The sequence below is a fragment of the Ambystoma mexicanum genome, chromosome 5q, assembly GCF_040938575.1.
Source record: "Ambystoma mexicanum isolate Mex_15411 chromosome 5q, UKY_AmexF1_1, whole genome shotgun sequence".
Taxonomy (NCBI): Eukaryota; Metazoa; Chordata; class Amphibia; order Caudata; family Ambystomatidae; genus Ambystoma; species Ambystoma mexicanum.
The window spans coordinates 1,008,845,859-1,008,917,947 of NC_090933.1; positions in this window are offsets into that span (position 1 = coordinate 1,008,845,859).

Below are 72,089 nucleotides of genomic sequence, written 5' to 3' on the forward strand. Positions count from 1 at the left end.
TTTGTGGAATATTTACCTGGCTTAAAAGCGAGAGGCATGATTATATACAACAAAAAGCCACTTAAACATGGAAAAATGATACAAGCCATAGACAAAGTGGTGTCAGAGAATGATTTAACATTATACTGGAGGAAAATTTGTGGGCATCTAAAAGCTCCAGGAGAAGATAAGGAGGGGAATGATAAGGCAGATCACCTGGCTAAAATTGGGGCTGTGATGGGAGAATTGCTACCTATTGAACATTTACTTGGTGAAATACAAATTGATGCAGTGACACGTTCTAAAGCACCAAAGGAGGCAGATCAACCAGTAACACAATGGAGTTATTATACACCAGACCAAGATTTGATTGAAGCACAAAAGGATGATCTAATTTGGGAATATATTATAATCATTTGATAGTTCCTGAACAAAACCCTTTAACAGAAAATGATTGTATAGGAAAAGAAGAGTTGGGGGTGCTATTAAAGAATAAAAAACGAATTAGACTACAGGATGGACTCATGATTAGAGAGTCCATAACAGGACAGATACAGTGGGTGGTACCCATTTCATTCAGAGGGCTAATGCTACACCATGCACATGATGCAATAACTGCAGGCCACAGAGGTTCACAAAAAACATTGGAAATACTAAAGGATTATGCTTACTGGCCACATATGTCCCAAGATGTGGAATTATATACTAGAGGATGTCTAGTATGCGCCCAATTTAAACCTGCTTCACCAATGCATTTTTATGTAGGGCCTGTAAAGAGGTCGAGCAGGTCGAGCAGGGGGAACCGTTATATTTTAAGTGTGGTGTGTTTGATGTCGAAATGGATTGAGTGTATTCCTGCACCAGATTGTAGTGCACAAACAGCAGCCACATTATTGGTGAATCATGTGTTTTCAATGTTTTCAAGGTTTGGGTTGCCACAAAGAATAGAATCAGACAGAGGAAGTCATTTCACAAGTGCTCTAATGAGTAAGGTATGGCAAATACTGGGTGTGAAAAGAAAATTACATATTGCATATCGGGCAGCTTCTTCGGGTGGAGTTGAATGCAGTAATAGGTCTGATGTGGACATATTAAAGAAATTTGTGGCAGAAGCAGGTTCCAGCTGGGATTTACGTTTACCTTTGGTTTTAATGGCAATCAGATCAACTCCTGCCAAAGCAACAGGTGTTAGCCCCCATGAGGTTTTGACAGGTAGGAAAATGGTGTTACCACAACACCTGCTATACAGAACACATGAGCAGACACTTGTGAGCGCGTCCACAGTTCATGAATACATTGATGAACAGAGGAAGCATTTACAACATGCATTTGCTTTTGTACAGAGAAATGTAGAGAGAGCTGCTGACAGTGCAAAGTCATATTATGATAAAAAGACATCAGTGAAAGAGTATTGTGTGGGCGATCACGTGTATAAATTTCATTTTGGAAAAAGTAAACAGAAAAATTCCAAATTTTTTGGCAGCCTGGCAGGGGCCATTTCGAATTATAGATAAGATATCTCCCGTAGTGTACAAAATTTTGAAAACTGAAGGTGAAACAGCAACAGAACAGTTTTTTCATGTAAATCAAATTAAACCATGGCACCCCAGACATGAGGTTAAAAGGCTTGAGCATGTAGAAACAGATAAAGTCACTTGAATACATGAAAGAAAATAAATGAGTCTATTGGACAGACAGTAGCTGAGAAATAAAATAGGGGTGATTGATTATTATAATGGAACACAAACACTGTGACATATGTATATATATATATATTAAAAAAAGAAGAAGAAAAAAAAAGAAAAAAAAAGAAATGGAAGCTGAAATTAATGGAGCTGGTTTGCAAAACGAAAATGTATTAAATCTTGAATGCTATTTTATGTATGTTTGTTTTCTCTTTAACATGCGCTTAATTTCAGAAAGCGAGAGGAAGAGGGCAAAATGATTTATGAAGTGCACGGATATATATATAATTTTATTTTTGGAAAAAGGGTGAAGTTAGTATTGTGCTAAGTACTTAATTTGTTTCTTTTCTATTTGATTTAGAATATTAACACATTTTGGCTTGGAGGTTACGGGATCGGAGGACACGGGAGGCAATGGAGTCCTGGAGCCCACGTGGACGGATTCCAGAGAAGCCCCGGAAGGGGGCGAAGACCAAGGCTGCAAAGCAATCAGCATTGATGATGACGCCAACAATATGGATAATTATGATGATATTCGGAGGGAACTTCAAAAATTTAGAAGCACAGGTTGTCATTGAGCCTGGACCAGCATCTGGTATTGTGGTAGAAGAAGCACCAGGATTCATCATGAGTGATAGAAGGATTATTTTCCAGAACATTTACATACCATTGAATCCTGATACTCTGATAGAAAAACATTTTAACAATACTGGAATTAAAGCTGAGCAGACTAAAGAGTGGCTGGAACTAAGAAAAGAGGATGCTAAACAGTCAATAAGAGATATATTAATGCAATTGGAGAAAACATTTGTGAATTCAGCAGACATTAAGAAGAGGAGAGGAAAAAGAGGAGCAGTGATGCTTGCGATCTCATTGGTAATGTCTATAGTTGGAGCCATAATAGGTACCACGATATCAACAGCCAATGCCATTTCAGTCGGGACGCTGAGTACTAAAGCACAACAACTGAGTGTTGACCTGGAAACAATACAAAAAACATTAGATGGGATTAGAGGGGGATTAGATGAACAAGTAAGGTTCATAAATGAAACTGCGGTCATATTGAATAAACAAGTGGATGTAATGCAACAAGCGACTAAATTGATTATTAAGCATGACAGAACACTTAGCGAAATCTTGAATATAATGAGTCCTGTTGATAGACTGTTAATGAATTATATGAGAGAAGTTCAAACTGCAATTTCACAATTGATTCAAGGACATATAACATTGTACTTCGTTTGACAGGATATTATTCATCAAATGATAGAAAGGTTGACCAGGAGGTAGATTGATGTGGTACAGGCAAAAATTGCATTTGAAATGGCTAATGCAATGCCATTATATGTGGACTTGGAAAGATTGGAAATAGGGTTTTTACTATGCATCCCATACGTAGCTCCTGAACTCATTTATCAAACCAAGTGGGTACACAATGTGGGATTTTGGCAGGAGGACACATTTATTAAGATTAAGACTCCAGAAGTGGTGGCATTTCAGTCATGGGAGCCTGAGGTTTACTTGATACCAAATTTGGAAACGTGTGTCAAATTTAAAGAACAGAATTATATGTTCCCAGGTAAACCGTTTATTCCTGATGCTACAGATGCTATTTGTGGTTTGAAATCTGACCCAAGTACATCAGAAGGATGTGAAGTAATTATTAGCAATATGGGGAGTGAAGAATTGGCACAAGCTAAGATGGTCAAAGGTAAACGGTTGGTCAGCACCTGTTTAAAAAACTTGACAGTAGTACACTTGAATCATGGAACATTTGTGGTCAAACAGGTGAAATATAATGTATTTACAGAGTTTGAACTGAGCCACGAGCGTAAGCTCCGCCCCCTTCTCCCATAATCCTTTTAAACAACGGGCCGCGCGCATTTGGCGCGCGCGCATTTGGAGGAAGTGCATTGAGAAGTGCTGTCGGCTGCTGAGGAGTTCGAATGCCCGAATTGTTGTGAACACGAATTTACAGAGTTTGAACTGGTAAAGATACTCTGGATACCGAGGAGAAGAGACACTTGTATAATATACTAAGGACACTAATTATTGTGCCAAAATACTTAAGATATCTTCTTTATTTTACTTAATTACAGAGCCACGAGCGTAAGCTCCGCCCCCTTCTCCCATAATCCTTTTAAACAACGGGCCGCGCGCATTTGGCGCGCGCGCATTTGGAGGAAGTGCATTGAGAAGTGCTGTCGGCTGTCTGCTGGCTGAGGGCTGGGGGCTAACATACTGGTTTTTCTTTTTCTCTTTCTTTTTCTTCGCATCGTGCGTAAAAAAGTGTAAATGCTAGACTGTTTAGCTGTTTATGCTTTATGAACACACCACTTTTCTTGTTGTTGAGCGAACCTGACGGTACTTAGGTAGTCATACATTTGAATTTAAACTACAACATAAAGGTGGGCCAGAAACAAGTTTGTATCTTTGTTAGCAAGGGTGACAACGAAGGGGTTTTCTTAAAATCATTACATTTGAAATGGTTATGTGTTCGAACCGGGATGCCGCCGAAAGAAGCCATTAATGCATGCGCACGTGGGGCTATTTCCACGCCCAAATTGTCTTCTAGAACAATCAATCTAGTGCGTGCAAGTAAATCGGCCTCAAGTATAAGAACTTGTTCGGCTCTATCTGATATTAGAAAATTTTGTGCCCCTGGGGGTAAAGACGAAAGTAACACTGCGACTGTTCACACCCAAAGGCAAGAAACAGCTATTTGTGATCGGAATTCAATTGGTATAGATATGATGGAATCTAGCCAGAGCATGCAATTATCTCTACCGGATTCCCTAGTTGCTGCAGGAATGTGTGAGGTAATTGATTTTCAAGATAAAGCGGTGGTGGAAGTACCAACGGCAATCTCTAAAAGTTTACTGAGTACTCAAATAACAATAAATAATGTCCTGAGCAGTGAGAAAAAAGAGCAGTATGTCTCTGTAGACAAAAGTAGTAGAGTGAATGTGAATGAGGAGAGAATAGAAGTTACTCCTAAAAAAAGTAGACACACTTCATCCGAGTTAAAAATGCTAAATGATTCGAAACAAAATCTAGACGATAGTATAGACAAACAAGATCTATATCACTCTCCCATGATGTTTTCACCTGCACACAATATCTCATCTGTGTCGTCTTCATTTGCACAACCAACTCCACGGCGTAACCATTCTGTCCCAATTGAAAAAACACAACCGATGCCGGGAAATTTTGTAATAGGTTTAGAAACCTCACTACAGACTATGAATGCTGCTCTTTTTTCACTCACACGACTGTATGATACACTGGACACTAAATTAAGTGACCAATATGCCCTTATAACGAAACTGCTTCAAAAAAATACTGTCAATGAGTATAGTTGTGTCTGCAGAGAGGGTCAAAATAGGGTTTTTAACTGTAAGCTAGGGAATACAGGTTCGAGCACGGAAGAAATAATTTCGAAACAAAAGGAAATTTTGTTAATTGATTGCACACAGGGACAATTAAATATAGCACAACTGGAAGCCAAAAAGAAAAAAGGTGAAAGTATAATGGAAGTATTGAAGGAGAAGTCCCCCACCAAAGCTATAATTGTCGAAGATCAGGAAAGCATCCCAATAGAACTCATTAATGACACACAGGAGGAGTGTAAAAGAGGACATATGTGTGCGAAAAAGAAGAAAGACAAAATAAAAAATCTGGAAGTGGGCAAGAATGAGCTTCCGTTACAGGAGGAAAATAATATTGGTCAGATTGGGGCCGGGGTCTCTGAAAATGATAATACCCCGACCTACAACATCTTTGATTCTAAAAAAAGAAAACCAAATGTGACTGCTAAAATTATCACGGAAAAAATAAAACAGGTCTCTAACCCTAAAATCACAGGAACCAAGCAGTTCATTCGTTCCTTAACTCTACCTAAATCAGCTGCTGCGGTAGCACGTACTGCTATCGCCAATAAGTACAAAAAAGTGATATCTCAAAAAGCGAGTCAAGGACTAATTACATCACGTATCCCCGCAGACTATGAACCTCTGAATAGTCTGATTCAGTTATCTGAACAACAAAGGGAAACTGACAATGGTAAATCAGTGAAAGAACTAATCAATAAGGTGACTAGTGGTGCAATCAAAACAACTACAAGTTCAGTAATGAATTCAGTAAATGATAGCCCGAGCAGTTCTCCCAAGCCTGTGCCACAGCTAATGAATGATGAAGTTGTATGTCTTGGAAAGATGGGTGATAGTCACGAGATTAATAAACAAGGACAGGATAAAGATTTACAAATGTTAGCATGGAAAACAGAAATAGAGCAATCTTTAAAAAGAATTAGTGCTCAAGTGAATATGAAAGACACCCCCATGAGTAAGGACTGTGGAGTAAGCACACACACACCTATGGATAATTTTGGGAGACAATCTAATAATCCCCTGCAGTCAAAAGTTAATTATACATCTAAAGTGGGCTATCGAACATCTATGAGAGACTCGAATATAAATTGTCTAATGATGCAGTGTCGGCCCGAGCCCTATCAATCTTTCGACTTGAACAGGCAATCTGTGATGAACATATTTGCCGAAGTACAGGCTTTGGAAGGAATATGTTCGAGCGACATAGATCAAATTGAATTTCCGCATAGTAATGATCTATCGATGATCAAAATATGGATGAAATCATGTTTTGTTAAAAACGCAGTATGGGAAGCGAGAGATCATATATATGAATTGGGCTTCATCTTGTTAAATCCAGTATTGTGGGATCAACAACAATTCCCTAATCACAGAAATCAGTTTGTACCCAAGGTAAATGTGTACCAGAAAGGCCAAAGTGGCATTCCACGGATAGCCGTGTCAAGTGAAAATGAACAAATACTTGCTGAGAGAGAGATGAGAATGAATGGTAATTAGCTAAGCCAAAAGTCAAAAACGTTATCGATGGCCTCTTGGAATACAAGAGGTTTCAAACATTTAACTTATTCCAAAGATAATCTATTGCTAAAATATGATATATTGGTTTTTCAAGAAATATGGCTATCTGTTGCTCCAGTGTGGGACAATCATGTAATAATATTAACTCCTGCTACTGTGCCAGTCAGAGGTAGACCCATGGCAGGTCTAATGGTTGCCATAAAATCTTCACCCAATATGAAAATTGAGCCTTGGTCCTCACCGAACAGCTTTTTACAATTGGTAAGGCTAAAATTTAAGACATCCGATATTGGATTACTAAACATCTATTGGAACCATTCTGCAATAAGTGATTCTGTCTTTTTTGCGGCTATGGATGAAGTATTAAAATTAACACTACTTGATCAAATGTGTAATAATGTAATCATAACGGGCGACTTGAATTTGACTTGCTTGAATAAAATGGGGAAACCTCTGACGACATTAGCTAAAAGGTGGAATACATACATGTTAGATCGACAGTTTCTAATGCTAAATGGAGCGAAGTACGGTGATATGCCCTCTAACAACACCTGGCATAGAGGTGTCCAAGTAGCCACAATTGATTACACCTATGTGGATAGAGATTTGTTTAAGTATGTATCTGAATATCGGATTATAAATCAAAAAATAAGTGATCATGATATCCAATCTATGAAATGGTCCTGGTTAGTTGACGACAAGAAATATGACTCATCCTCGGCCCGTAATTTAACAACTAATACGGCACAGAATAGATTCCATTGGACCCCAGTGTCCTTACAACTTCTAGAGGAAACATTGAATTGCCCTCAGAATGATGTCAAAGACTATGATTCCAATACCCGTCCTTCCTATGTAGAACAAATGCAGATATTCAAGTTGAAAGGAAAAAATTATAACAACGCGAAGCCGAAATCCCTGCATATATTCGATCAAGAGGTAGCTATGTATAAAACCCGATATAGAGCTAATAGAAGGGAAATTTTAAAGAAAAATCTTCCAGAATATTTAAGTCAACTGAAATCATTAAAAACCAAGTATAAGAATTGGTTAAAAGCCAGGAAGACCATAATGTACCAACGTGATGCGGAGGCTATGCTACGTAGTTGCCAAGAGAAGAACTCTGCCAAAATATGGTCACTTTTAAAACAAACGCAGACGAGGATTCAAATAGTGAATCAGATGAATCCGATTCCACAAGAGGTCTGGTCTAATTTTTATAAAACTATATATGCGAGTACTTTAACAATAAGACAGCAGCATATTGATACACCAAGTCAAACTGATAATCTTAGCTTTGATATTGATGATATTCTAATGTATATCTCGAGGTTGTCTACATCTCGTGCTCCGGGTCCTGATGGACTCTCCAACTTTATGATAAAAAAGAATCCCACAGCATGGGCTCAAATTCTAACTATTATCTTCAGACAAACAGTGCTAATGTCCTCTATTCCCGACTCTTGGAGAAAATCCATCACAATACCCATCCATAAGAAGGGTGACAACAAAAATCCAAAGAACTATCGACCTATATCTCTTTTAGATATACCGAGCAAAATATTTGCACGTTTGCTACTCAGAGATATTAATAAATGGCTAAGTGACGTGAGAATTAGAGACCCCAATCAAACTGGCTTTATGCCAGGAATGGGAACAGCGATTAATCTTCACATATTAGAGGTCATCAAGAAACAGGAACATCTGAAAGGACAGGCAGTTTACCTAGCCTTCATTGATTTTCAGGCGGCTTTTGATTCTGTATGTAGACAATTGCTAATTAACAAACTTCAAGATGCAAAATGTCCGAACTATATTATATTCTGGATTAATGAATTACACTCTAAAACCACTGTTCAAATTAGACTGGCTCTAGATGGCACCTTGTCAGACCCCATAGAAACTTTTCGGGGTTTAAAGCAAGGATGCATTCTAGCAAGCACTTTGTTCAATTTTTTTATGTCGGCGGTACAATATGACTTTTTGAAAATATTATCAGATGCTCCACGTTTGGGAGGCCAGGCAATCCCCTGGTTATTCTATGCTGATGATCTAGTATTATTAGCTAAGACTCCAAAGGGATTACAAGCCCTATTATCTTGTTTAAGTGATTACGCTGATGCAAACTTACTGAAAATAAATCAAGAAAAGTGCAAAATAATGATAATTGATCAAAAAAGGAAAAAGAAAAAAACAACCTCTTTGGACCGATGGCAACTCCAGAATGTAGTCATAAGCATTGTCTCTGAATACAAGTACCTAGGTTTGACAATTAGTAATGAACCACAAGATAAACCTTACTATGATGAAATCAATATTAAGGTGAATACTGGAATAGCCCAGACCAAGATAATCCAAGCCAAATTTGGCAAATTCTCTTTACTCCCTGCTATTACATTTTACAAACAAAAAGTAACTCCAATTGTAACCTATGGAGCAGAAACTAGAGGAACTATTAGTGAAAATATATGGGTGAGAATTGAGGGTCGATACTGGAAAAAGGTTTGTGGGCTTCCAATGTCTACATCCATGTGCCTTATACGGCACGAAATGGGTCTTGTATCCTTATATGCAGTTTATACATGGAAAGTTCTACAACTGTATCGCAAATATCTAATGGCAGTTAGTGAAAATGGAATACTACATACAATAGGTAGACATATGTTGGAATCGAATAACTCGCCGATTCTGAGATGGAGAAATTGGGTCAAAGTGATAATGGAGAAGTCTGGAATAGATAATGACTTACTCATGAACAATCCTGAGAGGGCGAAAACAAAGCATAGGTTGTATGATTGGATAAAAACCAGAGATGAATGCGTGAAAACCCGAGTATTCAAACAACAATCCTTTGCGATTAAAAAACTACATGTGATTGAAAATTATTTAACTAAATTTCCTGACTCCAAAGCAAGATATACTTATATGAGATTGAGGTTGAACATCTGTCAGACGAATGAAGTGCGGTTCATGTGGAAAATCTCACCCAATGCCAATTGCAGATTTTGTCTTGTGCCCAAGGTGACAGAAACATTAAGACATCTAATTTCCGAATGTCCTGCCCTAGCACAACAGAGATGCAAATTGTTTAAACATCTGTTTGAGGCTAACTTTATGTTAAGCGTGGCGACCTTTTGGAATATTGTGTTTAATAGTCACTCTCCAAAAATGAATATTGCGAGTGTTTTGTTCATTGATTCTTTAACTTTGTTGAACCAAGTTGACCCTATTGTCTCTCAAGTAACATAAATGTTGCTAAACCACTATAATTAGAATGAATGACTGAAAGTGAACTGTATTATTATGTAAAGATATCAACTTTAAATGTAACTACATGCAATTTCTGCTAATTGTGTTCTATTTTTATATGATAGGTCTTTCTTTTTTTTTTAAATTTTTTAAGTTTTATATATTTGACTGTTTGTACTTTTTACTTCTGTTTTTGAAAGGCTGTATTTTACAGCTATATCAATAAAAAATAAAAAAAAATAAAAAAAATATAATGTATTTTACTTACATGTTCAAAGGACACAATTGTGTCGATTGGAGGATTAACATTATTTCATGTTACGAATGGAATTTGGGAAAGCCAAGTAGAAAATATTGAATTTTTTCAAAGGGATGTATTTCCAATAGATCCGGATCTGGAGTTCTTATTGAATCATAAAGAGAAGCATGTAGTGAAAATGAATCTAAGAAAGAACAATATTACAGTTAGTAACTTGGGTATAATAGAAGTGGAAAAATGTAATTGGGCAACCTGGGGGGAACGCTCTATAGTGGGTTTAGCTGTCCTGGTGCTAATGATGGGCGGATGGTTGATTGTTTTGTCAGTGAAGATGAAGATGTTGATCATGTTAGTATATACAACGGGGAGAGAAAGATATCCCAATATGCATACATTTTAAAAGAAGAAAGAGAGCTTGGGTTTCTTCCAATTGTGGCTTGGACCAAATTCTCAGAAAAAGGAGGGGATATGTATTTTTGTTTAGCGTGTTTTGGGAGCGCAGCACCACTGCATGGGATCAATGTATTACTATAATGCGAACGCGTGAAAAACACTAACCGCGAATCCTGCCTAACACCAAAGCGAAGAGACCAGTCCACAACCAAGATGACGTGTGTTACCACGTTCACTCCATTGAGCAACAACATCAGGAAAGTAATCCTAAAACATTGGGATAAACTACAGACTGAGTCCTTTCGCCCAGAAAAACCTTGTTTCGCTTTCAAAAGGAGCCGGAACCTTAAAGACCACCTTGTACATACGTACACAGAAATTGAAACATCTAACCAACAAACTACTCTGTGGCATCTACCAACGGTCAAAGGACATTTCAAATGTGGCTCTTGCTCTGTTTGCCCCTTGACAGCTAATCTAAAAGAAATTGTTCTTAAAGGGAACCCTTGGATCTTCAATTCATTCACCAACTGTAGAACAAAGTGGTCAGTTTACATCATCAAATGCCCTTGCGACCTCATTTATGTAGGTAAATGCAAGAGAGAAATACGGCAACGTTTCTGTGAGCATTGCTCGTGTGTGCGGAACCAGGTTGAAGATAAACCACTGGTCGCACATTTCAAATCCAAAAACCATACCCAAAATGACATATTCTGGGCCATCCTACAAACAGTAAAAAATCCTTTCCGTGTAGGCGACAGAGACTTAGCCTTACGTAAACTAGAACAGAGATGGATACATCGCTTGGATTCTGTTCGCCATGGTCTGAATATTTCCATTGAATGGAATGTGTTTTTCAATAGATAATAGTCCTGGCACTCTTGTCTAATATGCTGCAGCATCAAAAGCACTCCACCTCCTATTGACCCGGGTGTAACGCTCACCTGATTCCCACGGAGGCGTCGGTCTTGGCAGGATGGTGTCTGTGACTCGAAAAGTGAAGTGCAGGACTCGATTGGCTTCCGGGGCTGAGCCTCTTCACACTGTGTGTCTAACTCGAAGAGTGAGATATCTGCAGGTGAAAGAATATGGGGTTAATGATCTGGGGTTGTCGGGTATATCTCTCCCTTTCCCTTCCTCGCTTTTCCGTGGAGCCCCAAGGTCAACGTGCTCACCTTAGATAGGTGAATGCTGGACTCTCCATCTGCGTCTGGTGCAGGGTGCCGTTGCCAGTTCCTTCACTGGGTGAAACGTAGGCCTCTTGACATCAGAGGATTGCTACCGTCGTTAACTGCACGAACTGTGAGTTTCCGGACACCTTTTAAGTCCTTACAGTCTTTAGGTGCGTGGGCACATTAATGTGGAACAGGGCTCTGTATAATGCTTTTTCTATTTGTCTTGCAGGGCTCTTGAGGTAGAAGATGGTGTGAAGAAAGCCGAAGTTCGAGCCAGAGTCTTAGAATGACGCGCTTGGAAATGCGTAAGTAAATGCCGGTTGCCTGCTTTTTAAAAGCTCTCTAACTGTCTCTTTTCCCTTGCAGTTGTGAGTTCGGGTGTTGAAGAGACGCTGGAAACGCCGGAGTATTTGCAGGCGCCCTATTGTGGCGGGCGCGATGGCGCGTAAGTAAAATACCTGTCTAATGTCTCTTCTTTTGTCTTTCAGGTGCAGGATTGCAGCGTTGAAGAAAACCGGAATTCCCGGAGTGCCGGTAAGTAATTCCACACAGGAATAACTATGCTTTTGTCTTCACAGGCGGAGGAGCAGCGTGAAGAGATGGTAGCTGCCGATGGATCAGGTGAGGAAAGCACTGCGCGTGAAGGTTGCCGTGCTAACCTGTTGTTTCTTGTCTTTGCAGGTGCTACTGAAGGCTGGATACAGGAATGGTAAGCGTTTGTTCTTGCAGGTTCAGGATCGGAAAGAAGAAAACTGGAACAGACACGGTGAGCGTTCTGCTGCAGATGCAGAATAACGCAAAGCACGTTTCATCAATCGGGTGTGGTTTAAATAGCCTTGGAGTGATGAGGCGTCTTCCTCCACGGCCTCGCCTAGGTAAGAAAAGAGTTCCTGTTCCAGAAGAGTTCCAGTGTTGTATCCAGGGAGTGGAGCTTGCCCCACCCAGGTAAGAAAGTAGTCCCGGCTCACAGAGGATTCCTATGTGGCTGGTAAGTAAGCAGCATGGTCTGCTGCAGGTAAGTCCACCCAAGCATCTTCATACAAATTATTAGCCCGGCGCTTCCAGTGCCGGGACCAGTGACTTTGATGAGCCTGGTGCCACCGGCGCCAGGACAAGGTCCAAAAGGTCCCAGTGGGGACCGGCTGGTGCCTAGGATGAAGGTTAGGGGCCTGCTTCCAAGGACGTTGGGCTGGTCCTAGCTCCTTAGAAGCAGTGATCATGACAGCACCCCCCCTCAAGGCCCCTCCTAAGCGTGTCTTCTCCGGGGGTTTTGGCTTGTCGGGGTGATTCAGATGGAATTTCTTGACCAGACGAGGTGCGTGGACATGTTCTGAGGGTTCCCAAGACCTTTCCTGGGGGCCGTATCCTTTCCAATCAACCAGGTAATATAATTTAGATTTGGAGATTTTGGAGTCTAGGATGTTCTTTACTTCGAACTCAAGTTCTCCATCCACTAGAACAGGTTCTGGGAGTTCGGTCAATCGGGTTTCTGGTTGTACTGGTTTTAGTAAGGAGACATGGAATACTGGATGTATTTTCATATGCGAAGGCAATTCCAATTTGACAGCCACCGGATTAATTATGGCAGAGATGAGAAAGGGTCCTAAGTATCTCGGGATGAAGGTGCGGGGTCCTTTTAGAGGCAGGTGCTTAGTGGATAACCAGACCTGATCTCCCACTGCGTAGTGAGGGGCCTCTTTACGGTGTTGATCCGCTCCTTTCTTGTATAGAGCTTTAGCTCTTTGCAGATGGGCAGTGGCTTCTTTAAAAGTACGAGTGATCACCGAGTGCAAGTGATCCACAGCAGGTGTTTCGAATTCTTGGGAGGATCCAGGTTAGAGGTCCTAGGATGGTTTCCGTATAATAGGAAGAAGGGAGTCTTCCCGGTTCCAGAATGGGTCGAATTGTTATAAGCGTATTCAGCGATCCAAAGGATATCCTTCCAAGGGTTTTCAGTTTGTTGGAGCATGCAACGTAAATATTGCTCCAGAGTTTGATTTGTCCTCTCGGTTTGTCCGTCAGTTTGGGGATGGTGACTGGTTGAAAGTCTCACATCAATTTGGGCTAAGCGACAGCAACTTCGCCAAAAGTGGGAGATGAATTGACTTCCCCTATCGGAGACCAAAACCGAGGGAAAACCGTGTAACCGAACGATGTTTTCTAAGAATTCTCGGGCTAATACTGAAGCTGAAGGTAGGCCCTTCAGGGGAATGAAGTGAGCCATCTTGGAGAATAGATCCACGACTACTAAAATGGTATTATACCCTGAGCATAGAGGTAAGTCCGTGATGAAATCCATGGACAGGGTATGCCATGGACAGGGAGGGATGTCCAGTGGGTGTAAGAGGCCGGCTGGTTTCTCCTTCTGATTTTTATTCTGAGCACACACACCGCAGGAGATTACAAAGTCTCTAATATCCTTCTTCCATGATGGCCACCAGAAATGTCTTTTGACCTTTTCCATGGTTTTGGTAATGCCAGGGTGACCCTCCATTAATGAGTCGTGATAACAGGAGATTACCTGTCTTTGTATTTTCTCACAGGGCAAGTACAATCATCCTCGGAAATATGGTAGGTCTTGGTCCACTGAGAAATCCTTCCCCTTGAATTGCCAGTCCTGTAATTCTGCCGGAGTTAGGAGTGATTTGACTGTAGTCTCGATGTCTTCAAAGGATTGAGCGCTGACCAAGCCCAAAATCCTTTGTTCCGGGATTATGGGTATTGGTTCCGGATTGGTCAAGTGTTCATCTATTCCCATCCGGGAGAGGGCATCTGCTTTTCCGTTTTTACTGCCTGGTCGATAAGTAATTATAAAGTCAAACTCAGCCAAAAACAGAGCCCAGCGGAGCTGCCTGGAAGACTGAGCTTTGGCCGTCTTCAGATATTGTAAGTTGCGGTGATCTGTCATTACTGTGACTGTGTGTCTGGCTCCCAAAAGATAATGCCGCCAGGCTTTAAAGGCTGATCTGATAGCTAAAAGTTCCTTGTCTGTAATTGAATAGTTGATCTCGGGAGCCGAGAATTTGCGGGACCAAAAGGCTACAGGATGTAATTGGTGTGTGACCGGATCTCTTTGTGATAAAACTGCCCCCATAGCAAGACAAGAAGCATCTGTTTCTACGATGTAGGGGAGTTCTGGGCGAGGGTGTTTTAGAACAGGTGCAGAGATGAATTTAGCTTTTGAGTCCTGAAAAGCTTGTTCCGCCTCGGTAGATCACTCAAAACGTTTGTTTTTCTTTAATAGAGCGGTGATGGACTGGACTATTCGAGAGAATTCAGGAATGAACCTGCGGTAAAAGTTAGCGAAGCCTAACATGCTTTGAACTCCTTTTACAGAGGTTGGTGAAGGCCACTTGATGATTGCATCGACTTTCTTTGAATCCATATGGACTCCGTTTGGTGACAATATGAATCCCAGAAACTCAACTTCAGTTACGTTGAAAACGCATTTTTCAAGCTTAGCAAAAAGGTTATGTTGACGTAATCTCTCGAGGACCTCTTTAACGTGTTTCTGATGTTCCTCTTCAGATGATGAATAGACGAGGATGTCATCAATGTAGACAACAACACACACATCTATGAGTTCTCTAAGGACATCATTCATAAAATACTGGAAGGCGGCAGGAGCGTTGCATAGTCCAAAGGGCATAACTTGATATTCAAACAGCCCATACTTGGTGCGGAAGGCCGTCTTCCATTCATCGCCCTCTTTTATTCGTACCAAGTGGTAGGCTCCTCTGAGATCCAACTTTGTATATATACATGCGTCTTTGACTTGGTCCAGGAGTTCAGGGATCAAAGGTAACGGGTATCTGTTTTTAACAGTGATTTGATTCAGGGCGCGGTAATCTATACAAGTCCTAAGGTCTCCTTCCTTTTTCGGAACGAAGAACAAAGCCGAGGAAGCTGGAGATTTTGAAGGACGGATAAATCCGTGAGCTAGGTATTGGTCCAGATATTGTCTGAGGTGAAGATTCTCTGGCTCGGTGAGGGCATAAATCCTACTGCAAGGAGGAGTTGTTCCGGGTATCAGATCTATTTGACAGTCGTAAGACCTATGAGGAGGCAGGGTGTTAGCTTGGTCCTTCCGAAAGACGTCTTGGAATTTCTGGTATTCGGGAGGTAGTTTGGGAACCTCAGAAGAGATTGCCGCCATCTGAGGATTGTGCTTCTCTAACCAAGGAATTCCCAGAATGATCTGGAACTGAGGGGCCTTGATCACATCGAACACGATTTTCTCCCGGTGTCCCTCTTGGCTCACTAACGTCACTTCTTGGGTGGCGTGAGTTACTGGTCCGGAGGCTATCTCCGTGCCATCCACTGTAGTAATGACGTCTTTTACTGCCTTAGGGACAAGAGGTAGATTCATCCTTGATACCATTTCACGGTCCACATAATTACTGATTGCTCCGCTGTCGATGTAAGCTTCAATTGCATGCAAACGATCCGGACGTTCAGGGCTAATGAGGACCATAGGCACTACGAAATGCAAGGTCATGGAACAGATTTTAACGCTCGGCAAGAGGACCTCTACACTTGTCGGGCTAGGTCGTTTCCCTGCTCAGAATTTGTGGTACAGGTATCTGCGGCTCCTACAGCCTTCTTAGCTGGTTTCACTGGACAGTCTCGAAGAAAGTGCCCCGAGTTTCCGCAATAGAGGCATAATTGCAGCTGTCTTCTCCTTTCCCGCTCTTTTTGGGTTAAAGGTCCTTTCATGCCCCCTATTTGCATGGGTTCCACGGTGTCAGCTCCCCTAGTAGAGGTCTGCGGTTTAGAAAACACTCGGGTATCAAATTTGGAACGATCAGCCTTTCTGTTCTGTAATCTGTGGTCCAATTGAACAACTAAGTCAATATAGTCTGAGCATTCTTGTGGAGGATTCACAACTTGAGCTAACACATCCTTGAGCTCTCCACGCAGGCCTCTGTAGAAAAGCGTTATTCTTTTATCCTCAGGACATTGAGTTTCCACTATAAGTCTGTTGAATGAGGCAATGTAAGTCAAGAGGTCTTGATTACCCTGTCGTAACGAAAGGAGTTCATTGTCCAAGGCCAGCCCTTGTGCATGTCTTGCGAACAGTTTCTCCATGCTGGACTGGAAGGCCTGGAAATCATGAAGAACCGGATCATCCTGAGTGACTAAAGGGATCGACCAATCTGCGGCACTGCCACTGAGATCAGAAAGCACAAAAGCCACCTTGGCCTGATCTGTTGGGAAGGCAGCTGGTCTACATAAGAAGTGTAGGCGGCACTGGTTAATGAACACTGCAAATCTCTTTGGGTCACCAGAAAAGCGTTCGGGCGGAGCCAAGGGCACATTACCGGGTAAATTGATTTGCACTGGATTTGAGGAAGATGCTGAAGGATAATTTCCTCCTGGAGCGGGCAAAGGTGTTTGTCCTGCCTGCGTTTGTAGCAATTGCCTAGCGAGGTCCTCTGTTCGCTCCTTGGATATTATCAGCTCTCTTCTTAGAGCGTTTGTTTCCTGACGAGCTGCATGTACTTCTGCTCTTAGTTCCCCAAGCAACTGGGCCAATTGATCAGTATCCGAGGTTTCCATTGCGCCTGGGTAGGAGTTTCGCGGTGGGCTTCGCGTTCTGTAACGCTCACCTGATTCCCACGGAGGCGCCGGTCTTGGCAGGATGGTGTCTGTGACTCGAAAAGTGAAATGCAGGACTCGATTGGCTTCCGGGGCTGAGCCTCTTCGCACTGTGTGTCTAACTCGAAGAGTGAGATATCTGCAGGTGAAAGAATATGGGGTTAATGATCTGGGGTTGTCGGGTATCTCTCTCCCTTTCCCTTCCTCGCTTTTCCGTGGAGCCCCAAGGTCAACGTGCTCACCTTAGATAGGTGAATGCTGGACTCTCCATCTGCGTCTGGTGCAGGGTGCCGTTGCCAGTTTCTTCACTGGGTGAAACGTAGGCCTCTTGACATCAGAGGATTGCTACCGTTGTTAACTGCACGAACGGTGAGTTTCCGGACACCTTTTAAGTCCTTACAGTCTTTAGGTGCGTGGGCACATTAATGTGGAACAGGGCTCTGTATAATGCTTTTTCTATTTGTCTTGCAGGGCTCTTGAGGTAGAAGATGGTGTGAAGAAAGCCGAAGTTCGAGCCAGAGTCTTAGAATGACGCGCTTGGAAATGCGTAAGTAAATGCCGGTTGCCTGCTTTTCAAAAGCTCTCTAACTGTCTCTTTTCCCTTGCAGTTGTGAGTTCGGGTGTTGAAGAGACGCTGGAAACGCCGGAGTATTTGCAGGCGCCCTATTGTGGCGGGCGCGATGGCGCGTAAGTAAAATACCTGTCTAATGTCTCTTCTTTTGTCTTTCAGGTGCAGGATTGCAGCGTTGAAGAAAACCGGAATTCCTGGAGTGCCGGTAAGTAATTCCACACAGGAATAACTATGCTTTTGTCTTCACAGGCGGAGGAGCAGCGTGAAGAGATGGTAGCTGCCGATGGATCAGGTGAGGAAAGCGCTGCGCGTGAAGGTTGCCGTGCTAACCTGTTGTTTCTTGTCTTTGCAGGTGCTACTGAAGGCTGGATACAGGAATGCTAAGCATTTGTTCTTGCAGGTTCAGGATCAGAAAGAAGAAAACTGGAACAGACACGGTGAGCGTTCTGCTGCAGATGCAGAATAACGCGAAGCACGTTTCATCAATCGGGTGTGGTTTAAATAGCCTTGGAGTGATGAGGCGTCTTCCTCCACGGCCTCGCCTAGGTAAGAAAAGAGTTCCTGTTCCAGAAGAGTTCCAGTGTTGTATCCAGGGAGTGGAGCTTGCCCCACCCAGGTAAGAAAGTAGTCCCGGCTCACAGAGGATTCCTATGTGTCTGGTAAGTAAGCAGCATGGTCTGCTGCAGGTAAGTCCACCCAAGCATCTTCATACAAATTATGAGCCCGGCGCTTCCAGTGCAGGGACCAGTGACTTTGATGAGCCTGGTGCCACCGGCGCCAGGACAAGGTCCAAAAGGTCCCAGTGGGGACCGGCTGGTGCCTAGGATGAAGGTTAGGGGCCTGCTTCCAAGGACGTTGGGCTGGTCCTAGCTCCTTGGAAGCAGTGATCATGACACCGGGGCCACTCCATCGGTCCCTTTCCCTGTTGTTTTGGTAGTTCCTGCCAATACACATCCATCAGCCTTTACACCTAATACGCTATACATGGATGTCACAACACCCTTTTTCATAAAAAAAAATTTAAAAATCTATCTTAATATGCTTTTGCCGCTTTCATAAGATTATTTGATCGCTTAATGTGTGCATTTATCGCCAAGTAATGTGGTGCCTTTTTGTACATTAACAGTTGTGTACCAATGAGCTTTCACCATGCTATGCCATTTGACATGCTTGTTCCTCTATACGGACTTCTTCCTACGTGACACCGTCCCTGCAACTAATGGTTGCCTTCTGACAGGTTCATCACCTCCCCTGCTCCGCAAGTCGGGACACTATACGTTCTTTTAGCCCGACGTGCCCTTTCCGATGGAGACGCGCTTCGAGATACTACTCTCTCACACATGCGCACCATCCTCTCTCCTTGACGGGCATGCGCTTCCTGTTTTGACACGCGTTCCTCTTATAGCACATGTGCGCTGAATCCCTTAGTGACACAGCTCCCTCGTCCACGACCGGAGTAGCTGTTCTCTTCGGTCTTCCTGTCGCGTGCATTGAATAGGTAAGTCCGGTCCTCCTACTGTCGATTAATTCACTTAGCAATGCGTCTGCACCCCAAGCTCGCGGGTCACCCAGCTGCACATCTCCATTCAGTGAGTTTTTGTAGATCACTCGCATTTTTGACACTACAGCCTAATATTGGTATGCATAGTTCTATTCACCTGGCCGATAGGACTTGCCCACCCACTGCCTTCTGACCCCCTGTAGATACACCCTTTTGCTTAAATACCACCCGGCACCGCCATTACCCCACCCTGGCACCAGCACATATTTATACTTGTGTTTTACCTCCACGGCCCCTAGCTGCCGTTTTTAATATCCGAAATATTTCAATTTATGCAGCCCCCGGCCTCTGATGTTCACAGACAGCCTCTCCAGCTAATTCAGTGACTGGACAAACTACTTCGACGACCAAGGCGCCAAATCACTTGCTCATGGTAGGTCGCCCTGTTTGCAGTTTTTTCATTCTATTCCTGGACACCATTCTTAGAACTAACACAGTCCCTTATCACCCATAGGTGGACACCCACATCTCTACATCGCCCCGACTTTAACCACCTGTCCTGATGACCGTTCGGTAACATCTCAGCAGCGCTGTCTCATCTCATACAGCCACTGCCTCCAGGAATTAAATACCGAACCAGAAACACAAAATTTGTGTGTCGACGATGCTAGACAATGATAAATGTATTGCCATTCCTAACAATACATGTGAAAGACAATGTTAAACTATGTGGAACGTATTGTCATTTAAAACAATACAAAAACTTGACACCTTTGGTCACTATGTTTACTAACCCACAAATATTGAGAATTATTTTGTGTTCAGCAATACATCTTTTTCAGCGCCAAAGCGCAGTGTGTTAAAATGTTCTCTGTTCTTTGTTAATGTTAAATAAACAAAACCCTTCTCTGTGATATTCTCCGTACCCTTGGGTTTTGTTATTTGTCCTTTTTTGAGCTAGTATTTACCTAGCTCCACTGCAAATTCTGGTGACACTATGTCACGCCTTTGGTTTGGGTAGCTTTTGACTCACTCGCTCTCTCTAATCCTTTCACCCTCTTGAGTGAAGCCCCCTTACAAAAAAAGAGGGTCCGCCCTATTATTTTGTACCTTACTATAATGTGGTACAGCAAGTCATGTGTTGCCAGTGTAACATATGGACATGTAAATGAAGACAGGTTACACATTGTAAAAACACATCATTTGTTCTCAATAATTAGTTTAAAAGCACACCATTTTTTTTTCTTTCCTCACCTGAAATGCCTCTATTGCAGGAGACACATTAGATACTTAATTAATTAATGTAATTAACAAATACTAACACGATTCTAACTTCTTAATATTATAATGTGTTCTCAATGTACAAAATGAGGCAGGCTGAGATTCATTTTAAACGGGTGCGCAGATTTTTTTTTCTTCTCTCTTTGCTCTGTCCGTGGTCTTTGCAGGAAGCAAAAATTTGAATAGCAGGAAATCAGTTGATACAGTTTCTTACTGTAAAAGTGAGCTATTGTTTGAAGAAGGAGGGTATGACATGATGGACTTTGATTGGGTATATGTCACTTTAGGGGCTGTAACAGAGGTTTCTTGGAGCATCTCGGGGAGGGAGAAAGGCAGTGGACATTTTGCAGAGGTTCAGTGAAGACTTGGCTGGAGTTGCTGTGGGGTCGCCTGGCTGGACTGCTGGAAAGCGTTGTTCCATTGCACTGATGACCTTCGGAGACTGGAGTGTCCAGTCAATTAGCACCAGCTTGAGAACAAAAGATTGCAGATTGGAACTGCATGTTCTCGCTGGGTGCTTTAAAAAGAAGACCCTGAGCCACTTATCGGAGGCGACCAGCCAGGACATCGCGTGTGGGAGAGCTACAAATAGCTGGTAAATATACGAATGGAGTGAGTTTGCTGTGACGGACAAATGATTTATTATTAGGCAGGCAGTGTAGCGATAGTCACTATTGGGGAGTCACCGTGTTTAAATGCCACATTCTAATGTTGCCATCTAAACGGAAGTCAACTGATGTACTGTTTTTTTTTTATTGTTGCAAAGAATGTAATGAAATGCCTTGTATTTTTGCAATTGTTTCTCTTCTGTTTATTCTAGAAAAGACTGCCTAGCAAAGCTGGTAATGTATGATTTTGAAATGAAACTGGTACAAATCACAACCTGCGTACAGTTTTTTTTTGCTTCTTTCTTTCTCTGGTGCATTTAGCCCATAACACATAATAAAAGAGGAGGTTATTTGGTAATATATGTGCCAAATTGCCTATGTAGATAAAGTAATGTTATGAGCAATTATAAATAGCTGTGTGCGTGGTTCCACTCAGTGTATATGTATGTGTGTGTCTTCCGAGTGGAACATAACACAATAGTCTGCTGGACGTACATGAGTCAGCAGAGAGAGAAGCCTCTGGAAATATGATCTCACTAATGTAAATAAATTAGTGATAATAACACATGTTATTGTGAATACTCCATGGAAACATAATCTCACTAATGTAAATAAATTAGTGATAATACCATATGTTATTTTGAATACTTTATGGAAGCATAGCTCACTGGTGTAGATAAATCAGTGATAACAGCCATAAGTGGCACTCCATATGAAAATGTGGTGTTATTGAATAATGTAGAAGCCTGAGGCCTCTAGAGATCACAAGAACAGTCTAAACAAAAGAAAGGGGTTTTGTATGTTGGGGCCACAAATAAAACAAAGAAATTATGCTCATCACTATACCACAATGAAATTTATACCAACCAAATGTATCTGTGTACTGAAATAATGCATAGCCACTATACCACTATAATACCAAACCCAATCTAAATACAAGGAGTGGTTATTACTAAACTATTTTTGTTTTTGGCGGTAAGAACATACTGCTAGGTCCCAAATCTGCACAAAATACCCAACAATCCTTAAGTTTAACTCATCTAGTATAACTGCATGTTATCACACAGGTAGTTATAGGTTTTTACTGCATCTAGAATAAGTGTTCAACTATTCACCAAAAGTACATCCCTAGTCAAACTCTACAATGACACACAGGAACTAGCCTTGAATCAAATAGCACCTCTAAAACTAAGAAAAATTAAACCCACGGCACATGTGAACAAATGGTTCTCAGCAGAACTAAAAGCACTTCGGATCCTCAAGAGGACAGTTGAATCCAGCTTGAGAAAAGCCCCCTCTTTCAGAAAGAAACATTCCCCCAGACAGCAGCTACATACAAAGCCGCTATTACGAATGCAAAAAAACGATTTTTAATACCAGAATACACAACGCCAAATCTGACACAAAAGAGTTATTCTCCATCCTACGAGAACTGGAATCACCTGTGCCCCTGACCGATGATTGCGTCAAGGACAAAGCCTGGTGTAACAGCATCCAACAAGCACTCTTAAATAAAATAGCTCTCCTGCAAGCCAAGATTGAATCTAAAAAAGCCAACCTTGTGTCCAAAGTCCATGCGAGTGACACTCCCAGCTCACCCCATCTCGACTGCCCCCTCTTCTGTTTCTCACCAGTCACAGAGAACAAAGTAATCAATATAAATGCTAGCCTAAAACCATTCAACTGTCTAGGAGACCTATGCCCGGCATCAGTTATCAAGGATGGGGCCAAAGATCTAGCCCCCTTTATCACCTCCCTGATCAACTCATCATTTAAAGACTGTGCAGTCCCATACAACCTCCAAGAGGCCTGGGTTGTACCCCTACTCAAAAAAAACAACCTTGACCCTAACACACCCACAAACTACAGGCCCATCACGACTGTCCCCTTTCTCCAAAAAATAAAAGACAGAGTAGCTTACCTCCAATTTCAACAACATTTGGAAGACAACAACCTTCTAGGTGTGTGACAATCTGGCTTTAGACCCAGGCATGGGACTGAAACAGCCCTCCTGGATCTAAAAATCCAAACGGATGAAGTCAAAGATAAGGTCAAACTGGCCATTCTGCTCTTGTTTGATTTGTATGCAGCCTTCGACCTAGTCGAACACCAAATACTCACCAAACACCTTTCTTTGGTTGCTGCATTCCCCCAGGATGCCAATTGGATCTGGTCTTTCCTATCGGACAGAACAACCAGGGTTTTCGCCCCTTCAGGCGGCGCCGCTGCAGACCCTGTACTGATCCAATGTGGAGTCCCCCAAGGTTTGTGCATCTCTCCCACACTTTACAATATCTTCACCAAGCTCCTTTTCGACCGCCTTGATGACTTGGGAGTCACATATATGAACTATGCTGATGACAGCCAGGTCCTCATTGTGCTCACAGGGAGCTATGAGGAGGATGTTGCTAAACTAAATGAGATCTACCTTGAAATCCAAGCATGGATGGCCACTCATCACTTCTGCTTAAATGACGACAAGACATAACTGCTGATAGTTGGCTCACAGGCCCGTCTAAAAAAACTTGACCCCAGATACCAATTTTCGGCATCGATGGAAACATTATAAAAGTATCTAAAGAAGTCAAAACACTGGGTGTGTACCTTGACTCAACTCTCTTCCTCAAAAAACAAATTAATGCCACCATCTCATCCACAGCCTACACCAATAAACTTATCAATGCATGCAAACCCTTCTTATCTACCAAAAGCCACCTCACACTGGCTAGGTCTCTCATATTGTCCAAATTGGACTACTGTAACACACTCTTCTTAGGCTCTACGAACCACAACTTGTACAGACTACAGATACTCCAAAACAATGCCCTTAAATGCACCCTTATCCTCCCATGCAAGGCCCACATCTCCTGTGACAGGAAGGAATTCCACTGGCTCCCTATCCATGAGAGAATTAAACTACGAGCACTTGTTATTACCCACAAATGCCTCTACCTGACAGCCCCTCGCTACTTGTCTGACAAATTTACAAGACAGAACTCCTCCAGACCAACCAGATCCCCATACCTACACCAACTCATCGTCCCAAGGTTCAACCTGAAAACAGCTGGGGGAGCTAGCTTTCGCATGCTAGCAGCCAAATCTTGGAATGCCCTACCTATGACAATCAGAGCTGATACATCATTTTGGTCGTTCCGAACTAAGGTAAAGGTACTAATCACAACCCAGCAATAGACTGTTAACTGTACTTAGCCTAATCCTGCACCTGTACTCTCTATATTTAAAGTCTCCATGATCTAAGATGTATCACCACTTAGGCTACATGTACCCTTGTTGTGAATATATGCTTCTGTACGGACCACTCTGTAACCTGGTCCCTATTGTTCTGTACCACTCTATGTTATACCCTTTATGTGCAACTATTTGTAACACTGCTGCTCCTAAGACAATGCACCCAGTTACCCTATGGTTTGGCTGTGCTATACAAATAAACTAAACTAAACTATATTGTTCAGTTGACTGATTACGTGATTTGTGCTAAGAATCATTATACAACTGGAAGTGTCTACTTCCCTTGCATTACTCGATGTAATTTTAAAATGTAACCATTGGTTTTTACTCCCCAAGAATAGGCGTGACCTATACTGAATGTGTATGAAGAGGTTTTGACTTTCCTAAAACTACTGTTAGGTATTTCAAATGAGGTCTATACTTGGGTCTGTGTACTTTCAAGTATAGTGTTGTGTTTTGATATTGTGATTTCAAATAATGTTTTAGTGCTTACTTACCCCTAGATTTATCTGGGCCTGCCTGTATTTAATTAAATCCTTTATTTTTACAATACATCGTGTTTCAGTGTTTCTTTGGATCATATTTATGACAATTTCACATGTACTGATTCTACAGCCCTCTCTCCCTCCTAAGATAAGCCTGGCTGCTTGGTCTACGGTACCATGGACTCATGTGGTACAGCCTTATACTAAGTGTGGAGTCTTGTACTGCCTCAGTTGAATGGTTTTACTAAGCCCTTAGTTGGACTTCAGAAAAACTGTCCTAACAGTGTTCAGGGTCATTTGGGCCAGGAGAGGCGTTCTTCAACAGGGGTAAGACAGTTGCAGATATGAAGGAGAGAGTGATGGGTCCAGTGAAGAAGGAGAGATTAAAGAGCCCAGGGACATAAAGGCAAGTGATTGGGACTAGACTTGGTAATTTCAAGTTTGCCGATCTGGTAATAAAGTGCTGGTTATAATGGTTACCAGCACTTTTACTGGACCGTTAAACTACAAGTTTGCCACTAGGGAACAAGGATTTACCTAAGAGCTGGCGATAAATCCATACCCTACTTGCAAAAAATCACTGGTATTACTAGCACGGTAATACTGTTGCCGGTAATACCAGCAAAACCCCCCATCCTAGAGGCCACACGAAAGAGTGAAATGAGGTGAGGGATAGAAGCTGGTGTTGCACAGTAATTAAGGGGCAGATGTGGTTGGAGAGCCTAGAAAAGGGGGAGGGTATATTTAAGGGTTGCAGGTGGAGGGGAGAAAGAGGATGATGTGGAGTCTGAAGAGTATTGCAGAGGTTAGACCGAGTTGAGGCAGAAGAATGAAAGAAGGGAAGGAGAAAATGGAGTAGAATGAGGAATGGAGCAAAGACAATATGTATTAAGGGCAGAAGAGACAGGCAAATTAAGACAATGCAGGAAGGGTGCAGCCCAAGAAAGAGAAAGTAGATGGGTCAGTGGAAAGAGAAAGTTGATGGTTGGCTGTGAAGAAGCAAGTGTGTGTTTGGAATTGGGCTGGAATGGGTAGTGAATGGATAGTCAATGGGTGGAAGCATCCCTATGTGTAGAAGCACGATTCAGGTAAAGGGGTGAGCTCAGATAAGTCCTGGCTTGAGCCGAGTTTCATTCCCTAGCATATTTCCAGAGTTGACCATTGCTGCTTTTGATCCTTGTCTACAGACTGAATAAGGAGGCAGTGTGTCATATTAGCCTCTAGGAGCCAATCACAGTGATGCCGAAGGCTTCCAGACTTGCAAGCAGACTGCTGTTGTAGGCCACAGGAGCTTAGTTTTGCAGGCAGAACCGTCAGGCAGTGTACAGGTTCCTCTGGCAGAACAGGATGTAGCCAAGAAAAAAAGAAATTAACTAAACCTCTAGACAGTGACATGCCCCTCTTTGAGCCAATCAGAGTGATCCAGATGTCTTCCAGACTTGCAGGAAGAGTCCTAGGTGTTATAAACCCCAGGACCTTCGTTTTGCATGCAGGACCCTCAGATGAGGCACAGGTTCCTCTTGCATTAATGCTGAGATGACAGCCTCTTTGTCCATATATTTCCCCTTCTGTTCCCCTTCCAAGGAGGAAATGTACAGTTCTATGAACCTTTGCCACAATTGTTTCATCAGATGTATTTTCAGTGAATGCGGGTCGGAAGCCCCACACGCCCTCCCCTTACTATCTACACCCCCACTCCATATATACCTTACTCCCACTTACCATATGTATTTTGCCGCAATAACAGTGCACCAAAAAAACAGAGACAATGGAAGTGGCGATAGTGGGCTGGATGAAATGGACTCCTGTGAAGAATCGGGAAAGAGGAGTATGATGAACTGGAGGAAAATAAAGAAGGGGAGGTTGCCTTCTTGCTCATTTTCTTTTTAAACCCCCCCCCCTCCCTGTTTTATTGCTTTCTTTAATAGTTTCAGAAATCTTTTTGAGGAAAAGCCTACTGATATCGTCACTTTCATCCTATATCTTTAAGGGGGTGTGGAGGGTGAGAATTCCTACTCCTCCAAATGACCAGTGTTTTTCACATGCTTCCACAGTCTGTAAGCCTTTGACACACAGGACACCAAAAACCAAATCCTGGTAAGGGCTTTTAAAATATACGGAATAACCTGTTAAGTGTATACAAGGCGCGGGCGGCGGTCAAACAGGACACGGAGCCGAAGTGATATTGCGACTTGAATTTATTAATACAAACCAGCAACTGCTGGAAGCCCGTGCCCGCCCCACCCTAACCCCAACATCATGTCCCTTCCTCTTACGCGCGGGGGGGCCTCAAATAGGCCCCGCCCACATAACGATGTGGACTTGCGGACATAAACCACCCTTACCAACGTACTTACCATCATGACTGACGCCACTCTGCCAGTGCCATGATAAGAGGACTCCCATGTAATCACCTACCTCTGCACTGTCTGTCCGCAAGTGGTTTCTTAATCTGCGGCACAGTGCGCCATGCCCAAAACAGGAACGCCAAACCTAGGTGTTTAGGTCAACCTAAGCCCAGCACCGATGAGGCGGTCCGCCGCCATCTCAACCAGTGGATCCCTTCTCGCTTGAAGCCAAGCTCGATAGAGTCACCAGAGGGAATGCACACACATTTCCACTCCAGGCCCAGCAGGGAAGGTACAGTGCAGTAACACGTGACCCAGCCAACGTCCAGTGTCGCTGCTGAAGTCAGAAACTTTAAGAAATGGGGCATGACGTATTGTACTCCCATGGGAGGTGCACGTACGCAGCAATAAGAGGTAAATGTGGAGACGTAGCCCTGCCGCAGAAATGTCTCACCTCATATGTAAGCACTGGGAAGACGGAGGTAATGGCGCATTCAATATATAGCCAGTTGTCTTTAGTGTTGGCTTCGGTCTGATGACGTCAATGTCAATCATAGCACATGCTATTGAGATGAGACATTTAATAAATGGAGCCTCTGGGCGTTATTAGGCTTCAACAAAATTGTCAATTTCGGGACCTTAATTCGGCAAATATTTTCAATGAACACAAAAAATAAATCGTGAATACAAATTGTATATTTGCAAATACGGATTTCAGTCAATAGGGTCAATCTGTAGTGTTTGCATATTTCAAGTTCTAGAAGTCCTGCTTCTGGCCTAGTAAACTGTTTCTTTTATTCATTAATTTGTACGTTCCTGAATACGAAATTGCATTCTGCACACCCTTGTGATATAAGTGCATTAACGCATCGCTGTTTGCAATTGAACAACATATCAATTTGGTTGCGATACCGAGACGTGTTCTTTAATAACATTGAAATGGCGCTATCTGGTGGTCACCAGTAGAAAAGCATCGATTTGGGAATTTTGTTATTGACTTATGTTGTGGTCGCTTTTTTCAAAACGCTTTTTTATCGTGATAGACATTTCGACCAACCTTGTTTATTTCAGCCAGAGAAGACAAGTTTACTAAGGATAACTATCGAACGCCTTATCATAGAAATTATATTTCAGCTTCTGGGCAAGTTATATTCAGTTTATTTTCTAACTCATTATGATTGGTGTAAGTCTTATCTAAACTATGATTTCAAGCAGTGGACAATTTAAATGGTGAAATCGTTCAAAAGATAATTTCCTGCACAGCTATGTAACTTCAGCAATGCAGGTCATTTAAATTTTTAGTGTATGTTTAATGCTACATTTCACCAAGAAAGAATGCATTCAAATGGAGTTTCAGCGAGATGGAAATTCACTTGCGTTGCCAAGAATGAATCACACTTCTTGATGCAGTTTAAACATTTCGCTTAACCGCGTGTGTGAGATATGAGGGCGTGAAAGCATCACAGCAGACTAATTGGCAAGAATCAGAAATTAAAGTAAGGCAAAAGCACACGGACTAACATGTTCTCAATTGTGTGTAATGGCCTAAAACCTATTAATTTATTTACGTATTCTTTTTTCTTCTCAGGCTCCCCAGCCCGCTCCTGCACCCATACCCCACCCGGTTTCCCTCCCCTGTCCTCACCCTGCCCTTCTTCTGTATTCCTTAACCGTGATTAGTGGTTTCTGTCGGGACATCAAGCTGCCTTGTAACGCCGGGGCTAGAGGGTCCTCTTCTCTCTGTAGACCTGTGAGAGCTGGTCGTGCTGCAGGCTCTCTGCCCTGGTTGGACCCTTGGTGGCGAGCCACCTTTGCACATGCCTCGGCCACCTCTCTCGCTCTATTTTGTATTTATTTGTTTTTCTTCTCTGGCTCCCTAGTCCGCTCCTGCAACCATACCCCACCCGGTTTCCCTCCCCTGTCCTCATCCTGCCCTTCTTCTGTATTCCTGAACCGTGATTAGTGGTTTCTGTCGGGACATAAAGCTGCCTCATAACGCCAAGGCTGGAGGGTCCTCTTCTCTCTGTAGACCTGTGAGAGCTGGTCATGCTGCAGGCTCTCTGCCCTGGTTGGACCCTTGGTGGTGAGCCACCTTTGCACATGCCTCGTCCACCTCTCTCGCTCTATTTTGTATTTATTTGTTTTTCTCCTCCGACTCCCTTGCCGGCTCCTGAGCCCATAGCCGGCCCAGATTCCTTCCCTTGTCCTCATCCCGCCCACCTCCCATCTTCCTGACCTGTGATTGGTGGTTTCCGTCATGAGTTGTCTTTTTACCAGAAGATCCCAGGGCAGCCTGCCCAGGCAGCCATCGGCTAAGGACCAGAGGCAAAGGGCAGCTCCTTTCTGAGCAGCTCATCTCCCAGTATGCCCCTGTTCGCTCATGGACATCCAAATAAACGCCCTACAGCTACAACTTAGGTAAGGATGGCATGGGCTGTGAACACAGCCATTATTGTGGTCAATGAAAGCCCTGCCACTTCTATACTACTGCGTTACTGTGGAATTATATGTGTGTCACCCTTCGCTGTATTTGGGGGGGTAGGAAATGTGTCCCACTTAGATGGACCTTTGGCAGTAGGAATTGCATTGCACTTAGATGACATTAGGGTAGGAAATGTGTTACATTTAGATGGGCCTTTGGGGATAGGAAATGTATTGCATTTAGATGGTCTTTGGGGTTAGGAATTGTGTTGCACTTAGATGGTGTTTGGAGGTAGGAAATGTGTCAAACTTAGATGGGTTTTTGAGGGTAGGAGACATATTTCACTTAGATGGAGTTGGGAGGTAGGAAATGTGTTACAATTAGTCATTGTGACACATAATGAAATATGCATATATCCATGATACTGTAGAAGATGCCTGGTAGTAGCCTATTATGGAACTCAGAAGATATAGAGCAATACCATAATGTATAGCCTGACTATTGTGCTAGACATTCCAATGACCCTAGATCCTAAGGCAGCCTGTCTGCCACACCTAGAAGATGGTATAAGAAGGAAGGTCTATGTGCACTTAGAAGACTTTTGAGGTGGCCTGGCTATAGCACCTCGAACAGCATAGGAGGGTAGATTGTCTTTCTCACACAGACAGCCGGATCACACAGCGAGAGCAAAGATAAGTTCCATGTGAGCTTGAGATATTTATAAATGCACCACTTTAGTGGACATATGCCACAGGCACAGCTATCCAATCACACACTTTATTGTGCAGCTACGACTATGACAAATTCGGTCCAGCTGGACATGTAACAGCTTCACCCTTACACCAGACTTGCCTCAACACCTCTGCCATTAGAATATACTGACAACCTATGAATATTTTTGGTCGAGTCTCTTGCACTAGCGATCTGTCCTGACCTGCCTCAGCACCCTTCTACATGCTTGGCCTCTTAGGTTGCATATTGGAGTCTAGCCAGCCTTCCTAAATCCTAATCTTGGACATGTGCACACACACCCTTTATGCCTTTTCTGAGAATGTTCGCATACCTGGATTTTGGTCACTGAGGGTGTTCCTAGCACAAAGTGCTTTGAGGCCATACTAATGGGAAAAGGTGACAACTAAAATGCAATACAATTACTAACTGGTAAATGCCATTCCTCCAAGCCATGTCCTTCTTCTTAACAGTGTTTGACACAGTAAGGACTGTGATGAGAAAGACGATTTATGAGGTATTGGCCTGATTACATACCATTACTCCAAATCCAGATCTTCCTCAAGTGGATTCAGGCTCTTCATCCTCCTATGTGAAGTCACTGTTTTGCATTCTGTCCCTTGTACTAATTTTGCTATTGGACTCACTGGAGTCTATTCCCCTGAAGAGGTCTATCTAGTAAGGTCTGGACAGAAGTTCACAAGCATGTTTCTATCCACTTTCTTTTTTCTTACATTGGTTCCTAAAATGATGTTGTGTTATGTCTTGTGTACATAGGTATTGCTACACCATTGAATCTGTGGACTCCTGAAGCATGAACACTGCTTCTTCACCATGTGACTTGTTTTCTAAATTCTTTGCTGCTTTCCTAAATCTCCTTAACAGGTATGTTTGTTGTTGGAAGTTTGTTACATTTTGAACAGTCTTTGTATTGAATGTTGCACATTATGGTTGTTAGGCAATATTGTATGCAGTACCCTGTGGGAGACTGCACCAGCCATGTCCTCTTGGAAATAGTTAACCTAACCTTTGGTATAAGCATGTACTACACACGTTGGTAGAGTGACTGAGCAGTCAGGCTTATCTCAAGAGGGGTCAATGTGTGCTGTAGGGTTGCAACATTGAGTTTTACAGTGACAGGTATTCAAATAAACACTTACACTCAAGGTTTCTTGATTAAACAATTATTTATTAATTTAACAGTCCGTTGAATAAGCCTTCTTTGTGATGCACACAAAGGGCACCACAAGTGTGCTGTTTGCTGGTGGAACCTACTGCTGGGACCTGCGAGCTGGATTTGATGTTTGGTGTTTCACTTTCCCCACAGATCTCGCGTCCACAAAGGGAGGTCAGACCGCATTGGAACGCAGTGTTCTGATCCTGCATTCTTCAACTCAAGTAATTACTTTTACTTAAGTCCCAGTACCTTGTACTTTTCGTGCTTTGGACTCTTGACTGGGACTTGGATTGAAGCGCTCATTTATTTCCTTCTTTTCCTTCTTTTCTTGCAATTTCAGAGTCTCCTCCCTGGCTGTGGACCCCGCCCATCAACTCCCATCAGCCCCATTTCTAGTGCATGCGCGCACACCCCACCGCGCACACAAAGTGCACCACATGCTGTTTGCTGGCAGAACCTGCTGCTGGGACCTGCTAGCTGGATTTGCTGTTTGGTGTTTCACTTTCCCCACCGGACTCGTGTCCGCAAAAGGAAGTTCAGACTGTGTTGAGACACAGTGTTCTGATCCTGCATTCTTCAACTCAAGTAATTACTCTTACTTAAGACCAATGACTTTGTAATTTTCATGCTGTCGACTCTTGTCTGGGACTGGAGTTGGTCTTTTGTTGAAGCGCTCTTTTTTTTCCTTCTCTTTTCGCAATTTCAGAGTCTCCTCCCTGGCTGCTTGCCCCACCCTCCAACTCCCATCAGCCCTATTTCTGGTACATAGACGCGCAACTGTGCCCACATCCAAAGTGCGCCACAAGTGAGCAGTTTTCTGTTTGGCTCGGTGGCGGGGGCGTGCCCGGCCTTCCTACAGTAATGGTGCTTGAACATTTTCTTTGTTCCAACAGTGTTTATGATCTGCCATAGTGAAGTTGTTCTATGGGCAGGAGTGCTCAACTTACTGGAGTAATTCAGACTGCTGACTTCTTTTTCACATGCAATTATGACAAGTGGGTTGCATAGCGGGAGGCTTTTGTCAAAGTCTTCCACCCCCAACTTACTACAGTTGAAGGTACATTTTTGAATGACTCAAATAGACGGTTGAGTTAAAACATGAATGAGTTGAGTGGAAAACCTAAGATTGAAACTGGGATTGTCAGCCCTGAGGGTGATAAGGGTGATAAGGTATACAACACGTAACTACCGGAATTTATCCACAAGGCATCACTAAAGTTCAGGTTCATCCCGATAATGAAGAGGTGAAAAATCTTGATGCTACTTTATACTCTTTGAAAGAGATATATGATCATGAAAGATCTGTAATACAAAATCATTCATTCAATGAGAGCTGTCCATTGTGTAAATTGTGCTCATGATATGCAATTGATATGAACAATAGCTCCTTGTCTGATATCTCGATGATAGCACCAGTGTTATTGGCTGAATTGGATAAGCGAGTTAGGCTTTCCTTTGGCCCGATTACCCAACTTGTACAACGCTCGAGGGACAAGGAGGACATTAGTCTGTACTCTGCAAAAAATCCATAAGTAAAACCACCTAGGCCCACTTTAGCTTCTGCTATTCTTAGATACTGTGAACATAAGGAAAATCCTACTGACACTTACAACTATGTATGCCCGACAAAGGGCCATAGAATCTTAGGGCTGGTTGAATCCACATAATATTTCTTTCAGTGGCACTAATCGTGAAATTAACTCATCTCCAATAGAAACTAAGTCTCAGGTTTCTCTTCCTAATCTCAACTTGTCTCCCACCTCTGAAAGTCAAGAACCTTCCCTTTTTCCTGTAATTATACATATATTAGATCTTTTAGATAAAGGGCATGATGTTACCCATCTGGAGATGAGAGCTATAAAACTCTCTATTTAAGATATTTTATCTAAAATTTATCGTTTGGAGGGTTTTTTGATGGCAAGAGAAACCTGTAGATCATTTGAACAGGAGTCGAGCCCTGCAAATATTGACAGATGCTCAGTGAATACACAAACTAATCAAGTGATAGCTATACATTAATCCTGCCAAGTTCTTCCTGAGGTGCCAGTACCATTAGACCATGCACAAACTAACAAAGACAACTCCAAACCAGAGCAGCCTTTGGGACTCCAACTTACTCTGGAGTCGATCTCTGGTAGCATTAAAGAATTAAAACAGGCAGTACAATTTTTTAAGGAAAATCTCTGCAAGAGCGAGTAGATGCAGGCAAGGTGAAAGAAGAACAAAGAAGGCCCCCTCCTAATTTAGATGCGAAAAAACTGCTACCTGTTGAGTTTCTAATCTATAGTCCTACTGCCTTGATGGGTATTAAAGATCAGGAAGCAATGGATGCTAAAGTGGACGCTTCTGCTAAATCCAATGGGGTCCTCCTTTCTCGTCCAGACAAATGATTACAATTTAGGGCAGAAAAACGTAGGGTAAGTAGAAAAAAACGTACAGAGCTTTAGACAAAAAGTCAAAGAATACGCCCTTATCTAAACATAACAAGCATAATACTAATGTAAAAAATCTCTGCACTATATGTAGTGATGATGAATTCCTGGATTTACAGCAGTTAAGTGACGAAAGTAAAACACACTTACAAATTCAAGATGATTCAACTCAATTCAAGGTCTGTGTAAAAGAATCTACGGGATTGGTAAAAAAATAAGGTGGAAGCCTTTAATAAACAAATAGATACTCATGTAGAACAAAAACAAAAGGGTAGTGCTAAAAAATCAAAAGCAACTGCTAAAAATATGGTGAAGGGTGATAACAAAATAGTGGGCTTCCAACAGAACAATCTTAAAAGAATGCCATGAACAGAACATGTTGATGAAGGTCTCGTCCATCAGACGGCGGAATTGGAAATAAATAGACAGCCAACACAGTCCAATTTCTTTCCATCGAGTGTGAGGATGAATTCACATACCACAGGACTAACTAGATCCATTGCACTTTATACTTCTCTTAACTCTTGTGCAACTCAATTTCCTGCCAATATCTTGGTTAATCCAGAATGGCAACCCCTCACGTGGATGCCAGTCGCTCAACTATAACCCTTGATTGTGATTGGAATTTTCCCTCGATCATTGTCGGTAGAGCGTAGCGGCAGAAGTCTTGCAGAGACCTGGACAAGGCACCAGAGTTCAAAGCAGCCAGCAACATCTGCTCCGAGGACTACTGCATAGTTTCTGCTCGCCTTTATTCTCAGAAGACCTTGCCTGATTCTACCCACCTCCAACCCTAGGGCAGCTGCCCCTCCAGAAGCATGACTACTCACCACTGGGGCCTCCGGCATTAGAGGACAACCACCCACCACCCTAACTTGGAACCAGCATTTTTCTGCCTCCAAACCACTATTACCACAAACTAAAGGGCAACCACAATCTCAGCTTTTGCCCTAGGATAACCAACAGAGAAACAAACCCGAGGCCCATATGAAGGCTTTTCATCAAGGAGCCGAAACACCTTTGGTTCAAGCATAAGACTTTGCTAAACAATCCACCCGAACTTCTTAGGGGGCACCTCCCCCTGGCATAGACCAGCGGTTTGGTACTCTGTGGGAATATTTTTAACCCACTTTAGAACTGGCTACTTTAACTAGCCCCAGCTCTTTAGCCAGCCTAGAATTACTAGACTAGTTTATATTCTTTATTTTAGTTTTTTTTCTTCCTGAAGACAAGATGCATGAGCACATTCCCACTTTGGATTAATACAAGGGAACATGCATATAGAAATATTGTAGAATCTGTACAAACTTCTGCCTTGATATGTGTGAACACTGTTATTTTGTCTTTCGGTTGTTTTTCTACAAAAATGTAAATATGATGCAATATTTACCTCACAAACAGTACCAACACACCCTTGATTGATACACTGTGATGTGGTCTAGTACTGTTTAAAACATTACAATATCTATACCCTGTTCATTCATTGTAATAGGAGTATGATAGATGTAAATCCAGCCAGAGGACTGGATCTGCTAAATAAAAGCAGCTCAGTCTCAGCATTAACGTTATGTCTCAAGATATTCGTATGGAATTTAATCCAGAGTAAAATAACCCTACTATTGGGATACTCAGCTTACTTTTTGAGGCACCTATTGACAATGATAAACTGATACAGCACAGTAAACACTCAAAGTAAGGTTAGGGTGTAAAAACATGTGACATGTGGTTGGAGCCCCCCCACCCTTTTTGTTCTCTACTTTGCTCTAGCTCTACTTTCCAGCCACATAATTAGGGCTATCCCTTCCATTACCTATGGTCGCTCAATGAATGCCACTAATGTGGATGCAATCCAACCCCCAGGCAATATCTTAGTTGATTTAGAAAGGCACCCTCTTACCTATGCAGATGCTTTTCGCTCTACCATTGCTTCCAATGCAGATTTAGCACCAACTGCTTTGACTAACCCCACTCTCTCCAATCACTTGAACCTCAGTTCATCTAATACGCCTATTAACAACTATAACTTCCCCCTGAATGGCATTTGCAACTCTAACATTCCCTGGTTGTGGCCCCTAAAATAATTAATAAGGTGGGGCTGGCTGAAGGGTTTGCCGCAAATGAGTCTGCAAAAAGCGCTACACTTTCAGTAGAGCAATCTCAAATTGTTTTGAAATCTAGTGATGGATCTTCATCTATTCCAAACATCATTTGTTTGCTTGGCAATGCCAAGAAACTAGGCAATACTAGGATAAATCGTCAATATGTCTTGGGATTAATAACACAATTTCTGTCTCTAAGAATATTAAACACAGGAGATTTTGAATGGATTTCTTTAGCATGCCGCATCAACCATCAAAGTATTTGTCAACTGAAGTCTGGTATCGTACTAAAATGTCACCCTCATTTGAGCACCCCCGCAGTCACTGTGACTTTGGGGGCGCACAAAATAAGGGTGACATTTACTGGGCCCAAGCAGAGCGAGGGCTGCAGGGGTGTGGCCCACTCTGTTTGGGCACTGTAACGAGAGTTGGGGGTCGTGGGGGTGTCCCCAGTTTACCATTTTGGTAAGTGTGGGACATGAAAGAAAAGCACACTACAACATCAGCCCTAACCCACGTTAGTGGGAGGAGCTGGTGCTGCAGGGATAGAAGGGTGTGGGCAGCTGTAAAGGTAAATGGGGTGGGAAGGTAAAAGCATGCTGGGGGAAGCGGTGACAGTGATCTATATGATCACTGCACTGCGCCATAACTGGCATCGGCATTTTCGGCCATCGTAGTTACGGACGGCGAAGTGATCACATAGATCCGTCGGGTATTATACTAAAATTAATCTGGACTCATAGATATGATTTTCATGATTTTACATTATCTTTACACTTTTTTCAAACACAAAAGGAGGCCCATGAGTTTCTGCAATACCTGGAAGTCCAAGAGGTTACACAGGAAAGGCAAAGCACTGAGGGTAATGGTGGCCAAGTAGCTGAAAATCATAACAGTTGTCAATTGTTAACCCTTGCTGCTCTATTAAAGATTGGCCGTGGGTTGAGCCACTGATGAAATCCATCCTCTTAAAAAAGACAGATAAGAAAAATCCATTGAATGAACAATACAAAAAATGTTCTGTCCTTTCTTGGAATTCATGTGGCTTACATAACCTCATGATGTGGTTTACCTCTCCTTGACCTGAAAAGATGCCCTGTGTAATCCTGTTCCAGGAAACAATGAAAATAGAACAATTGCATCTGGAGGGTTTTATGACCTATAGCTCCCTTGCTCTGAGAGGGAAAGGAGGGTGGCCCTCGGAAGGGCTATCGATATGAATCAATGATGCAATTGATGGTATTACCAGGCTTATTTTTTGTTCAGAGTATTTGCTGGCAGTGGAACTTTGTTCCAAGGGGAGGGAGAGGAAGTACTACATATTGGTGAGTGTGTATTGGTATCCTCTATTTCTCAGGAGGACATTCTCAACCAACTAGACCTAATCCTGGAATATGAACATTCACAGAATCAGAATTTTGATGTAATAGTGGGGGGGGATTTTAATTCATGTTGTATGGAAAATGTTCAAGTCCCTAGTACAGAACTGCAAACTAGTAGTGATACGAGCCATTACCAAAGAGGGAGGAAATGGACCTCATATTTTGCGGACTGGGATATGGCGACTGTGCCATTTGCAAAATTCAGTACCACCTATTCCTGGAAGCGTGGATCTGTGCAGTCTTTAATCAACTTCTTCTTTGTTTCTGGCAAGATTGGCTATCAAGCTGACCCTGTAATTATCCTTGACGTCCACTTTAGCAATTATTTTACAATTACATTAATGGTGAACACAGTGGTGGAAACATTGAGTGCAGACCCGGTGTTAAGTTTATATGGAAAAAGAAAGTCCTTTGACATCACTAAGGTGGAGTTCCAGATTGTGCGCTCAAATTTAAGCAAATGTTTCACTGGAAAGAGAAAAATAGGGTATACTGGTTTTAGGAAATTGTAACCTACGGAAATGTGATGAAACCATTAGCAATATTGTTTCTAAAGTGCTTAAAAAATAAACATAAGTATGGCTTTAATTTGAAACTGAAGATGCTAAAATGTTGTAAAAACAGGGGGTTAAAAACACAGAGGCATAATTGTAACCACCCCTCTCAGTAACATGCTGGCAAGAGGGCTATTCTTCAATCATATAAGAACAAATTGAAATTTATTAAGTATGAAATGTACAACCTCAAAAATCTAAACATCATTAAATATATATGTCAGCATGATACTAAATTAAACAAACTAATCCCCAGGAGAGGGAGAATAATTATTCCACAATCTTAGCTGAGGACTGGAAGAAACATATTGAATTTAAGCATCAATTCCAGTCCAGTATAGAGATATTGGTTATTCCAGACCCTTGAGCTCTTCCTTGCATAGATATGACTAGAGCCTGCAATATATAGAGAGGGCGATAGTAAAATTAAATCCTTCCAGAGCTACTTGCCTGATGGGATTCCTGCATGTGTATACAAAACAGACCCAGGATAATCGGCCATGATATTAAAACCTAAATTTGATCTTATTTTGGATACTTTGATCTATCCTGATTTGTGTGTCACTTCAATCATTGTGCCAATATATAAAAAGGGTGATTGTGCTTGTTAGGGAGAATTCTCATAAATGTGCTAATTCCCTGCATCTTAGAGACGCCCAGCAATATGTACTATGTGTGGTATAACAATTGTGCATGCTACACTGTTGGTGTCTTAACATTTCATAATCATTGGATCATTGGATCATTGGAAAAATCCATTGTAGATATACAAAATAAAACAACTGTATTTACATACAGTTTTTGTCATTTACATGGTTCTAAAGAGGTATATACATGTTACATAATACATGTGTGTGGTATTATGGCTATATTATATTATGTGAGTGTGAGTGTCATAGGACCTTTGAAGTGTATTATAATGAAGAGTATGGTCAAAGTAGTTAGGTGCCCATTGGCATGTTCTAACTGTGTTGGATTTTACAAGTACTATTGTTGTAGTATGGATGTACACTGCAATAATAACTGTGATAGCATATTTGAAGTGTGTTATAATGAAGCGTATGTTTAAAGTAATTAGATACCCATTGGCAGATTCTAACTCTATTGGATTTTAAATGTACTATTGTTGTATTATGTATGTATTTTGTAAGTATAAGTATGATGGCATGTTTGAAGTGTGTTGTGATGAAGGTTATGTTTAAAGTAGTTAGATACCCATTGGCGTATTCCCACTGTATTGGATCTTACAAGTACTATTGTAGTAGTATGATGTGCAGTGCAAGAATAACTCTGTTGGCATATTTGAAGTATATTATAATGAAGGGCATGTTCAAGTAGTTGGATATCCGTTGGCGTATTCCAACTGTGTATTGAACTAAACTTTAGGGTGCATCTAGTGAGTGCTCTTGGAGTGCTGTTCGCTGTCCTTTCTCAGGTCTGGACACTCTACCTGCTGGACTAATATTGGTCTAATTTTGGAAGCCTTTTGAACTAAGCCACACACCTTTGGAAACACCATTCAACCAATGGGCTTGTGCATCTAACAAGTACTCTTGGAGTGCTGTTCGCTGTCCTGTCTCCTGTCTGGACCCTCTACCTGCTGAACTAATATTGGCTTAATTTTGGAAGCCTTTTGGTACGTTGTCGCGCCTACTGTGGGTGACTCATTGGACAAAGCTGCAATCAGGGGCATTGCTAGGGGGGGATAAGGGGGCTATAGCCCCTGATCTTTTGGTTGTAGCCCCGGATAGAATCTCAGGAGCTACAGCCAAAAGACTAGCTAGTCCTCAGTCCCAACAGTTCCGACATCAGCTTAGCCCCGGGTCTTTTCCAGACCTAGCAACTCCCCTGGCTGCAATATACCTATTGTTAAATAATGGCAACTTGTGACTCTGTGTGTTTTTATAGTTATATTTAGACCAGTTTATGCACCGTAGTCTCTCTTTTCTTTTCACTAGAATTAAGCCATGCCCCTTTGGAAACACCATTCAACCCACGAGCATGCACACATCTAGCAAGTGCTCATTGTTCTCGTTGTGCGGCTGAGCGTCTGCGATACCGATCTACAAGAGCTTCTCCGTTCACTTTTTACTTTAGTTTTGTCCCGATTGTGCCTGAGATTTTTGCGGTTACCCCTCGGTGACCAACTGTATCCATGCAAACCTCATGCTCACCTGAGAGGGTGAGTACCTATGTAGTTTGTTTAGCCATAGAGAACCTGTCTGTTACATGGCCACTAAGTCTGATGCCACATACCGCTAGGGTGCCTCCTGAGCTAAGTACCTGTACCTGTATTCCGTTTAGTTCCCGATGTCCCTGCCTGCATGGTACTTCCTGTCACACAGAAACTACCCCTAGATCATAGCCATTTCGTCTGAAATAGGTGAACATGTATCCCTAAAACTATAGTTGCTGGCAAATCAAAAAAGCTGACAACCTTCTTCTCAAACCAGAACAACGTGAGCATTATAGAGGAATACAAGGCAATCCGGACAATGATCTCTGATCTAAATGAAGTGCTAGCATGCATAGGCTCTAAACTCTTAACACAAATGATAAAAACTACCCCAGTTATTGTTTCCACTAGTAATCAGGATGCACCCACTTATCCTGAATTGACGTGTAATACCATCTTTCGAAGCTAGTGCCCTCACAGTTGCAGAGTCGAACTTTGAACACTCTTCTCTACCTACATACTCTGAGGATATTGTTAATGTACAAATTGAGAGTAACTCCAGTAATGCTATTACCGTGCAATGCCATGATGCAGTGATGCCCGCTTTCCTTGCCAGCGACAGCCCCCCATTGAACCATGAAATCATGACTGCAATAGCAGTGAATGAGCTAGATGCTAAAAATGCCAACAATACAGTTACTCATGTTCGCCCCTTAAGCTTTACACACAGACACCCAGACTACACTATCAAACTCTACACCTGTCGACCCCAATGTGTTTAGCCCTGTTTTTGACAGTACATTTTAATTAAACTCAGCAGAACTGTCCGCTAATATCAGTAATAAGGATATATACTCAAGTGATGTGAACGCTGACCTATCAGAACAATCAGTGGCCAAAGTAGCTAATGCTGAACCTCAAGCAGCAGACACCACATCCATAATGGATATAAATTCCAATAGTAATACTATTATGATATCCTCAGAGATGTTTAATGCTTTCAAAAATCTATTGAGCACTTTGGTCGAAATATGTGATTGACTAGAAAATAAGCTTGATATTCAGTCCTTACTTCTACACAAAAGCATAACTAGAGGTTGAAAAACTCTCAAAGACCAAGGTACTAACACAACTATTATCCAAGCTACAAACAGACCCTGTTGAATGCAGTGTTCTATAACTGCCCACTCTCATTAATGATGAAAAAAAGTAACTAAACCCCTTTGAGGCCCAACAAATAATAAAAAGAACCACATTTTACAAGCATATATGTATGGTAAAAGATTGTCTCTGCATTACAATGTAGGTAACTCTGGAATAGAGCATCTTAACCCTGACATTGTGAACTTGGAAGTCCTAAGTGGTGAGGAAAATCACCTGCTGTGCATTGAGGTACGCTGCATCACACTTAGTAATAATACTTCTGATATGCCTCTGATACTATATGACACCATTGCTACTAGGCTCATCTCATCTTCATCTACCCTGAATTGGCAATTACAAACACCAATATCAGAAGCTACCTGATTGATGCCACTCCTAAACCTAGCTGAATATCTGTCATCATCTGTGACCACGAAACGTTGCCCTGTGGGACGAATAATCACATGCAACAAAAGCACAGGTTGCAAACACTCTCTGTCATACGCAAGACAATGGGCCCCATTACGGGTCGGGTGGTCTGGAATTAACAGTGGCGGTAAACTCACGCCACTGTTAATTCTGGACCGCCCGATCCCGAGTCCTGCAGGCGGGAGGTGATCTTCCACGCAGGTCTGACCTGGCGGGTTGAACACCTCCCGCCTGCAGGCAGACGTGGAAACACCAGCACCATCACGAGATGGTGCCAGTGTTTCCACTTCCCCATTCCCATTGAGCCCTATGGGACTCAATGGGAAAGGGGATTAACACCATTCTGCCTCCGCGACTCATGGGACACCGGGGCTCTAATGCCCTGGTAAATCCGGGAGTCGCAGAGGCGGAATGGTAATACGAGTCCGGCAGTAACAAGGCGGTTTTACCGCCGCGGTTACCGCTGGACTCGTAATGAGGCCCCATGACTTTTGTATAGTGGCTGGCAGTGTATCTGCTATCAGTAATGTAAATGTACCTACCAATGCATTATGTGACGGTTCAGAGTTAGTACTTCATCTCAGACTGAAATGTTCAAACGGATAAAGCAAAATTCTCTGAATGATACAACATTTAAAAATAAAACCTCTATAAACCCTCCGACGAGTGAAGCCAAGGAAGATCTTGTTAAAGTACTACAAATATTTCTGATTTCAATGACTGACTATGAGCCACCTTTAAACCGAAACAACATTTTGTGTATTATACACATTATAGTAGCACTTAGAGCAATTAGCTTGAATAATATCAGAATTGTCGACCAACTTGAAAAAACTGTAACCTCTGTTTCAAACATATGGTTTTCTGCTGAATCTACACTCGAATATGTATGAAATATGAAAACAAACTGAACAGAATTGGCTATAGCTGTAAGAGTACCACCATGCCTACATGTAAGGATTTACCAATAAAAATGCAAAGTATCTTGATAAAAGCATCACAGAATAATTATGTGAAATCAACTGAGATTGAACTAGGAGCTAAAAAGTCAATGTTGACTCAGATACGAAATCATGGCGGGTCAACCAAGTTAGCCAATAACAGTGAGGAAGACGAAAATGGTGAACATTATTGGCAGTGGTTACTTAAGATTTTCAAGGCCCACTTTTTGTCAATAAGTCGATGACATTAATATTATGCTTTCCTGGAACACGAGAGGCTATGGCCATCTATCCGCCGATGATGGTCTGCTAAACTACATGCATACATTTAGTCAGATAGCATTGCAAGAAACGTGGATGATGGATGTTTGTGGGTTTGATGGTCGGATTACCTTACAGCTTCCTGTATCCAAAGGGCACCATAGATGTGGTCTATTGGTGTCTCTACATCAGCCGTGAGTGGTGAGCCTTCTACCTAAATCTACCTCAGTGGTCCTAGAGGGTACAGTTAGTCATATGATGTGCAACATGACCCTCATTAACATCTATGATCCCCCTAATATGGCTGCAACTAAACAAAATCTCAGATCCATCAGAACAATAATACATGGACTGGATCTGCATGCTCCAGTTTGGATTGTGGGTGTTTTTAACCTGAAGATCCTGATAACCAATGCAGATCTGCTTGGGCTGAAGGAATCCTCCCTTGTCAAGTACACAGTGCAAGATAGACAGGGCAATGCATGGGTAATGGTGCTATATTCATACCCTATTACCAGGCTTCACGTCCTATTTCAAGGTGATGCTCATATACATAAGTGGGAAAAGTGCTTCCAAGAGCGACTATGTTTTTGCCAACGCTGCAGCCTTGGCGTTGGTGGAGGACATGTCAGTCCTCACGCGGGAGGAAAGTGACCACATGCCACTCTGCATTGCGATAATTCACATGCCTGACCCTGTGAGACCTGCTGTCTATGACCGAAATGGCTATATCTATGTCAACAATAGTAAAAGCTGTATCCAATTGAATGCAGTGAACCTAGATAAGGCTAAAACTGTGGTTGCAACTACATTTCTGACATTTATTGAACGTCATATAGATGGTGCCCTAACCAGCCCCTCTGAGATCAGTAAAGACTTTATGTTGGTAACAAATTGTGTAAAAGAAGCTACCCAACAACGTAGAACCTACAAATGTGCAGATGAATGTTGGAATCGTCCTGCTGAAAAGCGTAAACATTATGACAATCAGATTAATGCTGATAAAGAGCTATTAGGACATAATATTAGAGACATACTCAACCCTAATATTGCTAAGCTTATAGTGCATGAAATTACTGACCAGATTAAGCAAGAGAAAAGTGTACATCGAACATTTCTGAGAAATTATCGTTTAAGAAGTGCGACTGAGGTGTGGCCCCAGCTCGCAAATCTCACAAGAAACAGTAATACTATTGGGATTTGTAATGTGATAAGAGGAACAGCCAAAAGAGCGCTAACTATTATTAGTGTATCCGCACCGGCATAGTCCATCCATATTAATAATACACTAAACTGTATATTGCCAATTGAAACAGTAATATGTATTCCCTCTGCAATTTGGAAGTGTAAGTTAACTGTAGAAGACATAACTAGTATAATCAAAAAACAAAAATGTTTGCATGCAGCTGGCCTAGAGGAAACATGCAATAGTCTAATAAAATTGTCTCCCCCTCACCTATGGGCACAACCTCTCCATATACATTACACCCACATAGGTATATGCAGCACTTTACCTTATTCATGGAATATGAGACACATTTTACCAACACACAAAAACTGATGCTGGACTAACCCTGCACTTTATATGATGCTAGTAATGCTGGATATCCCATCAAAGGTATTTGCAAAGGTACTATTAATTGAATTAAATACATGGATTAAGAACCATAACATTCTCCCTCTCCATCAGATTGGATTTCAACCCAGTCGAATACAACCCATAACCTATTGATATTATTATCAGTTGTAGAATACTCTTTGACTCGACGTCAGTGTAACATCTATGTTAATGTAGATTTCAGTGCAGCCTATGAAACTGTCATGCGCAATAGCCTATGGGCTAAATTATTAGTCTGGAACATTCCCTGAGGATTGCTTAATATGATTATGCTACTGCACCAAAATACTGTGTTAGAGTGCGCCTCGTTGGACAGGGCAAGCTATCCGACTCCTTCTCAACAAGTTGAGGTGTTAAACAAGGGTGTATCATAGGAGCTACCCTGTTCAATCTGACTTCACTACTACCCTTGATAATATAAAATCTAATCCGGCAAAAATTGGAACTCAGTCAATAAATTGCTTAGGATATGCTGATAATCCGCTATTATTAGACCATACCCCGCAAGGTCTACAAAACCTGTTGGATGGACTCCACAACTATGCAAAAACAAATAGGTTGTAAAACTAAAATGATGACCTTTACGGGGAAAAAGAAAAAAGCCTACCACAATTTTGTATGCAAATTTGACGATGCACCAGTTTAACGTGTGACTCAATATACATTCTTGGATGTGATTGTCAATGAAACCTTGAAATGGCTACTGCATTAGCGTGGATGGAAAACAAGTGTATTAATTTAACATATGGATTAAGCTCATTCATTGGAAGGAATGGGGGTTGGTAAATTCAGACTATCCTGCTACTATACTCCACTAGAATTGTCCGTGTTCTGATGCATGGATTGGAGGTTTGGGGCCTTCTATGCCTACAGTTCAACACTAAAGGCACAATGGAGTTTATATCTAAAGCTAACATGTGCTACGAAAAAATATTCTCTCTTGTCTCTTGACAGCGGTACTATCATGGTCAGTTTCTATAAGGTTTTTACAAGCTTGGATAGTTTTGATATCATGGGTACTTTGGCAAAACTAGCTATAATCCACACAACTTGGTTTTCAACATGTAATATAAACAACAATGTGGTCAGTCAACAATCACGTAGAGGGTGGCTGAAAAAAAACTTCTTAGCTATAGCTACGAGTCTAATCTTATCCAGCTAGTGACCAATGTAAACAGTGTCCCCTTTATACAGTATAGGATGCTCAGTGAATCACTACCCAGGTACATGTTTGCATATCCAGACAGGTATATCATCCGTCAATATCTTCTGCTTAAATTTCATATGTGCTCAGTCCTAGATGGAGTAGGCTCAAGAATACAGATCCCGAGATCAGAACGCATGTGCCCCTCTGTGGTGTAAATTCATTGAAATGCTTGAACACATATTAACTAATTGTGAAAGACTAAACACGTGGAGAAAACAATATGTTAAATCCTATAGCAAAGAAATAGACTGTTTGAATGAATCCTGTATGTGGAATATGTTTATGGAAGGAAAAGATCGAAATGTGTGTAGTTTATGGTTAAATTCTATATGAAATGAAAACCTATTGAAAGGCATTTTTTATTGAGAGTTGCAGTTTATTTGTATTCCTTATGTATTGTATTGCCTTTTTCTCTAAGGCTTTAAAGTGAATAATTTCATGATTATTTTTCTATTGTGATTGTATAACTGTCTTAGTTATTTCCTTTCATGTATATATACAAGGCCATGTTGCCTATGAGTATATCAAATAAATAAATAAATAAATAAATAAACCATACTTTAGTTAGTACATTTTGGTTACAAGAATATTAGGTGGGCATGTGTTATATTTGCTGGTAACCTATGTTGTGGACTAACAGAAGTGTTTTTACATTCAAACCAACCACTTCTTTTTTGACATTTGCAGTGTAGTGGCCTGAAGAGGTTGTGGCACCAGTGTGGTAGATTATACCTACTTTTGTGAAGGTTTTCTTGTCAAGAGATACTTGGCCATGTCTGCATTGCACCTTAGAAGGATTAGTATGACATATTGGCCATTTGAGTTTATTTAGATGCTGGAGCGATGTCTGAATTGCAAAAAAAAAAGCTTAATATGCTATGATTGTCATTCTGCAGAAACTGGTGAAATGGAATGGATTCACAATTCGGTATGGATACATACACAAACCATTCATTAGGGGTGTGTTCTTGTGAAACATGGTTGCAGAGAGTGCATGTATGTTTCCACATGTATGAAATCTGGAAGAAATAATTAATAGGCATGTTTTGATTTCTAGTACTTGTATTAAGTACATTAGAAATTCTTGTGGATCATCCTGTGTGTTTATGGCGAATTGTACAATTTCTGCAGGGTAGTCAAATTCTTGCCTTGTTCCTGAGACACTGCAGGTGCTGTCAGGATTATTTGCAACATTTGTATTAAGGATGAGCATTTGGAAACACAACTGGTCCAAGCTGTTTAAGTAAATGTTGTGAATAATTGGTGGCATTCCGAAGAGAAGATTGATTGCTTCATTTGCATAGCAATTTACTCCAGTTGTGTTGCTGAATGTAAATGGGCCAGAGAGTTATGCCTCTGTATCCTTTGATGGGCCTGCAGTTGTTTCTTTAGAAAAGACATGTGTCTCTTTGTCGTTTGATGGATGTGCAGTTGTTTTTGGACTAGAGATTGTGTGCTTGCATTTTTTGATGGAGAAGCAGTTATTTTTTTGGTTTTTTTTAGAGATATTGCAGGGGGATCTGGTATAGTTTCTGTTTTTATTAGTTTTCTTTTTAACCTTTTTTAGGTACAATGCACATCTAGATGGCGTGTGCAGTACACATAGCCTGTTGTATTCTAGGATGCAAGGAATGTCAGCATTGACTTTGTTTGCATCAATGTTAACTAGGAATAGACCATTGGGTGTACAGAGATGTAAAAGTGCTACGTAGCTCATACATTCTCTAAAGACTGTGCTGCCAATGTCAATCAGTGTGTGAACTAGATTTAGACCTTGCAATTGATGAATAGTGACAGCATATACAAGAGATAGAGATAATTGTTCTCTGTGGACATACATGTCTTTGAAAAGAAGGATGTGTGCTATTGTGCAGCCTGTTCTAAAAACATTTGCAAGATTTTCAAAGTGGATGTTGACAAACTGAATGCTGTTGTCATGTGGTTATATTTGTAAATCAACAACTTTACTAATCGCTCCATTGACTAAAATTTGTTCTATGTCAAGGTTATGTTTTAGAACTACTCTGCAGTTTATACACAGAGTTATTTGTTTTTCTAATCCAGCTGTGTTGGAGATACATTTTATATACTATACTATTTAGTCGTGCTGTTGCTTGATGACAGATAGGGATTGTCATGCCATGCACTTCTAGTTTGTAGATGTGGACCTGATATGCAATATTGTTAGCATTTATGTTCTCAATATTGTATCATTGAATTGGCTACATCTTGCAAGGGTTGGTATTTAGCACATGCATTTCATATTTTGTTGACCAGATAGTTCCATGACATCAGGGGCAGATGTCTTTTGTCCATATAGCTCATGAATTACTCTAGTTTTTAAGAAGTAGTTTGCATCTTCAGTGAGTATAAAAGTTCTAATGCTTTTTAAAATGTTAGCATAGGTTAGATCTAGAGACTGGCACATGTTTTGAGTTAGTTCTCTGTAACACAAATATTGCCAGAGATTTACATTTCCAATGCTGCTGAGTGTATAATGACTTTGTGTCCTAAAATAGGTTGACCTTTAAAATAGGTTGACCCTTTACTGTTTTTAACTGTAGGAGGTCCCTGAAAACAATAAAATGTTTTCCTCCAAACAGTTATTTGTAGTCGTTTGTTAGGACTTCTTGTGTTCTGATGAATTAAAGCTACTGTCGGAAAAATGCAAGTTCAGCCCTGTGAAAAAGCTCAAACTTATCAGCTGCGGGATTAGCCCACTAAAAGGGGAGGGTGCTACATTGCAAGCCACACAGTTCTATGCACTAGGCTGGAGAATGCCTTCAATAATTATTTTTCAATCAAATAACTTATAGGCAATAAAGTTTGGGTAACAGGTAAGTATACAGGGCTTAACTTTAGACAGAGGTACTGTAAACAGGCCTCAGATATTGTTTTTTCTAAAAACAAATTCAAATTTGATTTGCTTAGTTGCCACAGAGGCTGCCAGCACTTTTCAAACTATACAATCCCAGGATCATATGGTAAGAAATGAACAGCCTTCAATACTTTTGAGGTCAGGAAGCAAAGCTCATGGGTGTCGGGGAAAGGCAGTGAATGCACAATCATTTTTATAATTTGGCATATTATTCCATGAAACTGGTCTACTGATGGTTTCAAAATATCCTATGGTGGGTTCAAATTGCCCCTTTGTACATGTGAGCCTGGGAAGAGGTTCAAAGAGTTTTTGTCAATGGTTCTAGGCTCCTCCAGTGTGATGATCAGTTGCATTCCCATAAGAAACAGATGGAGATGACCGGCAGCAGATGAATAAAGATCCACGTGTCATCTCCAATACCTCAATGTTTTGGCACTATGATGTGGGAATTATGGGTTGGACAGTGAGATCACAGATGTGGTTGAAGGGTGGTGTGGTAAGATTTGCAGGACCCAATCATTTCAGGATAATGTATATCTCACTATAGGGGAATGACATAGCTCTACCAATTAACCTCACATGGAGAACTAACCTAATGTTGTAATGCGGTTTAATGCTAATTCGTTTGTATGGTTATAAAAGCTCTTGTTTTAGGGGTGTATCTTTGACAGCACCTTTCAAGCAGTTATGTTCCGCATTCTGTGTTTTATTTTGCTTTCCCAGCTGCACCTACACCTAGAATAAAATACTTCTTGCTTGGTGTACACTCCTTTTTAGGATTACTTTTGTAATTTATATAGGTGAGTTCTGAGGAAACCAGCTGTACGTTTTTGGTGGCCTATATGGGGAATTCCGCTTTCCCGACCAGACGTGGGAATTCCAGCCATGCGCCCGGAGGACTGCAGGACAGCATTTGCTCACCAGTGCTAAGAGCTCAAAACAAAGGAGGCCATGCAGATGCTGAGTTGGCAAAGCTCTGCCTGGTCAAAACACTCCCTGCACTCAGAAGGGGTACTGAACTTTAAAGAAAGCATCAGGGTTTAGATTCTCTGAAGAAGGATATGTGAGTGTACACATGAGTGTACCCGTGCATAAACGTGCAGTGGGGAGGGAATATTTTTATGGTATATAGAACGCAACCTCAAGAGGTGGAGGTCATTTGGTCATAGTAATCGTAGATATTAGGTACACTTACCCAATAGGGAGTTAGTGGGCAGTGGCACATTTGCTTTAGAACAGAAAAAGGAGGGAGAACTGGAAGAGGCTAGTGCTCTGCCCCTCCATAGATTTGTTTTCCATTTTTAAAGCTGGCTGTAGCATATACAAATCCTAGGTAGCATCTCCAGACAGGGAGAAAACAAAGAAAAATAAGGCAGAGTCAGAACCTTATTCGGCGGATGAGAAAGGGAATAAGAAATACTTATCAGACATTAAGAAAAGCACACACAAGCAACTGGACTCAATGTTTAGAGAAGCAGAAAAGGTAATGGAAGGGGAGATAGAGAAAAAAAAGGGAAGGATCAGGGAAATTGAGAGGACCAGCAGGGATGGACAGCATGACGTAAAACATTTAACTTTGAAAACTGGGGACAGGACATGGAAGAGGACAAGCCAGACATGACAGAAGGTGCTAACACTGCATTAGACTGAGAAGACAGCAGAGACAATGACAGTAGGGATGACAAAGTCTACCCTTGTGATTTAACAAGTGTGGGTAGAGGAAGGTGGACAAAAGAAGGGGAAGAAGTAGAAAGAGAGGAGCAAGCAGGGAACTGGGCAGTAGCAAAAGAACCACAACAGGGGGTTAAGCACAGAACACATAACCAGTTTCCCCTTCTACAGAAGGCAAAAGGGGAAGTACATTACATACCCTGGCAGACGATGGATGGGGATAATTTGCCAGCAAGCAAGTGGATATATATATATATATATATATATATATATATATATATATATATATATATATATATATATATATATATATATATATATATATATATATATTCAGGGAAAACATAACATTCATTATAATAATATATATTCATTATTCAACATATTAACATTACGAATATTATACCTTCATCTTGTACACTGCACACCATGTTATGTTTCTGTATCAGTAGCTTAGTATACTAGATAGAACTCCATAATAGAATGCTATTTATATCAATGTATCGTTCAATGCACTAATTAGGGTATGATATTTATTGCAATGATCCTTGACACTTGTTTCGCAACATTATAATAAGAATCCCTTGTACACATATTTCATGAAAAGTCCATACACATGTGATGTCATCAGTGATGTCATCAATGACATTTGTGATGTCATCTTTGATGTCCTGGGTGTTAGTCTTAGCAGTGCACGGTGGTGGCGCGAGTTATGGTTGCTTAGCTTACCATAACTGGCGAATTTCAAGGGTTTTTCGGTTTTACTTGGAACTATAATGTTCCTTTGACAAAGTTTTTTCACTGAATTTCATAGGTTTTTAGTAGCGCAACTTTACCATAACGTCCCTTTAACAAAGTTTTTTCCCTGAATTTCATAGGTTTTTATTAGTGCAACTTAACCATAACGTCCCTGTAACGTTTTTTTTTTACTAAATTTTAAAGGTTTTTATTAGTACAACATGACCATAACATCCTTTTCAATAAATGAAGACCACTCACATCTTTGAAGACCACGAACATCTTATGTCCTAAAAGTGGGAATGCCGGGTGGTCCTACGCCGGGACACCTGCGGCGTCTCGGTGTAGGAAGGAAAATCTTTTACCAAGATGGCCACCATGGAAAGGGAAGGCGGGGTGTATAAAGAACACAACGGCGCATGAGCGGGGTTGGGGGGGCACAGGGGAGACACATGGGCATGAGCGGGGGGTGAGATGGAACAGGGTACAAACGGGGCATGAGCAGGGCGTGGGGGGGAAAAGGAAGGAAACACAGGGCATGAGCAGTGGTGGGGGGAACACGAGAGAGACACGGGGCATGAGCAGCGGGTGGGGAGGAACATGAGGGAGACACGGGGTATGAGCAGGGGGTGGGGAGGAACACGAGGGAGACACAGGGCATGAGCGGGGGGGTACAGGGCACATACGGGACATGAGCGGGGGTGGGGAGGAAAGGAGAGAGACAAGGGGCATGAGCAGGGGGTGGGGGGGAACACGAGGGAGACACGGAGCATGAGCGGGGGGTAACACAAGGGAAACACGGGGCATGAGCAGGGGTGGGGGGAACACGAGGGAGACACGGGGCATGAGCGGGGGGTGGGGGGCAACAGGAGACAGACACGGGGCATGAGCAGGGGGTGGGGGGCAACAGGAGACAGACACGGGGCATGGGTGGGAGCAAGAGGAGACAGACACGGGGCATGAGCGGGGGGTGGGGGGAACAGGAGACAGACACGGGGCATGAGCGGGGGGTGGGGGGTACAGAAGACAGACACGGGGCATGAGCGGGGTAGTGGGGGGCAACAGGAGAGAGACATGGGGCATGAGCGGGGGGTGGGGGGTACAGGAGACAGACACGGGGCATGAGCAGGGAGTGGGAGGCAACAGGAGAGAGACACGGAACATGAGCGGGGGGTGGGGGGGTACAGGAGACAGACACGAGGCATGAGCGGGGTGTGGGGGGAAACATGAGAGAGACACGGGACATGAGCGGGTGGGGGGAACAGGAGACAGACACGGGGCATGAGCAGAGGGGGCAACAGGAGACAGACATGGGGCATTAGGGGGGTGTGGGGGGGTACAGGAGACAGACACGAGCATGAGCGGGGGGTGGGGGGGTACAGGAGACAGACACGGGGCATGAGCAGGAGGTGGGGGGCAACAGGAGAGAGACACGGGGCATGAGCGGGGGGTGGGGGGAATAGGAGACAGACACAGGGCATGAGCGGGGGGTGGGGGGAACAAAAGAGACAGACACGGGGCATGAGCGGGGGGTGGGGGGCAACAGGAGAGAGACACAGGGCAGGAGTGGGGGGCAACAGGAGACAGACATGGGGCATGAGCGGGGGGTGAGGGCAACAGGAGACAGACACGGGGCATGAGCGGGGGGTGGGGGGGAACAGGAGACAGACACGGAGCATGAGTGGGGGGTGGGGAGAACAGGAGACAGACACGGGGCATGAGAGGGGGTGGGGGGCAACAGGAGACAGACACGGGGCATGAGCAGGGGGTGGGGGCAACAGGAGAGAGACACGGGACATGAGCGGGTGGGGGGAACCGGAGACAGACACGGAGCATGAGCTGGGGGGCAACAGGAGACATACTCGGGGCATGAGCGGGCGGTAGGGGGTACAGGAGACAGACATGGGGCATGAGCGGGGGGTGGGGGGCAACAGGAGAGAGACACGGGGCATGAGCAGGGGGTGGGGGGAACAGGAGACAGACACGGGGCATGAGCGGGGGGTGGGGGGAACAGGAGACAGACACGGGGCATGAGCGGGGGGTGGGGGGAACAGGAGACAGACACGGGGCATGAGCGGGGGGTGGAGGGCAACAGGAGACAGACACGGTGCATGAGCGGGGGGTGAGGGGCAACAGGAGACAGACACGGGGCATGAGCGGGGGGTGGGGGCAACAGGAGACAGACATGGGGCATGAGCGGGGGGTGGGGGGCAGCAGGAGACAGACACGGGGCATGAGCGGGGGGTGGGGCCAACAGGAGAGACACGGGGCATGAGCGGGGGGTGAGGGGCAATAGGAGACAGACACGGGGCATGAGCGGGGGGTGGGGGGCACTAGGAGACAGACACGGGGCATGAGCGGGGCGTGGGGGGCAGCAGGAGACAGACACGGGGCATGAGCGGGGGGTGGGGGCAACAGGAGAGACACGGGGCATGAGCGGGGGGTGGGGGGAACAGGAGACAGACACTGGGCGTGTGCGAGGGGTGGGGGAACAGGAGAGAAACATGGGGCATGAGTGAGGGGTGGGGAGAACAGACACGGGGCATGAGCGGGGGGTGGGAGGAACAGGAAAAAGACACGGGGCATGAGCAGGGGGGGTGAGGGGCAACAAGAGAGAGACACAGGGCATGAGCTTGTGGGGGGAACAGGAGACAGACACAGGGCATGAGCAGGTGGGGGGAACAGGAGACAGACACGGGGCATGAGCGGGAGGGTGGGGGGCAACAGGAGATAGACACGGGGCATGAGCGGGGGGTGGGGGGGAACAGGACACAGACACGGGGCATGAGCAGGGTGTGGAGGGGAACAGGAGACAGACACGGGGCATGAGCGGGGGGTGGGGGAAGGGGAGAGACACACGGGGCATGAGCGGGGGTGGGGGGAGGGAGAGAGACACACGGGGGGTGGGTGGGAGTCAGAGAGACACATGGGGCATGAGCTGTGGGCGGGAGGGAGAGAGACACACGGGGCATGAGCGGTGGGCGGGAGGGGGAGAGACACAAGGGGCAAGAGCGGGGGTGGGCGGGAGGGGGGAAGACGCAAGGGGCAAGAGCGGGGGTGGGCGGGAGGGGGGAAGACACAAGGGGCAACAGCGGGGGCAGGCGGGAGGGGGGGTGAGACACGGGGCAAGAGCGAGGGTGGGTGGGAGGGGCCAAGAGCGGGGGTGGGCGGGAGGGGGCAAGAGACACGGGGCCAAGAGCACGGGTGGGCGGGAGGGGGCAAGAGACACGGGCCAAGAGCGGGGTTGGGCGGGAGGGGGCAAGAGACACAGGGCCAAGAGTGGGGGTGGGCGGGAGGGGGCAAGAGACACTGGCCAAGAGCGGGGTTGGGCGGGAGGGGGCAAGAGACATGGGGCCAAGAGCGGGGGTGGGCGGGAGGGGGCAAGAGACACTGGGCCAAGAGCGGGGGTGGGCGGGAGGGGGCAAGAGACATGGGGCCAAGAACGGGGGTGGGCGGGAGGGGGCAAGAGACACGGGGCCAAGAGCGGGGGTGGGCGGGAGGGGGCAAGAGACACGGGGACAAGAGCAGGGGTGGGCGGGAGGGGGCAAGAGACACAGGCCAAGAGCGGGGTTGGGCGGGAGGGGGCAAGAGACACGGGGCCAAGAGCGGGGGTGGGCGGGAGGGGGCAAGAGACACGGGGCCAAGAGCGGGGGTGGGCGGGAGGGAGCAAGAGACACGGGGGCAAGAGCGGGGGTGGGCGGGAGGGGGAAAGACACACGGGGCAAGAGCGGGGGTGGGCGGGAGGGGAAAAGACACACGGGGCAAGAGCGGGAGTGGGCGGGAGGGGGAAAGACACACGGGGCAAGAGCTGGGGTGGGCGGGAGGGGGAAAGACACACGGGGCAAGAGCGGGGGTGGGGGGGAGGGAGACAGACACACGGGGCAAGAGCGGGGGTGGGCGGGAGGGAGACAGACACACGGGGCAAGAGCGGGGGTGGGTGGGAGGGAGACAGACACACGGGGCAAGAGCGGGGGTGGGCGGGAGGGAGACAGACACACAGGGCAAGAGCGGGGGTGGGTGGGAGGGAGACAGACACACGGGACAAGAGCGGGGGTGGGTGGGAGGGAGACAGACACACGGGGCAAGAGCGGGGGTGGGCGGGAGGGAGACAGACACACGGGGCAAGAGCGGGGGTGGGCGGGAGGGAGACAGACACACGGGGCAAGAGCGGGGGTGGGTGGGATTTAGACAGACACACGGGACAAGAGCGGGGGTGGGCGGGAGGGAGACAGACACACGGGGCAAGAGCGGGGGTGGGCAGGAGGGAGACAGACACACGGGGCAAGAGCGGGGGTGGGCGGGAGGGAGACAGACATACGGGGCAAGAGCAGGGGTGGGCGGGAGGGGGAAAGACACACGGGGCAAGAGCGGGAAAGACACACGGGGCAAGAGCGGGAAAGACACACGGGGCAAGAGCGGGAAAGACACACGGGGCAAGAGTGGGAAAGACACACGGGGCAAGAGCGGGAAAGACACACGGGGCAAGAGCGGGGGTGGGCGGGAGGGGGAAAGACACACGGGGCAAGAGCTGGGGTGGGCGGGAGGGGGAAAGACACACGGGGCAAGAGCGGGGGTGGGGGGGAGGGAGACAGACACACGGGGCAAGAGCGGGGGTGGGCGGGAGGGAGACAGACACACGGGGCAAGAGCGGGGGTGGGTGGGAGGGAGACAGACACACGGGGCAAGAGCGGGGGTGGGCGGGAGGGAGACAGACACACAGGGCAAGAGCGGGGGTGGGTGGGAGGGAGACAGACACACGGGACAAGAGCGGGGGTGGGTGGGAGGGAGACAGACACACGGGGCAAGAGCGGGGGTGGGCGGGAGGGAGACAGACACACGGGGCAAGAGCGGGGGTGGGCGGGAGGGAGACAGACACACGGGGCAAGAGCGGGGGTGGGTGGGATTTAGACAGACACACGGGACAAGAGCGGGGGTGGGCGGGAGGGAGACAGACACACGGGGCAAGAGCGGGGGTGGGCAGGAGGGAGACAGACACACGGGGCAAGAGCGGGGGTGGGCGGGAGGGAGACAGACATACGGGGCAAGAGCAGGGGTGGGCGGGAGGGGGAAAGACACACGGGGCAAGAGCGGGAAAGACACACGGGGCAAGAGCGGGAAAGACACACGGGGCAAGAGCGGGAAAGACACACGGGGCAAGAGCGGGAAAGACACATGGGGCAAGAGCGGGGGTGGGCGGGAGGGGGAAAGACACACGGGGCAAGAGCGGGGGTGGGCGGGAGGGGGAAAGACACATGGGGCAAGAGCGGGGGTGGGGGGAGGGGGAAAGACACACGGGGCAAGAGCGGGGGTGGGCGGGAGGGGGAAAGACACACGGGGCAAGAGCGGGGGTGGGGGGGAGACAGACACACGGGGCAAGAGCAGGGGTGGGGGGGAGGGAGACAGACACACGAGGCATGAGCGGGGGGTGGGCGGGAGGGGGAGACACACACGAGGCATGAGCGGGGGGTGGGCGGGAGGGGGAGACACACACGAGGCATGAGCGGGGGGTGGGCGGGAGGGGGAGAGACACACGGGGCATGAGCGGGGGGTGGGCGGGAGGGGGAGAGACACACGGACATGAGCGGGGGGTGGGCGGCGGGTGGTGAGAGACATACGGACATGAGCGGGCGGCGGGTGGGGAGAGACAACACGGACATGAGCAGGCGGCGGGTGGAGAGAGACAACACGGACATGAGCGGGGGTGGGCGGCGGGTGGGGAGAGACAACACGGACATGAGCAGGCGGCGGGTGGGGAGAGACAACACGGACATGAGCGGGCGGCGGGTGGGGAGAGACAACACGGACATGAGCGGGCGGCGGGTGGGGAGAGACAACACGGACATGAGCTGGGGTGGGCGAAAGGGTTGAAAGACACACGGGGCAAGAGGTGGGAGGAACAGGAGACAGACACGGGCATGAGCGGGGGTGGGGGACTTACTGTGCAGGCGGGATACAAAGCCTCTCATGCGAGGAACAAAGATGGCGGGCGTCTCTGAAGCCAGACGCACTGCACGCTTCCACGCATCCAATGAGAGCGCACGTCAGATGTCCACGGACATCACGCAAGCTGCTGGCCCAATCACCGTCCTGTCCGTGGAGCGAACAGGGAAGTGTGTCCGCGAAGCAAACACAGATATCACAAATTTTTTTCACTTACATTTTTGTCATTTTTTTAAAAACTACTGGACGGATTTACACCAAATAAAGCAAAGCACACTTTCGGGACCAAGCCGCCACTCCTGCCGCTAATTAGGTATAAATCCGTCCAGCGGTTTGGGCTGTAGGCGTGAGCAAAGTTTTTTCCCATTATTTCTATTGGAAAAAAAAAAGTTTTGAGACCCGCCTATAACTTTGCCCCCCCCTGGACGAATCCTCACCAAACTTTGCAAAAAAATTCAGAGGGACCCAACTACTTTTTTTGCAAAGTTTGGTGAGGATCCGTCCAGGGAGAGTTTATTGTCAATTTTGGTAGGGGAATGGAGTGACATTTTGCAGCAAGCAGTGTATGCTGGGGTAAAAATAAGCACTAACATATATAAGGGAACACCTTTTAACAATTAACAAGCACAAGTGTGGAAAGCTCTGAGAGAGCTGTATCCAGATACTTCAGATAAGGTATCAAGATTAGCACGAAAAATGAATCCAGATGAGGACCCTGCACAATACATATGATGAATACAAGAAATGTGGACACAAGAGAACAAACCATCATGAGAAGATAAAATACGGGTATTCTGTCACATTCTATTGAGGGGGCTCCCCACAAATGTGCAGGCTTCCCTATAAAAGGTATTAGGAATAGAAGCAAAAAGATGGCCCGACACACAGGCAACTATTGTACATTATTGTGAAGGAAAACAGGAAAAAGACAGGGAGGCAGAAGATAATACGGTAAAAGCGAAAAATAAACTTGTGCAGAAAAAAGGGCCCAAAATAAGCAAAGAAGGGGCAGTGCTTGCGGGACCAGTTACTGTTCCACCTGTCCAACAGGGGGGGCTTCCAGTAACAGCAGTAGTGCAGCAAGAGGGATATACACTAGCACCATATAACCCACAACAGACACAACAACAGCCCAGATTAAATGAACAGCAGCCTGTGTTTGCACATCCAGAGGGAATAAACAGGAAGGGGATATTATCCAAGTGGAAGGGGATTTGGATATACGGGTATGGGGCCCCAGTTTGAAGGACAGTGTTTTGGAATATATTAACTGTAATTTGTTTAAGAAATATTTTTTGTAAGTATAAGTTCATTATTTTATGTGTAATGCATAATTTTGATAGTTTGTTTTGGCTATTAATTTAGGTTTTAAAGTAATTAGATACCCATTGGAGTATTCTAACTACATCATTATAGTAAACATAAGTTTGATGTATAATTTAAGGTTTGAATCTTGTTTTAAGGAATATTAAGTAGGCATTCTGTAAGTTGGCTGGTAATCTATGTTTTTGTGTAACAGAAGTGTTGTTATATTCAAACCAGCCACTTCATTGTTTAACATATGCAACATAATGTCCTAAAGTGGCTGTGGGACCTGTGTGGTGTATTAAGCGTACTGTGGTGAATGTTTTTCCCTCAAGAAAGACTTGTGCATATGGGAAGTTGATGAGTTTACAGTATTTTGTGTGCCATCTGTCGATATCATAAATGAATACACGATTTGGTACAGACACACAAACCATTCAATGGGAACATGCTCTTGTTAAACATGGTTGCAGAGACTGCATGTATATCGTAACATCCATGTAAGCTGTAGGATTTCATTTATAGGAATGTTGTCTTGCCCTAGTCATTCTAGTGAGTACATGATTAATCATTGCGGATCATCTCGTGTATTTTTGGTGAATTTAACACTTGCTGCACATTGGTCAACTACTTGTCTTATACTTGATATAGTGTATACAGAGTCAGGATTGTTAGTGGAATTTCTGTGCAGGAGAATGAACATAGATCTTCTGAGCCATGCATGTATCCTGTTCCTGGCACGTCAATGGGGCTGGTTGAAGAAGTACCAGGTAGAAAACAGGTATGAAAATGAGCAAAGACCCCTTACTATAGTCCTCAAGATATGTGAAGGCCGTAATCAGGACAGCATAAGAATTAATAGGGTAACAGCAGTTACTATTGCTGGGCATTCTTGCCCATTGATAAAGTGGACTTGCCTGGAAAACACTGATTGAGTTCCGTGGATCTATCAGGCTATATTGGGCATCTTGAAGTCTTATGTGGAAATAATTGTTCAGATGAACAGGTAATCACCAAATGTGAGGCTGCCATTACAGTTATATGATATGATATTTTATTTGTTTTGCAATCATACATACGTGTTGGGAAGCAAGATGAAGCGTGGAACAACGCAGATTCGAACCCCGGGTCCGCACTTAGATACCTGTCACTTAGTTACTGATTACAAGGCTGTAGTGAAACAGCACACAATACAAACAGCTACCTGGTATGATAAAGAGTGCAGGGAGGCTAAGGTGAAATTAATTTGATATTTAAAGGGTCCCAGTCCAGTAGATTGCTTGTGCTTCTCAAGGACTAAATATAAAATATTGTGAAGCACAAGAAGACATTATTTGTAAGCAGAACCTGGGATGCTATGCTAAAAAAAATATGTGTCTAGTAGCAGTAATGAAATGCACCATCCAAGGTCGTATTATGATGGATGCCTGGCACAATCATTTTAAGGAGTTTTATCATGAAACGAGAAGTCATTTCCTAGACACATTGAATGAGGCAAGTGCACACAGAATACAAACGGGGAGGAGCTCAAATTCTGAATGTTTCAATATGATAGGTGATTGCTGCAGTATGCTCACAGATAGGAGGGAAAGCTCTGGGTCTGTAGGGTATTTTGTGTAGATTTAGGGCCCATCGGTATTTCCTTACCGCCAAAAACAAAATAATTTAGCAATAATCACTCCTTGCATTTAGATTGGGTTTGGTATTATAATGGTATAGTGGCTATGCATTATTTCAGTACACAGATACATTTGGTTGGTAAACATTTCGTTGTGGTATAGTGATGAGCATGATTTTCTGTTCTACTTGTGGTCCTCAATATACAAAACCCCCTTCTTCTTGCTTGGTCTGTTCGTGTGATCACTAGAGAGACCTTGGGCCTACATTTTATGGATACCACAATTTTCACATAGAGTGCCGCCTATGGCTGTTATCACGTATTTATTTACATTAGTGAGACTATGTTTCCATGGAGTATTCACAATAACATGTAGTAATATCACTAATGTATTTACATTATTGAGACTATGTTTCCATAGGCCTCTCTCTGCTGATTCATATACACTCAGCAGACTATTGCATTATATTCCACTCAGAAGCCACACATGCATACATACCCTGAGTGGAACCACTCACCCAGCTATTTATAATTGCTCATAACATTACTTCATCTGCATAGGAAGTTTGGCACATATATTACCTAATAACCTCCCCTTTTATTATGTGATATGTGCTAAATGCACCAGAGAAAGACAGAAGCAAAATCAAAAACCTTTACACAGGCTGTGATTTATAACAGTTTCATTTCAAAATAATACATTACCATCGTTGCGATGCAGTCTTTTCTAGAATAAACAGAAGCGAAACAAGTGCAAAAATACAAGGCATTTCATTATCTTTTGCAACAATAAAATGAACAGTCATTATGAATTGGCATTTAAACACAGGCGAATTCCCTATTGCTACACTGCCTGTCTAATATCAGATCATTCGTCCGGCAGTCACAGCAATCTCACTCCATTTGTATATTTACCAGCTATGTGTAACTTTTCAGCACGCAAAGTCTCCTGGCTTGTCGTCTTTGAGCAGTGACCCTGGGCTCGTTTTTCTTTCTTTAAAGCACCCAGCGAGAACATGCAGTTCTCAAGCCGATGCCAAGTGACTAGGAAACCCCAGTCTCTGAAGGTCAGTGGCCCAGCTCCTCACAGCAGCCGAACGAAGGCGACTTCACTGCAACTCCGCAAAATGTCTTCTCCCTCTCCTTTTCCCCCAGCTGTTTCAAGAAACATTTGTTATAGCCCCTCAGGTGATGTCTCACCAATCAAAATACACAATAGTCTATCCTCCTTCCTCAACAATGGCTCACTTTTACAGTAAGCAACTGTATCTAACTGATTTCCTGCTATGCAAATTTTGTTTCCTGCAAAGACCGTGAACAGAGCAAAGAGAGAAAAAAAAATCTGAACACACGTTTAAAATGAATCTCAGTCTGCCTCATTTTGCATACGGTGAACATATTATAATGTTAAGGAGTTAAAATTGTGTTAGTATTTGTTAGTCAAGTTAATTTATTAAGTATCTAATGTTTCTCCTGTAATTGAGGCATTTCAGGTGAGAAAAAGATGGTGTGCTTTAACATATATATCCTGTCTTCATATACCTGTCCATATGTTACCCTAGCAACATATGGCTTGCTGTACCACATTACAGCAATACTGTGATCCCATGCAGTGGCGCTGCACTCCAAAACACGCTAAATTATACTACACCCCCAGACAAAATTCCTATTGATTTATTCAAGCATGAAATTGTGGTTTGGGCTCTGGTCCTTGTCCCCTTATTTAATGCACTGATTCACTGCAATAGAATGTATTAAAAAAGGGGACAAGATTCACCAGAGAACTATCATCCCATATCCCTGTTGGATACTACAGGACAAATATTTGCAAAGCTCTTACTCGAGCATTTGCGGGAATGGGCTAGCTTTTCAGAGGCTATAAGCCACCTGCAAGCAGGCTTTCAGATGGGAAACAGTACAACTGACCAATTCTTCTGGTTCTATCTTATACTGCATATTTGGGGTTGGAAATCTACATGATTAAAAGTAAGGCTTTGGTTTTCAGACCCAAATTTACAAAGAGCTGCCAAGTGAACATTAATATTGATGGTAATAATTTAAAACAGGTTGACTCCTATGATTACTTGGGCATGAGGTTTGCCGAAAATTGTCTGTGGGGTGCTCAAATTGCAAATATGAACATCATCTTGGAAAGAAACGGCGGGGCATTGAGGACGTTTGCACAACGGCACGGCAGGTGTTCTTTAACTCCTGCCTGAGAGGTGTATAAAAGCAAGGCCAAAGCTCTGTATTATATGGAGCAGAACTTTGGGGAATCTGCAAGGCTCCAAGCCTTGCAAAGGTTGAAAATATGTTTTTAAAGAAGCTGCTTTTAAACCCCTTAAATTCCCCCAATGCAATTTTGCACATGCCAACAACGATTATACCAATAACCAATGAGATCATGCTCAGACTGGTGTTCTACTGAATTCCAATCTGTGGCACACCAGAGTTAATGAAATATATGCAGGCCCTAATATATCTAATGTCTCTTGAAGGGGGACGTTCTCTCTTGAAAAGGGGTGTTCTCTTTCTTGGCTTTCACATGTAAAGGGTTGTCTTATGGCACTGGGTCTTTGCGCTTTTTGGGACAACCCCAATACAATTACTAGCAACTCCAAAATCATTGTCAAACAGGCTGTTATGTGCCCCCGTATGCATGTGCACTTTTTTATAAAACTCAGCATGCCTACCCTCAGTCTTGCAAAGTGTACCTAGTGATGGAAGCTCTCCGGTAATAGTGCTTGTCCTGTTTGTTGGCTAGGAGTTGAAACAATTAGCCACTTTATGTTTACATGTGAGGGATACAAGATCCTGAAAGCTAGATATCTAAAGCCACTTCTTAATTTGTTTAATATTCGCAGACTAGAAGATGCTGTACACTTGTGGAAACAGTATGAAGATCCTAATATTGTTTTCAATGTTACAAAATATCTTTGTGGCGCTTGGTCAAGGAGAAATCACTTTTTATAACAGGCCACATGAATATATTGTAGGATGTGAGGAAGTCCCACCAAGCACTGTCTACTAGTTGTATTGTATTCTCTGTACCATGCCCTGTACTCCTGAGTGGGGCCGGTAATATATAGACACTGGACCTCATTCTGAGTAGGGCCATAAGGGATACCGGGCACCTGTAAGGAGACAGGTGCCGGTAATCCCTTGCCGCCCTACTACGAGTTCCCTTAGCGGGTCCCTCCTTTAACGCCTGGTCTGACCAGGCGTTATGGACGGGACCCGTTAAGGGACTTCAGAGCTAATAACGGTACCGCAATTTGCGGTACCGTTATTAGCGCCTTCCCCATTCCCATTGAGGGGCTCAAATGGGAATGGGGAATGGCTTTTTCAATGGGGACTTACCGGTCCCGCAAAGGTCGGACTACACCGGTAAGTCCCCATTGAACCATACCGGTGCCGGACCCGTTATTGGAGGCAGTCATGGAGCAAATAGTGCCATGACTACCTCCAATCTCGGAATGAGGCCCAATGATGAGGATGAACCCAGGAATATTGTCAAGCGTTGTACTGTGTGTCTTGCCTTAAAGTCACCTGCTCTCAAGGCAATACATGAAGGAATCTTTATATTTATATGTCCTGTAAGGGAGGCATGGTATCACAAGTATGAAACTGACGCAAGAGCTACACGTTTGAAAACCTTTATTAAATTACTTTGGTTTGGAAAGACTCATACTTTGCCCCATAGCTATCATGGTAGAAGACTTTACCAGCAAATAATAGGGAAAACAAAGTGCTAGTCAGTTGATCTAAAATCAAAATGGCCTATAATACAAAAAAAAAAAAAATGAATGCCTGCCCTATCTCTTATACACCCATTGTGTAAAGGAGAATGTGTATGCAAAGGAAAGTCAGTGTTATAACATAAAGGATCAAGGTGTCTGAGTCAGTTCTCCTCCCCACGTTGGACAGCACAGAGTAAGACAGGCCCCGTAGACAGGATAACATCCTCTGGGTCAGGTTAACAATAGCTCTTTCACAGTTCAAAAAAAGTTCACATAGGTCCCCTTCTGTCGGGCTCGGACCTCCCAACAAAAAGTACCTGTTTCAACGTCAGGTAGGTGTCCCTCAGTCAGCCTCAGACCTTGCAATCACAGCACTTGCAGGGGTTACCTAACCCAAGATTTACTCACATTCATTAGGGGTTCCCATCCCCTAACTTATTTCATATTCCAGGTCTCATTTTGTTGAGACTTTTAGTGAGGGCTATTTTCTTTTTGCTGGACAACTCTGCTGCTCTGTATCACTGGCTTCACAGTTATCAGTAACCTTAAAGTTCAGAACTACTTTGCTTTCTTTCACGTCTCATCAGCATGCGTGCAACCTTAAATTGTAAGATACACTGTTGCGGCTTCAATCTTTCCTTGACACAAACCAAACTTTCATATCTTTCGCTAACTCACCGGTTGTGTGCATTCCTTTATTTTCTCTTCAGCTTTGATTCATTATTCAAGGTTGATACCACAGGCTTGGCCTCGCCTCTGCAAATCTGCCGTTCACCCGGGAGGGTCACTGGTGTTCTTGAAACACAACACAAGCTTCTTCTTGTCTGGGATTTGGCTTTCTCTGCATATCCCTTGCGGTTTCCCCGAGGGAGCGACCTCCAGCAGGGATGTTTAGGGTTTCTCTACCCCTCGCTCTGGTCCCTCGATCTGTCGCCTTGCTCCAGTGGGGTTCGCCTTCGCCCCGGAAGATCTGCTCCTTCCTGTGTCTTACCTTGCTCAAAGTGTGTCTCAATGTTCCGCCCTTGTCTGTGTGGGGGCGGTAATCGGTGTTAGATGTATGTGATTAAGATGCCTGACTTTGCCTGACCTTCTTAACGGGACATGTCCAATGAAATATGCAAATGTTAGCCTTTTTACTCTCAGTCCTCCTCTTCCTCAACCCAGTATGTGTGTAGTGAGCTGTGTTGGAACATCAGAGAATCCTATAAAATAGGGTGGGGTATGGTCACAGGAAAGGGGGATACTGCGTCTCACCATCGGTTGCCTCACCCCAGCTCCCTGAAGATCCCTCACACAGACGATCCTCCCACACTGGTCCACCCCCAAGTTTTGGATCCAAGGGCAATAGCCATGCCCTGGCCACCTGAGAGAGATACCCGGGAAAGAGTAAGAGAAACACCCTTATGTTTCTCACATGCCCTTTTGATTATTGCAATGTTCATCAGATGTTAACGTATCTATTCATTGTTCATATTATGGTTAAAGGTTTTAACTGATTTTGTATTTCTATTTTATACTAAGTCGTGTCAATATCATAATGAAGTGAATTTTCAATATTGTTTTTATTGTCAAAATGTCTAAGCTATAATATTTATAAAGTACAAATAATGTAAATATTGTCTACAAATGGTGGCAATTGGAACAGTACAGTGTTACATTTGTGTAGCAATTCACTCTGCTTATGTTCTGAAATTTAAACATACAAGAGGACACAGAATGTGGTGGATTTGAGCTGTGTGTAATTATTTTATTTTATGGGGATTATAGTGAGAATTGAGTGCATCTTACATGCCACATAAATGATAAATTCCGTAAAAGACTGTGCTACCAATATCTACATTTGCATGGTTGAGGATTAGACCTTGTGACTCGTGAATTGTTACAGTGTATGGAAGAGAAAGACACATTCTTTCTCTGCATGTGTACATTTCTTTAAAAATAAGTGTGCCTGAGGTGGTGTAGGCATTATTTTTTAGTTTCTTCAGGTTTTTCAAACTTGATGATTACAAAATGGATATTATTTGGATATTTTTGTAATCTGACCAATTGGTCCAATAACTAAATCTTGACCATTTCAAGGTTGCATCTTAGTATTACTCTTCAGTTGAGGTACAAAGTTAATATTTTTACAAATCCAACTGTGTTTGGTATGATTTCTATGAGATATGTGGCCATGCCATGGTTTGTTGACTCAGAGTGTGTCTTGCCATGCACTACTAATTTGTCTATGCAGCTAATAGTATTCTTTGTGCTATGCATATTTGCCAAGATATTCCTAATTCTTGAATCAAACACTTCATCTTTTCTTATAACATTTGAAGTATTTACCTACCTGGCATATTTGTAAAGTGGTTTGCAGTTTTTAATGTGTTTGCATATCTGTAGCATAGAGTTGCTAGTTCACTTTGAAAGAAAGGAAAAACATTTAGTCAATGTTTAGAAGGTACCTTTGTTCTCCAGAACACATTCTGAGACAACAATACTTTCTGTATAGCTCATTGGATACTCTTTGTCTTGACACATTCAGTATGTTTCTAATGCATCGTCTGTGGTGTATGTTGAATGTAATGGGTGGATTGTGCATCAACACATTGAAAATTGCCACTTTGTGGTGTATCTTGGAGGTGTGAAGGACAACATAGTGTCCTCCTTTTTAGACCACCCAAACCTGTGCCGAATTTCAATGATGAACTCAATAACATTGTAAGTACTTTGGAAGGTACCAACAGGGCCACACTTCTTTTAGTGAAATTTAACAGGTGGAAAGGCAAAAAGTCCAACAAAGAGGCCATCCAACTTGAAAAAGACCTTAACAATATTCAAAACACTGTGAAAAATAACACCCCGACCAAAAAACATGTCCTCGACTAGATCTGTACCAATAAACTTACCATTCTTGAAATCCAGATGCTTCCCTGCATCTGGTCTAACAACCTTTCTTTTTTTTTTTTATTTGGTTGGATAATAAAATCATCCTTTCAAATATAACACAACATGTCTTCACATTTCTTCAGAAAGCAATGAGGAAAATAGCAAAAAAGTGAAAAGAGAAGAGAACATACAAAATTATACAATTAATATGAATAATTACATACAAATCATCACATTGTTCAAGAAAAGAGGAAAAAGAATAGATACATTGTAATAAAAAGAGAATTAGATAGATGTTTATACAAATGATTTCAATTTCCCTAAGGTAAATCTCATTTCTTTAGGACAAAAGAATAACAATGAAATGTCACACCATGTTATTTCATTGAGATGCGTTATTGACCTTTCAACTTTCCAGGAGATATGGCTTCCAAAAATGGCAAAATTGCTACTCCTACCGCTAGTTTTGAGCTATTAAATATTTGGTGCCAAATTTCACTCATTTCAATATTGCAATAAGAATGCACCAGTTGTTTCTTGAAATATATTTTCCGTAAATAAGACAACACAGGACAAACCATTATACAATGCTCTAATGTTTCTTTTTCAGCTGTGTCTATGCAAAATCGACAGTAATTTAGATCCAGCGATATTCATTTCCTTCTAGCCATGATCTCTCTGGTGGGCCATATATTCAACCTGAATCTTACGTATTGATTGTGTAAATGTGGAGACAGACATTTAATGAGATAGTCCGCCATTATACGAGAGCGCTTGTGCCCAAACAGGTTGGTGTTAAAGTCTTTGGCCCTCATTACGACCCTGGCGGAGATCCTATTTGCACCATGGTCCATGGCGCTAAGCTGCCAACTCCGCCATGGTGGTTGGCGGACTTACCGCCCCATTCCGACCTTGGCGGGGCGGTAAGTCCCCAATCCCCATTTACCCTTCCCCATTCCCATTTTTGCCCCATAGGGTATAATGGGAGTGGGGAAGGCGTTAATTACGCCACCGTAAATTACGGTGGCGTAATTAACAACAAGGTCCCTTAGCGCCATGGATTTTTCCGCCTGCAAAAAGCAGGCGTAAAAATCACCATGGCGCTACGGGAACTCGTAGTCAGGCGGAAAGGTGCGCCATGGTTTACGCCGGCGTAAACCCCTTTCCGCCAGGGTCGTAATGAGGGCCTTTGTATTTAAGACAGTAATTGTGATTCTCAATCCAGTCATGTTGGTACAGTTTTTGTTTGGCTCATTGGGTATTACACAGTAGCAGGTCCAAAGTGATTGAAGTATCAGCTAAGGCATGCAGTGTGTAATTGCACCACGACTTAGTAAATGAGTGTTCACGAGCCAAAAGATGTTAAGCCATGATTCCTAATATACCACCGGAAGACAGTCCCAAAATAGATTTCCTAAGAAAGGCAGACATTCTCCATTTAATTTGAGATTGGAGTGATAATAAACCTAATTCATGTAGAATTAGCGGTAACTGAGTAGATTGGGGTAAATGGAGTATTTGCTTCAAAAATCGTGATTCAAGCTTGTACCATCAATTGGGGTCCTTTGGCAAGAATGTCTCAATGCCATAAATTAAGCTAGGAATCACCTTTTGTTGGTAAAACCTCATGGTGTGGATTATAGTGACTTTCCCAAATTTACCTTTCAGTAATTTCGCTTGTGATATTAAAGTTTGAAGCTTGCTGCTCATCTCATGGTTGATGAGTTGATTGGACATAGAGTCCACAATACTAATACCCAGCTATTTATATTGTTGTACTCTTAGTAAAGTTTCTTTTTGTAGATACCAATTACAAGCTCTAACTTTGGTCTTGACATGAGTTCTATAGACCATTATTTGTGTTTTTTGCAAATTGATCGTCAAATTGTTAGTAGAAACATACAAATCCAACTCATTGAGCAAGGATTGCAGTCCAGTAGGTGTTTGTGATATGTGTATGAGGTCGTCTGCATATAATAAATGACAAATTGAATGATTCCCCAATTTTGGGGGGTCAGATTGAACAGACTGCAAGGGCACAACAAAATCAAATGGATACAAATTAAATATAGATGACGCCAATATGCATCCCTGTTTTAATCCTCGATGCGTTTGAAACATTGCAGACAATTTGCCTGCTAGGGTCAACCTAACTTGCATTGTTGTGTTGGAGTGGAGCCTCATTATCAAGGACAGTATTGATGGAGGGCAATTGAACTGAAAGAATTTTTATGATACATGATTAGGCAATCAATGGAGTCGAAAGCAGATCAAAAATCTATGTATGCTATATATAGCAATTGATTTTTAGCCACATATTTAGATTTCAATATGTTCAAGACAATCAGATTGGGGCTAGTTCCTAAACCAGCAACAAAGCCCGTTTGAAAGTAGTCTCTAAGATGATTTTGTGATGTCCTTTCATTTAAGTATCTCAGCATTATTCTGGTGAATATTTTCCCTGGGCATCTAATAGAGCTATGGATCTATAGCTAGTAGGTAAGGTTTGATCCCCCTTTTTGTAAATGGGGACTATTATAGAATGTTTCCATGTTGTCGGCAGATTTTGAGTGGTATTGATTAACGAAAATATATTAAATAATATATTGGCCCATAGCTCAGGGTGCTTTTTAAGTGTCCGATTTAAAAGACCATCCGGGCCACATGCTCCCGACTTACTGATTTTATTTATATAAAAACGGATGTCATCCAGATCAAATATTAGATGGAAATGCATGAAACCCTGGCTGGTGTCGAGGTAAATGTTTGAAGGAGCGGCATATAGCTGCGAAGAATGCGTAATCCATTTTTATTCGATAACATTATTGGCCTGGGAAACAGCCTGTGGATTAGGAACTACCTTGTTCAGTAGAGACCAGGTTCCCGCAATGCATTTGGATTGTATAGATGACAACATAGTTTCTCCATCATTCTGATATCATTTAGCTTGTGTAGCTTTGAATCAATTCTTATATTTGGTCTTTATATTTGCCAGAGTCAATGCTCTCATGGGCAGAGGTACTTTTAAAGCTTCTCATTTTGACAGCTTTCTTGGCTTTAATTTCCCAGTTCAACACATGTTAGGTTGAGTCATCGTTTGGCAATTTGCAATCTTACGGTTGTTTACACACTGGAAATGTTGTAACATATCCGAATAAACAGTCGCCTGTTCAAAAGGTGCCATTTTGAACTTACAATGTTGGGACACCAAGTGTTCATTGAGTTGGATTAGAGATTTTACCGACCATCATAGGCGATTTCCACTGGCATTCACCGTTAAACATTAATGCAGATAATTCATGTGCTCATTTGTGTTAAACTTAGGACTCGACCATTGAGCTATTAATTGATCATGATGATTGTTTGCGAGAACACAAAAATCAGTTATGCAATGAAACATTTGTATGTTTACATAAATGAAATCAATTATAAAGGAACTGACGCCTCTACTCCATGTAGGGCGTGGTGGGATATCAGGTGTAAAAGCTCCATTTAGTTCAACTAAATTGTGGTGTGCCACAAAGGAGAGCCAATTTACCAATCTATAGTTGTTGTTGGAAGAATTCTCAATTGTGCAGTTAAGATTTAAATCTCCCGTGATGATAATTTGAGAAGTGGAAGTGTCCATTGCAATTAGATGTAGTAATTCACCCAGGTCTTTTAAGAAGCTTCCATCAGATATGCCCACAGGATTCCAGTATACATTGATCAAACCATAAGTGATGTTATGAATTTTTACTTTTACCAGTTGCATGAACTCATTCGGTGAGGCCCATTCTTGGGCTGTAGTGCCTTGTGCTATTTTCACGGCTATAGGCAGCCCTGATGATGGTCTACCTAAATTTGCTTTAACAGCAGGAATCAAAAACAAGTCATAACTATCCCACACAGGAACTGTCATCAACCTTGTTTCTTGCATCATAAGGATGTTAGGGTGATTCAGCGAGCTGTCATTATTATTTATCAGGTGACTAAAACCTCTAGTATTCCAACTAAGAAGAGAGATGTTTTGATCATTTGTTGAGTGTGCTAGTTAGTTTGACTGGGTAATTAGTCCACACGTGCATTCTTTCTGTTTACATATCCTTGCACATAACTGTAATGCTGTAGGGTTGACACTCGTCTTACTAGCTTGATATTGTGGATTTCGGCCATGCTCTCCCTCATCCACAGAATCAGTGGTAAGTACAAAGCCCAGCATTAGGAGTGTGTTAGTTAGTTTGACTGGGTAATTGGTCCACACGTGCATTCTTTCTGTTTACATATCCTTGCACATAACTGTAATGCTGTAGGGTTGACACTCGTCTTACTAGCTTGATATTGTGGATTTCGGCCATGCTCTCCCTCATCCACAGAATTAGTGCTAAGTACAAAGCCCAGCATTAGGAGTTCCTTTTTTGCCAACCAGATAGTATTTTGAATAACTCTGGAGTTCATCCAGATCCGTACTGATTTTAAGTTGGGTTTCGACAGGAATTCCACTAAAGCAAGGTTGGCGGAATTGATGATTCTTACAAGGGGATGTCTGAGAAAATAGCCAATATAGACAGTCTGTTCAATTCATATTGAACTGACGGACTCGGTTTGCAAGCTATTTTAAGTGAGACGTTTGCTTGATACTTCTTATTACAAGTCTCCAAGGGTCCCTTATTTGTGAGTTTAACAGGCAAATCTGGGCTAAACATAGTCCTCAGTGACTTGGAGTTAGTGTTTATAACTGATTGTATTAATTGAAGAATTTCAGGTGCTACTTGTGCCAACAATGCATGTTGATTGTTTGTTGACATTGGAATAACACTATCTGGGTATATAGAGGATTCCTGCGGCTGAGGATTAGTATCTGAGGCATGTTGGGCATTTGCACTTACATTCTTTGAACTTTGCACTCTGTTAGGCGCAGGCAATGTCTCACTACCCACAGTATTCGAGGGTAAGATCTCATTTCCCATTTTTTCTGTGAGGGGAAAACTCTTTAGATTGCCAGTGAATTGGGCATTTTGTATTTTGCACCATTAGTTAGGGGGGCCACTGAAGGTTTACTTTTACTGCTCATGTATGCGTCAACCGCTTTTCTAATCTCTTGTCGATGAAAATTTCTGATGCTCATCGCTGAGCTCAGATTTTCATTTGTAGGAATTGACTTAGTCATTGTCATATCAGTTGTTTCCACTTTGAAATTGTTATGGTTTCCTTGTGCTACTGCCTCTTGGAAAAGTTCATCCAGGGGGGCATAAGGCACAGGAAGATGTACGCATTTCAATTCTATTCCAATCACTTTGTTAGAAACAATATGTTGGTATTTTTTTTAAATTGCTTGGGCCATCGAGATTGTGTTTTTGGCAGGAAGGTTCAGTCTTTTGATGAATAGTTTGGTCTTAGCACTGCTGTTTGATGACTAAGGGGCTCGATGTTAAGGCCGGTATCCGGGCATAGCAATTCGCATTAGTATCAGAGACACAGATCATTTTGT